Genomic DNA, 72,089 nt, shown 5'->3' on the forward strand with positions numbered 1-72,089 from the left:
TAGCTGCTGCTACAACAGCCATATTATTTATTTTGAGAAAAAAAAAAAAAAAAAAGCTGCTTTTTGGCCATGATTTGAAAATCAACTCAGGTAACTGCTCAGGTACCTTTAGAACATGTCAGTGAAGCTTGACTTCATACACTGAAAGATGAACATTGTATATACACTGAAAATATACACTGAAAAATACAGCAGTTTGCAGCAAAGTAATTCAAATTCATGGTGAGACAAAATGGGCAACCTTGGGGAAGAAAAAAAAAAAAAAAAAAAAAATCGGTATATCTAGACTTGTCAATAATAATAATAATAATAATAATAATAATAAAAGACTTACACAGACATATCTTAGGTTTTTCCAGCTTGATTAGCCTAAAGTGTTTTCAGACCCTCTCCAATCAGCTTTCCTTCAACATGGGCTACCACACAATCTCAGCCAGAAACAACAGAATAGCAACCACAACAAACAAACAAAACATATTAGGACCTATACATCTTTGGTGCTTGTCCCCTAATAACACAAATACACCATTTAGTTTGCTCAAATGGCCCAGTTTGTGTGAAAACAGTCATGTTTAAGGTACTAGGTTTATATGAAGAGGAAGTAATGATTGGGTTTTACAGTCTTTACGGTCTAGTGTTATTTTAGTACTATTAATACACTATTGTAGTATATTTTTAATATTTTGAAAGTTTTATTCAAGTTTAAATTTTAGTAATGTTATTATGCACTTGTCATTCTTATTAGTTTTTTTTATATTTTTATTTTACTTCAATTCATTTTCATTTTTAGTGTAACAAAATAATTTTAGTCAACAGTAACAGCACTGCCACAGGCATCAAATCTTCAGACATCCATAGTTTTGTTTTAGCACTTGGTGATGCTAGTGTAAGTAACTACATATCCACAAGCAAAATTGTATAGTACGCTTCATTTTCTGAGTTATGTCCGTGAAATAGTGTATTCTTATAATTACAGAGATTCTGATAAGAGACATATTTTCCAGTGTTTTCTGTGCAGCTGTTCACAGAGACCGCCATTATTTCAATTAATTCCTCCATGATAGTCTATAATTACTGTATAATCCATTTTAGATAAACCCGCCCTAAACAGAATACAAGTCAATATGCCAAAGGTCTGGCTGGAGCGTGCGACTACTCGCCAGCTGATTCAAACAAACCGTGCTGTTAATTGCTACCGAATAGAGACGGGTTCAGGACAGACTTGTATTAGTCCTGAGAGACACTCGGTTTTGCAGGACCATCTCAGTGATGTTCTCTTCCTCTAAAGACACCAAAACACCTCACACGCTTAATTACCACCATCAATAAATCTCAATCACACATATGGAGACACTCCCCGCACTATTGAACATCTGTCCATACAATCCCTGATGCTGACAAATTGCAGTACAGTTGCTATTCATAGGCTTTTCATCAACCTGCCGTTTTGCTTTGTGAAAAAACAAAAACAACAACATGGAATCTGGAAACTGCTCAGCAGCAGGCAGCGGATTATGTCTGACAAAAACAAAAACGGACAAAAAGCACACCAACTCACTAATAATGGCTAAAAAAACCAAGGCTGTCGCTTAAAATCAGAGCCTGCAGGATAAAATTTAAGGGCCAATGAGTAGGCTATAACAAAGAACGTTAGTGGGCACTCCATCCCCTGCTCAAGAATTCATTACAAGCTGATTTCAATGAATTATGACAAGCATCAAGCAAACATAATTTCCTTACCATTTTTTCCCATCAATTTTTATTGGAAACAAGTATAATAAAACAAATATAAGCGGTTTCATGTGACTGTGGTAAATATCTGTAAGAAATGGCTTGTTGATGCACTGTGGATCTTTTTGGTAGCACTTTTTAAAAAAGATTCAATTTATTAACATTAGTGAATGCAATAGCAAATGTGAATTTACAATGAACCATAATTTTAAAGCATTTACTGATGTAGTTAATTTATAAATACACTAATACATTTTGTACAAAGTTGTACAAATTAACTTCTGTTAATGTATTATGAATAAACAAGAATAAAAAATATATTTATGAATTAACCTAGATTAATAAATGCTGTAAAAATGTTCACTGTTAGTTATACCTAATGTTTGAACTAATGTTAAAATTTGAACCTTATTGTAAAGAGTTACCTTTTTTATAGAAAATCCTTTTAGATTCACTTAAAGTAAACCAGGCAGTTCTATTGTTCTTGTTTATGGTGAGATTGTATCATTTAGACTTCAACAATACCCATATTCAGGTCTCATGCAGTGCCATCATCTCAACTCTTACACCAGCTTAGAAACATCAGCTGGTGTGAGAATCGAATTATGTCGCATTCCAAACTGTCTCATTAAGAGCGTAACAGACCCTGATCCGATGGGCCTGGAGTCACAGTCTAACAGAATCAGGTGCGAGTTGAAGTAGACTCAATTGTCCTTGGAAGCTCCCTTCAGGCTGGATTTGAGTTTCTTCTTCTCTTTTTGTCCCATTGCACGGAAGGTCTTCTTTCTCTCCTCTTTCAACCTTTTCAGCCTCTCTGCATCCTGTTTCTCTTTCTGCTTCAGGAATTCACTGTGCTTGGCTTTCTGTTCTGCTTTCGCCTTATTATTCTTGTATGCGTAGACTGAGCTCAGAGCTTCAAGCAATGCTGCCACCTGGTGGAAAAGGTTAAAAAGTTTTTATTAATAAGCTGAGACATGAGCCCTGAAGGGTAAAACAACATATCAGGGTCCTCAAAAGCACCTGGACACTTAAAAATAAGTCACTCTTAACAAAACAAACTTCACTGCATTAGAAAACAAAATATCAAACCAGGAAAACATAATGTTGGACCTTTGATCTCAACTACCTTCACTTTTTTAACCACAGATGTGATCACTATTACAGAGGCCTTGAACCAGAAGGCCAGAATCCTCACAAAAAGACAGCAGGTTGCATTGAGAGTGACCAAAGAATTGGAAAATTATGGGCTCTTAACCTTGTGTTCCTTTGAGCGACTTGTCCAAGTAATTACTGTTTTGTAACTGAATAAAACCTTTTACTTGTAAGAATTAATACACCAACCTCTAAAAGAATGATTAAAAAAAGTCTTGCAGATTAAATGATGGCGATGATTAAAAACTCTTTATTACTTTCTCACGTCAATGCCTACCATATCTTGGAACAAGGCGTAGAAGAAGAAATTGATTAAAAATGTAACCCCCTGTGTCATCTTTTAGACAAGAGGATTTCAAATGGGATTGGTAAAGAAATTGGCCAGCAAGCTGTCTTGGTATTTGCCAGGGACACGGATTAAAGAAATATGATATTTCGCAGCCAACACTCTGGAGGTTTTCTTGGTGGATTAACTTTAGACTAATAGTGGATATTAAAACCGTCTTAGTATAATGACAGTAAAAAAAGCTCACAAAGGCATGACATATGTAAAACAGAGATGGACGAGTCAGACAGCTCTCCAGACCTTTTTCTCATGGGGCTCTCGTATGATAGCCGGTCTCTGCAGGTCCCGTGGGGTTTTGCCTTTGCTCTGCCTCTGTTTGGGTTTGCTCTTGAAGGGGAGGGCCTTCTGCAGCTCTTTGGGAATGTGGAGCGGGTTGAAGTGTCGAACTTGCCTCTCAACCGGCTGTGGGGATTAAAGGACAAGGTTGAAGATGAAGAGGACAACAGCGAACAATAATAACAACTAACTGGTGACTTAACATTTCTGGAAGAGGGCTTACCTTGTACAGAGAGTCCTGGTTGGGTTTATTGCGGATTCCCAGATCGTGTTTAAGCTGTCCAAGGGTCCTCATACCTGCCCATGTGTCCTTTTGTCCAACCGGCATTAGTAGAGATGTCACTGGATTATATAGCTGAGGAACAGAGACCGGATACCAGGAGCGCAGAAACACAATATCTAAAAACACACATTCATATAAAATATAAGACTGCACTATTTGATTATAAAATAATTGCAACAATTGTTTTTTAACTACTATTATAAAATATTATTGTAAATATTATGTAATTATAATATATATATTATATATATATATATATATATATACACACACGTTTTGAATTGCAAATGTAATAAACATTTAACATCTTACATTGCTGGTGCCATTAGTTAAAAGAATAAAAAAGGCATTGAGTCATTGAACCAGTGGATTTCTGTTCCACTTTCCCTTATTTTTTTATTTTGTAATATTATATGCACTGCAATTTTAAAGATTTTGGGTCAGTAAGATTTTTTTTTTTTTTTTTTTTATAAATACTTTTATTAATTTGATCAAAAGTGACAGAAAAAAAAAAAACATGTTAAAATGTTACAAAAGATTTCCATTTCAATTAAATGCTGTTCTTTTGAACTTTCCCATTCATCAAAGAATCCTGAAAGAAAAATGTATTACCATTTCAACCATATTAAGCAGAACAACCGTTTATTATTACTGATAATAAGAAATGTTTTTTGAGCACCAAATCAGCACTGACTTCTTAAGGATCATGTGACACTGAACACTGGAGAAATGGCTGCTGAAAATTCAGCTCCATCACAGGAATTACATTTTAGAATATATCAAAATAGAACACAGTTCTTCTTTTTTTTTTATGTAATATTTCACAATATTACTGTTTTACTGTATTTTTGATCAAATAAATGCAGCCTTGGTAAGAATAAGAGAACTATTTAAAAAACATTTAAATCTTACCAAACAAAAACTTTTAAACAATGTTATATTAGACTATTTTAATATAATAATAATAATAATAAAATTATTATTATGAATAAACTATTGTTGTTATTATTAATTATTAGTAGTAGTAGTATTAGTAAACATACAAAAAAATTATATATTTCTTGTTGGGAAACTGAAGAAAAATATTTCTGTGTAGCTGAAGGTTTTTTTTTTTTATTGCATTCCTTTTCTGTGACCTGGTGTCATGTTATTAGATTTGTATAATTCTTTGTAGCAGCCAAAATGTCTGGAATTATGCAAAGTGAGTATTTTGCCTGTGCTTGGAGTAAACTATGTGTAGCAGAATACATACACCACAGAATCATGCACCTTCACTTTGAAACAGTGCATGCATACTTTTTTTTCATATTTTAATTAAATCACAGCCTTGTGTGTTTTAATAATCACACAAGGCCATAACGTGATTCTGTTTTATTATTCCGATTAATTTCGCATCCCTAATATAAACAATCATCATCTAATAAAAGATGCAGTAGACCTAATAAGCCTCGAATCCGCAAACTGCCTCACTGCAAGATTTTCCACATGCCCGTCTCTCCAGAGAGGAGCATAATAATCAGCAATAATACCCTCCATTTTAACAAGGTGGTTGTTTATGTACAACAGAGCTTCTTGGGAGTCATTACATTTGTAGACTTTCTGATAAATAAAGCATATTGAAGTCCCTAAGCACAGCTCATTATATAAAAATACAAATAAATAAATACTGTGATAAAAAACTGAGGCAACAAAAATATTTATAAACAGAGAAATAAGTCTGACTCACCACTCATCAGTAGTCTGTCCTCAAACGTGGCTCTTAAGGCGCCTGGCGGGGTGCGCAAGGCTTTCTTTATCTGCCCTTTAATGCCACTGACTGTGCGGATGGACGCGCCCTCAAACTTCGCAACCTCCAGGACGGTGTTAAACATTCCCTTAGAGTCCGAAAAAAGACAGAATGTTATAACCAAAGATGAGAGGGTCCAATTATTCTGAGAGAGGATGAGGAGTATATTATTATAGTTCCCTGGTGTGCTGTGCCGCTACGCTACGGAGAAACCCCTGACTCTGCAGGACTCCCTACCTGGATAAAGCAGGTGTTCTTAAAGATTTTATAAGGGTATCCAATCAGTTTGAGTTTCTTCACAATAGTAACAGATTTGTCCAGGTCCAGAACCACTCCTGTGGCAGCAATGCGGAAACTGGCCTGAGGGGAAATAAGATAGGATGAGTCCAAGAGAAAAGGGAAGCCTTTCATCTGGCTGTGGTTGTTGAACTGGGGACTCGAACTGAAGCTGTGACCCAGGCTGCTCCTGTGCAACCATCATATGCTGGTGTCTTACCTTAATACCTCCAACCGTCTGCACAGCCAGGAAGCCTGTACCCTGGGGTGTTATAGGTCCTGGAGAAGAGAAGAAAGAAAGAGTGGAATGTGCATGAGATGACAAGAAAGAGAAGTGAGAGACAGAGTAGAGCTTCACAACTAATTGTATTAATGAACTGTCAAGCAAGCTTGAGCCGAACTGCTCAAGAATTTTAGCCCGGGTGAATCTTGACATTGCCATCCTGGAATATGGCCATGATGTGTCTTCCTACATGGTTGTTTAAGAAATGAAAAGCTACACACTAAAAGAACCGTTGCCAAACGTATAACATGCTAGAAACATGCTAATAAACACTGCAATAATGATCCATTCATAGATTTATGAAGTAGAAGTATTTGCCAATTAAAATCCAAACAGGAGCTATATATATATATATATATTTTTTTTTATATATACACACACACACACACACACACGTACACATATACATACATACATATATATATATATATATATATATATATATATATATAAAATCTTATAATTCCTATTATTATTATTATTATGGATGCACCAATATTAAAATTCTTGGCAACACTATTTTAAGGCGACATAGTTATTACTACATGTCGATACTATAGTAATAACAGTAAATTATGCATAATTACAAGTAACTAACCCTAAACCAAACCCCAACCCTAACTCTATATTAAGTACATGTAGTTAATTAACATTACTTAGTACTTATTTGAGTAAGTAAAATTTAACTATGTCATTGTCAAATTTAACTATAAATCATTATATGGTTAATAATCTATAAATAGTCAATAATAACATTATATACTATTTATAATTACATAGAAAATAAATTATATTATATTTATAAATTTAATGGATTTTTTTTTAACAATCCTTTCAAATATTGCAAGTGAACTTTAGGCATCACATTTTAATGTACAGTATGAAAACATTCATTTAGACATTTTCTAAAGACTACATTTTTTAGTTATAAAATTTATATTAGTGTTTTTAAATTTTAACTTTAAGTGAGCGTTAGATGGTGGGAAATGTAATCTAAATGTAGAAATAGGGAAAATGAGCATGTTACATTTCCAATATCGGAGAGGTGTGTGTACGGTTTGTCTCTCACCCCAGATGGTGGCACCGCAGTGCATGTGTTCAGGTGTGTATTTGAGCAGGCGGTGACGCCCGTTATGGTCCTCGATGTAGTAGAGGGGGATGGTCTGAAAGCGCCTCCAGCCCAAAGACAGGATAAGAGGGTCACGGGTTTTCAAGATACGATTGTGCCAGCGGTGTTTCTTCAGACGCATCTGTGTGGAGGAGATAAAGAAAAGACCAGAATTTTTTTAGCAAGTCCTGCCTTGTAATGACATTTGGTTCGGAGTCACAAGTGTCCTTTACTTTATTCACAAGGTTATCAACTAAACTAGAAGTTGTAAAATATACAATTGTCCAAATAAGTCCTTATAGGCTTACCTGCAAGTAGCCTACATTGCCCTCACTCGCTCCCAAACCGCCAAGGATGATGGGATAGTGGGGGTCAAAGTTGGTGACGAATTCACAAGGTAAAGCAGGGATCTCAACACGCACGTACATGCCTGGCCTGAAGCCCTCATACTGAACTCGAACTTCATCCTCCATGTCTTCGAACTCTTGCCTGTTCAGCTACAACATGAAGGGAAGAGTTGGTATAAATTAAATTCTCAATTAGAAGGATAGTTCGCACAAAAATTAAAATCATTTACTAATCTGTATGACTTTCTTTCTTCTGTGGAGCACAAAAGAAAACTTTTTGAAGAATGTTTCAACTGTTTTTGTCCATACAGTGAAAGTCAATGAGATACAAAACATCACTGGACCCTACTGACTCTCATTGTATAGGCAAAAAAAAAAAAAAACCCCGGGACATTTTACAAAATATCTTCTTTTGTGTTCCACAGAAACAAATAAATGCATACAGTTTGTAACACTGGAACAAAAAAATTGTTACACTTATTCTTGCTCTCCTCTACTAGGAGTCTGACCGTTACTGACTAAACTATGACCTCTGACCTCAGCCTGTTTCTGCATCTCCTCCTTCAGGTCATCAAAGTATGTGGCGTCGCCATCATCATATTGTGCATTGAACCTCTCCTTCAACCGCCTCTTCTTTTCCAAACGCTTGTTCTTTTGAACTTCATCATCATCAAGTTTCACTTGGGGAGCCTCCTCTTCTTCATCATCATCATCATCATCATCATCGCCATCATTCTTTTCATCATCATTCCCTCCCTGTGTTTAAATAAAAAATAAAAAAAAACAGGCAATAAATAAAGCACCACAAAAACACGTCAAATGCAATCAGAAGATAATTCTCTAAAACTAGTTTGATTTTAATACCTCAGCTTGGTCTTTATTCCCAGCCTTTGCTTTGTGAACTTCTCCTGTTTCCAAATCTTCAAAATCTCCGTAGAGTTCATCTAGAAAGATGAGAGGGATGAAATAAATGCTATAATATGGATGTCACAGTACCAAAATGTCAGTAGTCAATATCAAAATCAGTGAAATTTCATGTTTGATACCAATTCTAACATGGGCAAAGACAATAAAATTGAATTGCACTCAATTACTTAAAAAGCTGCATTAATATAAATAATAAATTTTAAAAAGTTTCTTGTTCAATTCTAGAGGACTAACAAAACAAATATTATTGTTATTAATATTAATAGCATACTAAACAGCGGCAAGAATCATCAGCTGCTGATGACGTCTGGTTCATTTGGTTTTCTTACCATCTTCCTTAAGCAGTGTTGTAGCATCTTTATCCTCCTCCCATTTTCCAGTCACAAAACAGTCCCTGATAGAGGCTAGCATCTGAAAACACACAATTTTTAAGAAAACACAACATGGACAACAAACGACATATTTACACGTATATGCAAATGTGTTTTTTTTTATTCCTCTCACCTCTACCTGATCCCAGTCATGGCTGCTGTCTGGCTGAAAGCGAGAGCAGTCCATCGCATCTCCTCGTATTTTCTTACTCTTCTCTGGTCGGCTGACTTTAAATAAACCACCCAGCTCTTCATCATTAGAATCCTCCTCTTCCTCCTCTGCCACTGGGAAACAAACAAATATCAGATGCATTATAGGTTGGATGCACTAACAGTTCATAAGCTTTATGAAAATTAATGTTTATCCTTATGATGCAGCTTATTTTCAGTAAGTGAATTAAATGTCACTCCTTATACATATCATCATCATTCCCTTCATGCGTAAATATTAAATAAGTAATAAATAAATTATGGCTTCAGATTCAGAAGACTTGGTATTCAGCAGCACACAGGTCACATGGAATAATTTTACAGTGCTTTTACCCTTTTTTGCAGTTTGACAGACATCACTAGAAATATTCATTGTTTGGAAACAAGCTGATTGAATGGTCTTCAAAATTTCTAATTTGTTTCACTAAAATAGCCAACAGGTTGGAATTGCATGAGGGGAAGTAAATAATGTCAGGTTTTTAATTTTAATCAGCTAGATGTTCAGAGACTCTTCCTTGTCCTCACCTGTGCCGTACACTAGCTTGCGAAGGTTTGGAGCTGCACGCTGTTGTCTTAAATATGCCTCTGTTGCTTTCTCGGCCAAACCTTCCTTCCACCGTAGTGCTCCTTCAACATAATCAAAATACATTCAAATAGGGCTTTCAGAGCATTAAAATTCAATAATAATAATAAAACAGGCACAAAGGGGAGTATGGGGGGAAATTAGTAAAGCCAGCTTAGGCTATTACAAAGTGAACACACAGAATTCCTAAATCTGAGAAAGAAAAAAAAAAATTAAGATTATTTGAAAACAAATAATAAAGACAGGGTTTAGATTAAGCCAGGATTAGGCCTTAGTTCAATTAGGACATTTAAGTAGCTTTTATAAACATGCCTTAGAGAAAAAAAAAACATTACTGGTGTGTATTTTGAAACAAAACAATGGCACTGACATATTTTAAGATATTTTAAGTTGCTTTCAGTTAAAACGTTCATTTTAGTCTGGGTCTAGGCTTAAGCCTTGTCTGTGAAACCGGGGAAAATCTGATTATGTTGGGATTATTTGGGAGAATTTAATTGTTTACAGTTTCTGAGCAATGTACATTTTAGAAAAAAGTTTTTATTGATAAAATTAGGCACAAAATTGTGTCCTTTTTGAGCTTGTAAACACTTAGAAATTGGAATTAATGGAAGACAAAGTACCTGCAGTTTCATAACCCATCTCTGCATCCTCTGTGTCTATCTCTTCTTCCTCTGGATGCTTGGAGGACATCTTTGATTTTACATTTTCATCTCCATCTTCTTCATCTTCATCCTCATCCTCATCATCTTCCTCTGAGCAGAGACCAGAGTCTGGACCTGAGCTTTTTTTTGCAGGCTCCCCTTTTTCCATCTCCTCATCATCCTCATCATCATCTTCTTCACTTTCATCTTCTTCAGTTTCCTCTCCTTCACTCTTTTCCAGTTCATCATCACTATCAGCAAATGCAGGCATCTCTGCAAGCTCATCAACTTTCTGTTTCTTCACAGGAGGACCTGCCGCCTCCATTGATTTCTTATCTTGCTTTTTCAGTGTTGCCACCCCCTGTTCATTTTCCTCATCCTCTTCTTCTTCATCATCCTCCTCTTCATCACTCTCTTCCTCCTCTTCACTCTCTTCCTCCTCATCACCATCATCATCATCATCATCATCATCATCATCATCTTCATCAGCAAAGACAGCTCTCCTCCTCTCTCTCTGTGCTTTTTCATCCCATTCAAGGCTTTCCATAGGGTTTTGTTTCCTGTTGATTAATTCATATGCATGCATATGAAAATGTTATCACCCATGTTTGCATTACAATAATATAATCTGAGTTATTTAACAAATCTTACCCATTTTCCTGCACCTCCTCCGTTGTCAGTGCAGCAGTTCCTGTGAACAGTGACACTTTGCTGGCAGCCATTTTTGCATCCAAAGTGGCTTGTGTTCCAATAAGAGACTGAACGAGTTCAGTGGTGGGCCGCACCTCCTCCTGGGACAAACATTTCTCACACCATTAAAACACTTGATATCCATCAGATCACAAATCATCTTTAAAACCTCAAGGTCATATTCGCTGATGGAACAAAATTGAGTGTAAAAAGTGTTATTACTTGGTGTAATAAGCTGTGACTGCCCTGTAAACTGCAGACATTATTGCGTCTGGTATTAAATCAACTGTAGGTAATGCTGTCATGGGGAACGTGCTGAGACTGAAATCTGACCTGCTGCTGTTTGGCATGTCCAGAGGGCATATCGATGTAGACTGCATCCTTATCATACACCAATCCACCTACGCCGGCCATGGGGGCGTACAATAATCGTTCCTTTACATTCAGTGCTCTCTTCTTAATCACCTCTGGAAGAGGGCATGGGTCTGGCAGGAAGCTAACATCCGCCACAGAGAAGTCCCCCACACCTGTAGAGGGAGTTATATGACATTTATCAGTAGTTCTCAACCACATAATCATGCATAGTTAACAGAGCAAAATAAATTCTTCTGTTTGGGGTCAGGTCAGGATTTTTTAATGAACAGATTCAAAAGTAAATTTAAAATAGAAATCTTTTGAAACAATGTAAAAGTTTTTACTGTCACTTTTGATCAATTTAATGCGTCACTGATGAATAAAAGTATTATTATTTTATTTTTTTTTTTTCAATTAAAATCTTTCTACTCTGAACTTTTGAATGGTAGTGTAGGTGTATCAACTTTTAAAAGAGTAGACAAAAATGGGTTTCCATAGTCTATATTTTACTGCTGACATCAAAAATGCTGAGTGTCCAATCAAACTTCTGGTGCAAATTCATCTGTCAGTTGCTTAAAGCCAAATTAACCAGATGCCAACATGGACAGGTTTGTGTGACTTGTCCATATCCTTAAAAACCATGAACAAAACTATGTGAAGTAAAAAGAAATATGACCCAAATTACATTAAATGCAGGTTCACTTGCAGCAAACTGTTTTGTTGACCACAGTGTGGTTTGTGCAGAAAATTACTGGCTGACAAGAGCATAAAATAGTCCAAATTCAATTTTGTAAAAAGAAAATACTGGGTTGATACATGTACAATGTATAATCTGATTCCTGAAGCAAAACCTGTTTAAAAAAAAAAAAAAAAAAAAAAATAAAAAAAACTGAATATCTGTAAAGAATATTGCAAATATTAATGATAACTCACCAGGAATGTGGACCTGACATTTATTCTTCAAAAATGTCCCACGCAGGTAGCCGTACAGAGAGACAGTTCTGTCACATTTGGGATTTAACCTTATAGCCTCAGGATCAGTAAGATCCTCCATACTGTCCAGGAAAAAAAAAAAAAAGAAAAAAAAGAAAGAAAATCATTGCCTGTTATAAAAGGCAGCATATGCTTAGAAAGATCATGAATCAAAGAAACGTTTCCTTCAGGTCACTCACCGGTCAGCCAACACATAGGGGTGAGAAGTCTGCCAGACAAGAGGCCTGAACTTCATGACTGAGATGAACCGCCCAAGGTTCTTTACTTCCTGTATCTGGTACTCTCCATACACCATTCCAGACAGGTAAAAGAGCTTGGCACCCTGCAAGATTTTTATGTTCAGACACTAAACAGTTCACTTTAAAGATATGTCAGTTATATGCCGGGTTGTTGACGTACCTGGAAAACTTCAGTCCAGAATCTGTGTTTGAGGCGTTTTTTTGTTTTTCGTAGTGTCTTGTTGTTCTTGAAAGTGTCCAAATGTGTGAGGACCCCCATGACCCGAGGGAAGCCATGAACTTGGCAAATATTCAGGAACTCAAAGGTCTCCATTTCAAAGCCAAAACTTGCATCTATCAGCATCAGAACCTAACAAATTCAAAACATAAGTGCTGCCTTACTGGAAAACAATGTTAATACAACGGAGTAATAATACTGTCTACTAGTCAAATAAAACTAGTAGACTATTTTTAAAAATAACTACTTTTTAATTTAACTTTTGTGGCTACTAGTTATCTAAGTTAGTACATGTACACTACCTTTCAAACTTTACAAAAAAAAAAAAAAAATTTATTCAACAAAGATGCATTAAATTAGTCAAAAGTGACAGTAAAGACATTTATGTTACAAATGATTCCTATTTAAAACAAATGTTATTCTTTTGAACTTTCTATTCAACAAAGAATCATGAAAAAAGTAACATGGTATTTACAAAAATATTAAGCAGCACAGCTGTTTTCAACATTGATAAATGTTTCTTGAGCAGCAAATCAGCATATTAGAATGATTTCTGAAGGATCATGTGACAATGAAGACTGGAGTAATGATGCTGAAAATTTAGCTCTGCAATCACAGGAATAAATCCTATTTTAAAATATACTGAAATAGAAAACAGTCATTTTAAACTAATAATATTACACAATATTACTGTTTTTTTGGTGTTTGTTTCAAATAAATCCAGCCTTGGTGAGCATAAGAGACTTCTATCAAAAAACTTTTAAAAAATCTTATAAACATCAAAATTTAGATCAGCAGAGTAGGGGGGCACAACACATTTGCAAGGCAAAACAAGGCATGTTTTTTTTTTCTCATAGTAAGTTATAATTTAATACACTTATGAATTGCTTTCATAAGTCAGCTTTACTGATGATGCAGGCTTGCACTCACCAAGTCAGCAACCTTTGCCAAATCAATCATGGTGTTGATGTCATTGTTGCACTCAATGAAGGTCAGGCGACGTTTCTTTCCTACAAACATTTACAAGAAAAAAAAAAAAAAAAAAAAGTCACCTCACAGCTTATTGTTTCTGTCTGACAAAGCCAGTATGCTGTTGCTCCCAATAATGTCAGTTTTAATCTTACCAAAAATGTGACACGTTATTTTTGACATTTGACACCCAAGGCGGATGTTAATACCAGGAGTAAATGGGAGCTATTTTACATGTTTTTATATACAGGTGCTGGTCATATAATTAGAATATCATCAAAAAGTTGATTTATTTCACTAATTCCATTCAAAAAGTGAAACTTGTATATTATATTCATTCATTACACACAGACTGATATATTTCAAATGTTTATTTCTTTTAATTTTGATGATTATAACTGACAACTAAGGAAAATCCCAAATTTAGTATCTCAGAAAATTAGAATATTGTGAAAAAGGTGCAATATTGAAGACACCTGGTGCCACACTCTAATCAGCTAATTAACTCAAAACACCTGCAAAGGCCTTTAAATGGTCTCTCAGTCTAGTTCTGTAGGCTACACAATCATGGGTAAGACTGCTGACTTGACAGTTGTCCAAAAAGATGACCATTGACACATTTCACAAGGAGGGCAAGACACAAAAGTTCATTGCAAAAGAGGCTGGCTGTTCACAGAGCTCTGTGTCCAAGCACATTAATAGAGAGGCGAAGGGAAGGAAAAGATGTGGTAGAAAAAAAGTGTACAAGCAATAGGGATAACCGCACCCTGGAGAGGATTGTGAAACAAAACCCATTCAAAAATGTGGGGGAGATTCACAAAGAGTGGACTGCAGCTGGAGTCAGTGCTTCAAGAACCACTACGCACAGACGTATGCAAGACATGGGTTTCAGCTGTCGCATTCCTTGTGTCAAGCCACTCTTGAACAACAGACAGCGTCAGAAGCGTCTCGCCTGGGCTAAAGACGAAAAGGACTGGACTGCTGCTGAGTGGTCCAAAGTTATGTTCTCTGATGAAAGAAGTAAATTTTGCATTTCCTTTGGAAATCAGGGTCCCAGAGTCTGGAGGAAGAGAGGAGAGGCACACAATCCACGTTGCTTGAGGTCCAGTGTAAAGTTTCCACAGTCAGTGATGGTTTGGGGTGCCATGTCATCTGCTGGTGTTGGTCCACTGTGTTTTCTGAGGTCCAAGGTCAACGCAGCTGTATACCAGGAAGTTTTAGAGCACTTCATGCTTCCTGCTGCTGACCAACTTTATGAAGATGCAGATTTCATTTTCCAACAGGACTTGGCACCTGCACACAGTGCCAAAGCTACCAGTACCTGGTTTAAGGACCATGGTATCTCTGTTCTTAATTGGCCAGCAAACTCACCTGACCTTAACCCCATAGAAAATCTATGGGGTATTGTGAAGAGGAAGATGCGATATGCCAGACCCAACAATGCAGAAGAGCTGAAGGCCACTATCAGAGCAACCTGGGCTCTTATAACACCTGAGCAGTGCCACAGACTGATCGACTCCATGCCACGCCGCATTGCTGCAGTAATTCAGGCAAAAGTATTGAGTGCTGTACATGCTCATACTTTTCATGTTCATACTTTTCAGTTGGCCAAGATTTCTAAAAATCCTTTCTTTGTATTGGTCTTAAGTAACATTCTAATTTTCTGAGATACTGAATTTGGGATTTTCCTTAGTTTTCAGTTATAATCATCAAAATTAAAAGAAATAAACATTTGAAATATATCCGTCTGTGTGTAATGAATGAATATAATATACAAGTTTCACTTTTTGAATAGAATTAGTGAAATAAATCAACTTTTTGATAATATTCTAATTATATGACCAGCACCTGTGTATATGTATATATATATATATATAATATATATATATATATATATATATATATATATAATGTATATATATATATATATGTGTGTGTATTAAAAAACTGACCAGATACTATAGTCACAGGTCCACAGATGTCAGAAAGCTTTTGCCGTGTGAAGCTTTTGATCAAGCATCGTATGAGGGTGCTTTTGCCCACTTTTGGAGGTCCCATCACCACTATAACAATAGGCGGGGGCTCCAGGGGGGTCCGGTCTACCAGGGGAATGTGATGTTTCTTTGTTTTAATATCCTGAGTCCTACAAAACAATGTTAAGAGATTAAAAGCAATGAAAGGACAACTAATTTTACTTAAATTATAAAAAGTGAAAGTTATTGGAATAAAGGGAATGGCATGGGAATAATCTGAAACTATTATACTCATTAATAAGATAAAGTAAGTAGAAAAATCAGTGGAAGATGGGTAATGTTGAATGAAGGTTTCTGAGCACTGACCTATGGAAGGTTTTTGCCATGCGAACAGCTGACTTAACACTGAACGCTCGTGGGTTCCTCTTGCGCTCATCCTGTTCTTGTTCAGTGCCATGCTCCTTCTTTCTGTTCTTCTTCTGTGCTTTGGGCCCACTATGCTTATGCTGGTGCCGCTTCTGTTCTTTCTTCTCCATCTTTGCTCTTCAGGAAATAAGACAGGTTATCAGCAATGATCTTTATTTGACTTCATAGAGTGATGTAGATGTCTCCCATCCAGGTACTGACTAGGCTAAACCCTGCTTAACTTTAGTGGGAAGCCAGGCAAGAGCTGCAGTGTGACAGCTGCTGTTTTTACATTGCATATTGATATTCTCCTGCATCAATTTAAAGTCTGACAAGTCATAAAGGCAAACCATACCTATTGAACATCCAGCATCAATATGACATTACCTCCTAAGCATTCCAGTAACACAATGGTTGTGAATATTACACTGGCTTTAAAGACAGAATAAATTACACAATGTGTTTCTACAGCCACATGCACTGGTAATCTTCAAACAACTAGCAATTACAAAAAAACGTGCATGAACAACGTACAGAATACGACTTGGACTAACTGGTTATCTATTATATTCTATTTTCAGGTATTTTACGCTCGAACAATTGAGGAATAAATACGTTTGTCTTTAAATCAACATCAATGCAGTCACTTTTAACCATGGGAAATATAAGCTCACCTTTCTGTGGTTACAGTTTATTTCAATCCGCTCCGCATATGATCTCAGAATTCAAAATGTTAACTCATGTTATCACATCAAGCGCACAACGTGAATCTCTCCACTGTTTACACGTGTGCTGCACTTCCGGTTAGAGGCGGAAGTGGTTACGTTCGACAGAGTCTGTCGTGTTAAACAGGACCCTGGAAAGAACGATCCTGTCACACGTTCCGCATACAAAAGACTTTTCCTGAATGCTGATTTTATGGTGCTGGAAAAACTGAATGTTAGAACAAGTTGTTTAGCAAACCATAAACTCGTTAAATGTGCATGCGGTCTTTGAGGTAAAATGGAAATGTCGAATAGTGGTGGGAGATGCATTAAATGAAGTCAAGAGATATTATTATTGGTTTCTCAATTAATCTTTTGAGTGAATGACTGAAATTTTTTAATGAATGTATCTTTTGAGCGAATGAAAGACTCTTTTTGCTGAAGAGAATCAAATATTCGAGTCACTGAACTGAATCAGAATCTTAACTACTAAATGTTAAGTAATCACTCTGTATGTTATCAATGTAATACGTCTGAGCATATTAGGCCTTCATTGGAGTCGAATCTAACCTTTTGACTTTTGATTCCCAATGCTTCAGAATCAATGAATTGACCCTTTTTGATGAAATATACAAAATAGTAAATAAAATTAAATGTGTAAGCAATCCAAAGACAAGAATTTATACATTTTAACATTTTATTTCAAATAAATATCCAATATTTTACAAAGTGACAGTATAGGTTGTGTGACCTTCATTAAATGTAGAAATAAATATCCCAACTGCACTGTAATACCTTAAAAAGAGCATAAAGAATAAATAAGTTACTTTTATGGTGCAACCGTAGGCTACTGTTTCCAATCTACTCCTTGGTAGAAAATTTAAATAAATAAAGTCCATTAAATAACTGTCCAATGTGGATATCTGATATTGCTCTGTAACCGGCACTTGCACAATACCACGCTTTCCATATAATACAGTTCCTTCCCCTCAAGTTAAACCTATGTTAAAACAGTGTTTGTCTCCTTTAGGTTATGGAAGTTCGCTAGATTACTGTAGATCCATCTGGCCATTGAAGTTCCACCAGGCTGGCTCCATTTTCCCAAGAACATCCTCCAGATACTGAGAGGACAGATCTGGAAGTGGGGCCACAGGCTGCTCCTCAGCGACCCTGTCCCATGGGCTTCCACAGTCAGTGTCTGGCACAGATGGAGAGCAATTTTCCAGTCCCATGTCCCAAAATGCAGAATCAGGAGAGGCAGGAGAAGTTGGAAGTGACTCAAGGCCACTAACACACCCGACTTTGGCACTTCCATGTGGATAAGGAGGTGGTGGGTAGAGGAAGAAATGACTCTCATCCTTGTAGGAATTCCCAAAACTCTGTGCTGGTAGACTCCATGTAGACTCAGGAGAGGTCTGTGTGCTTCCTCCAGAGCTCCAGCTGTCTGCCATAGCTTGTAGATCAGAGGGAAGAGAGGGAGAACAAGAGCTGGTTCCCATTAACCTGTTTTGCCGAGGCTTAATGGCAGGTGTGCTATAGTCACTTGGAGGGAAAGTAAAGTGCTGAGGAGACGTTTGAGACATCTGAATGTTGAAGGATTCCTCTTGAATGCCTCTCTGTTGGCCACTGACCCCAACGCTAGCCATGTGAGGGGGTAGAAAAGGGCTGGGCAGAGGAGAGGTGCTGTCTAGCTGAGGTGAGTTCTGATAAGCTCTGTTCTTTAGGGTTCTGGCTCTCTTGTTCTGGAACCACACCTGGAAAAAACAACATTTATGTTAGAATGTTGATATATTATACATTTTTTTAATACTTTTTAAAGTTTTTGAAAACTGTTTATTATCTGTATTGTTATTTACATACCTGAATACGTGACTCGGGTAGGCCCGTGGCTTGAGATAGACTTTCCCTGACACTAATACCAGGGTAGGGGTCCACACTGAAAGCCATTTTAAGTAGTTCCAAGTGCTCTTTGGTGAAACAGGTTCTCTTCCTGCGGCCTGCAATTTTACTGGCCTGTGAGTTTCCATCCTGAGCTGTAAGAGTAAAAAGATGTATGTTATTATAAAGGCACAAAATAAATAATTATTCCAGAGAAAGAAAAAAAAACTTAAAATCTAAAAAATAAATTAAAAATAAATGAATAAAAACAATAACACTTACCAATGCAGTCAGTCCACATGTCTTTCAAGGATGTTTTGATTATCACTTGTAGAATGTAATTCTGTAAGGACTGAGTAGGTCAAGCTGAATGCTTTCTTACTGCTCCTTGTGCTACTGACCAAGAACTGAGAGTTACCACTTTTTATACCTGCCCACCTTGGTCCAGAGGGGGCGGTCCTAACACTTGTACACTTTGAAGGTTAAGTGGGCTCTATGATCTCTAATGGGCAAGTCACACCTTCATACATGCCACACCTTAATTTACACTTCATTCATCCATCCTCTTTTATTGTTCATCACAAATACTTGAAGAATTTGCAAGTATGTCAAGACATTTGTAAGACTGTTTATATAAATATTACTTATGTTATAATACTGCTTACTACTTAAAAAAGAAATATATTTGCAGATAAATTGCCATATTTTTATAGTGATATTACATGCATTTAAATTTTCTTTTTTGTAAATAATGTAATTATACATTCAGCATGGATTTACATTTTACTTTAAAATATTACAAATATGTATATACTAATTTACATGTACTTATATGTATATACTAATTATAATTATATACTAATTAGTTTATACATTTGTTAAGTAAAATGCGTAAAAATAATAATATATAATTTACGTAAATTAGTATATACATGTACTTTATATGTATATACTAATTTACATTTATAAACATTTTACTTTATCCATTTTATTATTTGTATAACATGTTTTATTATTATTTTTAGTTATACATTATAGTAATATATTGTTACAGGATATACATAAAAATAATATAAAAGTAAATGTTCTTATGTGTTTATTTTATAATCATTAGCATATATATTCACACACACACACACACACACACAGTTATATATATATATATATATATATATATAATAAGATATAAGATAATAATATATAAAATAAGATTTTAAATTCAAATGCAGATCATGAGCTATTTTTAAGTACCATTAAAGTTTAATGTATAACCACAGTAATGTTTTTACTGAATCATTTTGAAAATGCATGTAATATTCTAAAGAAGGCTTAAGGTATTGTTTCATTACTTAATATTGATATAAATATTTATGATCATCCCACAATGTTTTTCATCACTCTTTGCTTAAAGGTTGTATTAAATGACCCTAGAAAGTAGCAATTGTAGGACTAAAACATTGTTCTGTGTTGAAACATAAAGAAGTTACATACTGTATTTATTTTAGATCAACAAATAAACATAAATAGTGGGTTTTCATATCATACAAGAAAGAGAAAGATTTTAATCTGCACTCAAATTTCAACATTTTGTGATAATCAAATTTGAAAAGATTATGACTTCTGTCATAGGTGTGAATAGGTTTGATGAATCTGTTTACACCTCTTTGATTGATATGCCCCAATCAGTCTATACAATGGCTCCTATAGAGCTAATTCATACCCTTTAACAGCTGTGAATATGCCTTTATTAATATGAATAGACCCCAGTCATAGATGCTTAGGTCTATATGATTTTTTTTTTGTTGACAATAATAAAAGTGTGATTAATTACACACCTATATATCCCAAGCTACTTAGGCTATAAAAAAACATGTCAAAAAGCATGCACTGAAATGCTCTTACTGAAACAATGAATACAATAACAACAACATTTATGTAGCTCCTAATAGTGTTCATTCAACACATACATGTTTCAAAACCTTTATGAGATTTCAGAACAGAGTTCTTCTTTTTGTTCTATTTCAATATAAGAGCTATTAAATCTTTTAAATGATGTACGGCCATAGTGTAGAGCTAAATCTGCTGATCTGTTTGTTTAGAATGGACTGGATTTATTACCTGACAATCCCTGGCTATACTTATTTGAGGAAAGTCTATTTAGTACCTTTTATGAATCTCTCAAAATTCATGTTCCTGATTAAAATCTTTCATATGCTTCGAAATAAATGTAAAATAATACTAATAATAATAAATAAACACAATTAACAATTCTATCATGCATGCAGACTGTTTGAATCTACTTGAATATAGATCAATGTCAGAAATTATTGTTTAAATAAATGGCAATATTAAATCACTACTTAACATATAATATGCCTAGAGTAGAATATTAAGAAATATGTTTGAAAAAATTCAATTCCATAATATTTTCAATATTCATTTAATTTTTGTCACTTTTGGTGACCTTATTGCCCCAAGGCCTGGTAAATTTCTCCTTGGTCATCATTTCTCATTCTGGATCTTATAGCTTATGGCCTACAATTACAAACAACATACATTAAATACAGTAATACCACAAATCTGAATTTTGTAGTAAGTGGGCTGTATGATCTCTATTGGGCAAGTCACACCTTCGTACATGCCACACCTTAATTTACACTCCATTCATCCATCCTCTTTTGTTGTTTGTAACACTTGATCAATTTGCAAACATGTCAAGACAATTTGTAAAACTATTTATAGAAGTATTACTTCACTACAAGTATTACCGACTACTACTTTTAAAATACAATATTTGCAGGTTCATTACCATATTTTTTCAGCATATTACATACATTTTAATTTTCTTTTTGTAAAGGAATCACTGTGCTTATATACAGCTTACAAATAGTTTATGATCACTTTATTGAATTTAAAATATTAAAAATACACAATAGTAGACATTTTATTCAATGCCTGGAATATATTTAATATGCCTAGAACAGAATATTATAAAATATATTTGAAATATATCAGAGTAACATTTTAAATATTTAGATAATTTTTGTCCCAGTTAATTTCTGACCCTTCATTATTTACTCTCTTGGCCTACCTATGGCCTGTAATGACAAACAGCATAAATTACATCAAGTTCTTCTTTTGGGAGCCACAAGTTGCAGTATTTTTCTGAAAAGGACCATGTTTGTCTGATTTGTCAATTCACATCATTGTGGCAGTTATTTAGCTACTTAGCCTACATAAAAACAACAACAACAACAACAGCTTGAAAACGTTTCTTTGATTTGTGTAAAAAATCATGTTTGTATGTAATTTATATTGTAGAACAAAATGTAAAAGCCTTGTATTAGGCTAACTAAAATTGTATTAACCTTCTTTTTAATAATATGTTGTATGAGCATTTGTTACATAAATGTTATATAACTACCATGAAAAAGTAGGCTATATCTAATTCCTCAAATGTGAATTGTAAAGCCTTAAGTTGCAATATAAGAACAATATTTGATTTTTCAATTAACATCACTGTTGTACTTATAAACAACTTACAATAAAACAGCTTGAAAATGTTTGTTTGGTGTATAAAAAAAAGAAGCCTGTGTTAGTGTGAAAGCCTTATGAATTTTTGAATTAACATTCACTGAAGTAATAATTTTACTTAGTCTACTATTGAAATTATGGTTACCCATATATATGCGTGATTCATGATCATTTGTTAGGCTACATAAATGTTAGATAACTACCCTGGAAATGTATTATTATCATCATCTCACTAGCACAATGATTCGTACATATATTTGCGGATCTCAGTGCGCCAGTATTTATAACCTAGTAAACACTATTTTAACTCTATCAGAGTAATGATATTGTAGGTCAAGATGGCGCTTCATGATCTAGAGTGAGTCATGGCGTCCCTAGAGTCTACAAAACAGCAGTATGCACGGCCACTTTTATAGATGGACACAACTGCATCTGAAACAGACCGAAAACTACACGGACTTTACTTAAAACAACACGTTCTATTCCTTAATTAACCAAAGGAAAATTGTATTCCATTTAGAGAATTGGCTTTGAGGTTTAAAAAGAAATATATGTTTGTAAAGACGACCTAATGAGTGTTTCAGGTAATCCATATTCATCCGCTCCGAGTTCCTGCCTCACGCGCATTGAAGGCAGCGGAACCCGGATGGAACTGTCATGGCTGCCGTCACCGACCTGCCAGTCTAAAGAGAAAAGAGAGGTAAATTTCTCTAAACTGCGCCTATTTGAAACAGCGGTTTTAATTAAGACACAATTACATTAATTCCTAATACAACTGTGACTTTTTTGAGTAGTGCGCTCTTGCGTTGACTTCTTTGTTTTTTAATCGTTGATTACATCCAGCGTGGGTGGGGGCGAGTTGCTTTATTTTTGTTGATGTGGATAAATAACATGGCTTATGAGTGAATTACTTTGAGCGACGTTTGTCGATGTGTTCGCTAAGAGAGTAGCGGGATAGTCGGTCTGCATCCAGAAATGCACGGCCATAATTCTCGTGTTGAGTCGATTGACATGGCACTTCCTTTAGTTGGCTGTGCATTGTGCGTGTCCGCGTTGCACAAAGTTGGTGAATGTCAACTTAATTCAAATAACTTTATTCATTCGCAGATGCATGACTTTGTTGTTGGGTGTTGCTGGTTTTGTATCATGTTTTTAAAAAGTTTGTTTGCGCATCTGTAGGAAGATTGAAGTGAAGTAATGAAATTCTGCTGAAAACTTTGGCTAATATAGCAAATGTGGAAAATGAGTAAAGATAAATCAACGTTGTCTGTTACAGATGTGCACGGATATGCGTTTGAGATTTCGATCATGCAGATGAAGTTTAAGCTACAAATGAAACAATGTTCCATGCATCACTTCACATCTTGTTTGTAAAATAGTTTATGGAGGTTATCATATTAACATTAATCCATTTAGTTCCAGTGTTCTTCCAGCTCGTTAGATAGCACAGTAAAATTAACTGCTTGCATTTTCTAAAGTTTTGAAGTTAGTGATGCTGGTCACAGTTATAGCCATTGGAGTCAGATTGCTTAGTTGGTTAATAAGACCCAAAAAATATTTTTTTACTATCAAGATATTGTGCAGAAAAGGGGAATAATAATAGAATAAATTCATTTTTACTTGGTTTCATTTTTGTGACAATGATTTGAAATCTAAAATTTGATAACGTGTATAAATTAGTTATTAAATATTGAATGTTATTGAATTTATTTAAAATAAGTCTCTGGGTTTTCCCAGTGTTCACAAATTTGACCACAGGCATGTTTCTGCTACATGTATTAATAATAGACTCTTTAATAATAGACTCTAGATGTAATAATACTCTTTAAATATTTTGTCTTACATATCTTAGTTCTTTGTGTATCATGACACATTTTACATGCTTGCTTTTGTCTTTTATGTTTAACTTTGACACAGACGCTAATTTTTCAGAGGTGCAAACTAGAATTAAACTGCTGTAGTCATAAGACAATTTACACCAGTCATGTAAAAATGATTACATGAAATCAAAACAGTCTGCATTTTAATATTTGACAACTATGTGTATAATGCATCAACAACTCTTTTGACCACATGTTACAAGTGAGATTAAATTGGTTAATGGCAGATTTCAGATTGTACTAATTGCTGTAGAATTGTTGGATCACATATAAAATTTGATTTGATAGATATTGACAGATTTCTAAATTATTACATTTCAACAGGCTACAAATGTACTTACAGTTGAATTTGCATTTCTTAGGGTTAGACTTGGCATTCTTCACAGTAAACATTTCAGATAGTATTGTGTATTAAACGATATTACAGCAGTTGTTGTTATATGACCTACACTACATCACATTTGTGAACCACAAATGAATGGAAAGTGCTATATTCTGCACAGTAAACAGTGTACTGCTCATTTTGGAAAATGTAGTGGATCGTCCAATATTTTATACATACAGAAAATTTGCATGCCATGCACTGTGTACACGCTATAAACTGCTGCAGTAGTAAGGGTAGTATGATAGTATGCTGTTCTGAACATCTCTTAAACATATAAAAATTGTGATGTGTAGGTCCACATGGAAATCTACAAAATGCTCTGCAGATTTTTACAGAATTTGACCAACCAATAATCACAAAATTCTTCAGATCTTATGCCCCTTATCTGTTTATTTATCAGATATTGTGTGGATTATTTGATTATACTTTGTTGATTATAAATCTTTTTTTCTTTTCTTTTCTTTTTTTTTACCATGTTTAAATCCATTCTGGTTAATATTCTCCAAAATTGGCACAGAAAATGAAAACTAACTCCATTTGGGCTCATAATTATTACATTTTTGCAACATTCATAATTAAAAGTTTTTCATACTGCTTACTTTGTAGTATATTATTTGCTGTAAAGGGCTATAATGTGACATCCAGTTTTTCCGGATGTAAGCAATTGAGGTGATTGGCATTAAAATGTTTTCTGCTTTCTTGATGCAAACTCTAAGACAACAAGCATGAAAGGCAGGAAGATGTTGCCTGTCATTTTTAAACAAATACTAGTATTGTAGACTTCGCTGGAGAAAATATGTAGTCTATAGTAAGTCATTTTGTGGAAAAATTACTTGTAGTGGAAGTTAAATTATTTGTGTTATACTTCTATACTCAACATGTTGCATATGTTTTTTAAAGCATAAATTAAAGCATAGTAGCTCTTATAAAATGTATTTAATAGAGGTCTTTTTCCTTAAATGCTGTAATGCATTAACTGTACAGTAGTATTATTCACATATTACAATATAATAATGCTTGTTTGTTTTTGTTTCAAATATTGTAGGAGCCTTTATTCTAAAGCATGGAGGTTGACCTGACAGCATCAGATGATCCCCCTGAAAGCCATGACCAGAGCCAGGATGATGATACCTTACTGGACCACACTTTGCCTCTCGAGTTGGCACATCAGCTTCCAGATACAGCCTCTTGCAACGAGCATTGTGACCAAGATGAAACACCCCCTGAGGAATCAGCCACTGATAATCTTCACAGCAAAGCTTCTGGAAAGACTCCATGTAAGATGCAGCAGGGTGCAATCTTCTCTGGAAAAATACTGAGTTTTTGTTGCTCTGAATGCAAAGACGATACCACTTACAGCCCTAACGACTTGCTGAAACATTTTCAAGGATCTCACAAGGGAACCCTTCCAACTTATCCTTGTGATCTGTGCTCGTTTGTCACCAATGAATTCTCATCTCTTCAGCGACATCGCATCGGACATCGAAACACTTTGGTCACGTGCGAGATTTGCAACGATGGGGTGCAGTATTCACTTCTTTTGCTCACCAGGCACTTTACCAACTGCCACAGCCGTAATGGACAGTTTCGCTGTAAAAAGTGTGAGTTCTCCACCAGAGATGCAGGAACCTTTGTTCAGCACACCCATCATCACAACGAACGTAATCACAAATCTGTGAAATGTCCACATGGTAGCCCCACACAAGGAGATCTTCAGAAGCATACCTTGGTGCATTCTGGGACTTTTCCTTTCTCTTGTCAGATTTGTGGATATAGCGCAGCTCGCAAAGAGTACCTGAACAAACACCTTACAGTGGCACACGGTGAGGAGATGAACAAGAGGAGAGCAAATGAGGACAACTCTGGAGTCAATTCATCTGGACTAAAAATCCTGCTTAAGAAATCTCCACCAGTTGGAGGATCCAGAGAACCGCAGTGGATGTCAAAACTTAACTCACTCTCTGGTGTAGGTCTGCTCGATCATAACGGTAGGTTGTTTCATCCTGAAAAAACCTTGGAGGAGACCCAGCAGTTTCTTGAAAGAGCTGTTGGGGTTAAAAAAGAAAATAATAAATGGACAAAGTCTCCCGTACAAAGCGAGCCACAAACTTTGCACCTTATTCCGTCAACAACGCCACAACCAAAGTTACAAGAGCATGAGATTAGTCCAGGAAGTCCAGGACTTCTGAATTCAACCAATAGCAATGGACTGACTGTTCTTATGGTGAAAAATAAAATATCTATTCCACCAAACTGTACCACTAAAGTCATGGGCTTTAAGATAGTAGATGGTAAAAAACATTTAGTTCTAAAAGTCATACCGACAAAACCAGAAGACTCCACTGAAAATGAGCTTTCTGATTCACACATCGGTGAAGATGAAGATAAAACAACCAGCAGCCCCTGCTCTTCATCTTCTCCAATCTTAGGATCTCTCCTCAGTTTAGAGTCTGGAGAATCAAATGAGCCATCTTCAATAAAAGAAGAGTCACCAGAAGTTGAAAATCACATTGGCAACCATCTCCCCCTGACAGATGAGCACAAAGTTAGCTTTATGATTGCAAGTAAGGCTTGGCAGGTTAATAATGAGGATACAGAAGTCTCATGTGGTGTTAAAGTACTGTCTACAGCATCAAAAGATGCTGCACTTTCCCTGAGTCAGAGCCACCAATCGAATGGGAGGTCATCACCTCACCTTCATGAGGTATCTTTCCTCTGTTCAAGTGAAAAAAGCTACATTGATAATATCCAGACAGCAAATCCAGCCGCCTCACCTCATGTTTCAAAATCAGAGCTTCCCTCTGCTGATTCTGAGAGCACACTCTCTAATTTGCAAATTGGTCAAGTAGACTCATCTGAATATGAGGCTACAGCATTAGCTTCAGTTATGGATCAACATTCAGGATTACAGTCACCTGCTGATGCAACCACACATCCTTCCTGTGACTCTTCCAATTCAAAATCTGAGCCTGAAATGTCTGCAGATGACAAGTTCACACATGTTGATATCCTGGAATCTAAACTTCCAACTGCAGATGCAACATTTTCTGTGCTGTCAGAAGAACCTTTTATCCAGGAACCTCGATTCAGTTCAGTGGCTCCAGAAGGGCAGGATTCTGACAAAGTTGAGACATCTTTTTGTGAGATGACTGACATTAAGACCTCTAACGCAAAAGTTGGAGAGAGCCTTCAGTTTTACCCAAATGCTCCTTCTGACTCAAGTAAGACTAAAGCTTCAGACAGTGTAGTTGTAAAGTTCTCTGAAGTAACTAAAAGCAAAACAACTGAGGCAAACTCAGAAAAAGAAACTAGTAAAGGTGCATCACCCGATGCCAAAGATTGCAACACAGAGGTTGAAAATAACTTTCTCAATTCCCCAAGTCAAGAGGTCTTTAGTTTCCACAATTATTCTAAAGATTCCTTCGGGAGCTCTCCTGATTCATTGCAGCCTGAGGAAGACTCACTGGAGGGGCTGGAGGAAGAAGAGTGCGAGGAGGATTTTGGTGACTGGAGCTTAACTTTGCCGGCATCGCCTCCTCTTCCAGCTGAAGAAGATAGCAGGGCAGTGGCTAATGAGAGGGATCCGCTCTCTGAAAGTGGAGAGAAAGCATTAGAGCGAGTGTCAGATAGTGATATCGAGGTAGATGAGTGCATAGCTACTGTTGATGATTCACTCATTCCTGTGCTTCCGGAAAAAGGAGTAGAAACAGCTTGTTCATCAGCATCAGAGAAGAAACCGGAAGGCATCACATTTGCAAGCGAGAACACAGCGGCAAGCTTGACTAGTGCAGCTGTTTTGGGCAAGATACTTGAAAAGCACTCTGATGCCATTATCAGCCAGCAGCTTGAGAAAGAGAGAATGAGGACTTCAGCTACAGGACAAGAATCTGTTAGGCCGACCAAAACCACACTTCGGATTTTGCAAACACCTGAAGGAAAACAGCAGATGTTCCTTCAAACTACAGACACTCCATATGCTGTGCCAGTTCAGCTGAAAAGTGGGGCTGGGTTCAAGCTGATTACTAAGTCCAGTTCTCCCAACATTAATGTGTCCTATGTGAAACCTGGGATTGAGACAGCCAGCAAGACAAAGGGAGTAGCTCTGACTTTAAACGGAGGCAGAATTGGCATGTCTGCGCAAAGTTCAGGTCTGGAAACTAAAGGTCAAACGTCTATCCAAATGGCACCGAGCGGCAGTGGAAACCGCTACTTTGTCAATGCTGCAGCTCTTAAAGCATCTTTTCTCTTGTCAGGTGCTGTCAAGTCCTCATCCGGAGAACAGGCGACCAACGTGCCACAGACTTGTTATTTAGTTCAGAGACCAGTCCCTGTTACCCCAGTTAGTAGCGAGTCAAATGGTCCAAGTTCTAAGACTGTGCTTGCAACTCGTCCTGTATTGGCCATGCCTGTGAATTCAGCAGATAAAACCAGTCCCTTGCAGTCTGGGAGACAAGCTTACCTGGTTAGATACATTTCTCCGGCTAAGTCAGGTATACTTTTGAACAATTCAGATGGGAAAACTTTGAACCAGGGCAACCAAGTAAACGAGGCTGGCAAAAACAGGGTATTCCTTAAGATAGTTAGAGGTCCCAACGGCACCAGATTTCTCTCCACCACTCCATACACCACATCCAAAAAGTCAGTATACCTTGCCACAAGCTCTTTACAGTCACCTTGCTTGTTAATGTCTTCAAATAAATCTTTAACCAGCGTGTCGGGAGGTCTGAAAACCTCTACTAATTCCCAAGGTCTCACTCATAAACTCGTCCCAGCATCCCAGCTTAAACATATTCTACCCCAATCCAATGTTCAAATCAAAAGCAGGGCTGATCATGATGTAGCATTACAGAAGTTGCCACTTGTTCCCAGTCCCATCCGTCCACGAAGCCAAAGGAAACGGAGCCGAAGGGCTTTGTTTGAGGAAATGCTGGAGCGCTCCTCCAAAACGAGGAGAATCTCAAGCAAGTCGGCTGAGAAAGATGCTACCTCAATTTGGGAGCCTGTTGCGAAAGATGCCGTGAGAACGCTAAAGCTCTGTCCCTTTAGTCCACTTCAAGAAATCAAATGCCCCCGTCGAAACCAGCCTGTGGTTGTGCTGAACCACCCAGATGCAGACATTCCTGAAGTTGCTAGCATCATGAGGTCAGTGAACAAATACAAAGGTGAAGTTCTCAAGGTGGCACTGTCCCAAAGTACAGTTAAAGCCCTCTCTGAGTCTCCAAATACACTTTCAAAGCAGAATGCTTCCAACGGAAATGGGAGCGAAAGATCAAGGTCATTAGGAGGCACTGTTCAAGAGAGATTCATACTGAAACTAAAGTTAAAAAAGACTAGCAGAAATAAGTATGAGGTGGTGAGGTCCTCATCTGCTGGTTCAGAGCAGCAGTCAACATTTTGTTGCTGGTTTTGTGGCCGAGTTTTCAACAACCAAGAGGACTGGATCGGCCATGGTCAACGGCATCTAATGGAGGCAACAAGAGACTGGAATAAGCTGTTCTAATGCAACTACAGAGCCCCTGGATTGGGCCAAATGCCATCCTTCATTGTAGAAAACAGATTTTTTTTTGTAATCTTTTCTTTTTTTTTAATAGTACAGTAAGATACAGTTAACCTGTTGATATTATTTTTCCATAGATTTTTCTCCAGAAGCTTTTAAAGGGTATAGTGTTATAGAGAAGAGTTTGGTACCTGAAACAAGTTTGTATGTAAATAATTTTCACCCTTGTATATTTAAGTCGAAACCCTTGAGTATGTATAGAATGGAACTGTGAAAACTGGACACACTGTATGTTTATGGTGCAAGCAAGAAGATCACTGGTATAAGATGGTGCTGTCTCTTATAGACCTTTTTTAATGCCGACAATTGAACCAATTTCTCAGGTAATTCCATAGTCTTTGAATGAGTGAATGGTCCAGTTGATGAAGTAATTATCTTTCATTCTGAAGCTGTGCTTGATTGTAGATTTAAACATTATGTACCATTTAAGTACAGTTTAAATTGTCTACATATGTCATACCTACATCACTGAACCATACTGATTTCACATTAATGTCCTTTGGGGTTTAGATATTGTGAAAAGTTCAAAATACATTGATCTGCAAATTTAAAGAGATAGTTCACCCGAAAATGAAAATGGTCATTTAGTCACCCTTGTGTCATTCCAAACCCTTTGTCTTTTTGTTCTGTGGAACACAAAAGATGGTATTTTGAAACATTTCTTTTGTGTTTTGTTCATACAATGAAAATCAGTGTAGTTTAATGTTGTTTTGGACCCCATTGGTTTTCATTGCATGGGCAAAAACTGGAAAAAACATTGTTCAGAATGTTCCACAGAAGAAAAAGTCATACAGCTTTGGAACGACACAAGGGTGAGTAAATGGCTATTTTCATTTTGGGATGAACTATTCCATTAAGTATTATTTTAGAATATTGCCTAAAAACAAGCCCAACTGGTTCCTGTGGAAACCATCCTTTTGAAATTATGTGTCCTTTGAGGTGGTTTGCCATTTAATACGCTGAATTTGTTCTCATGTTGTTTCTTAGGGTCAGTTATATGTTTTGCCTGTAGCATTCATCTCCCTTCATTACAACAAATCAGAGCCGGTGTCCTTTCAGTAGCAATAATGGACTTTATAATAGTTGGAATGTTTTTCTCTGTAAAGATATGCTGAACCTACATGTGTTAGTTATGGCTTTGGTGCTTTTTGTTGTCCTTTCCCTTATTCGAAATGAAGAAATGCACCTGTAAATGTACTATTATGCTTTACTAAAAAAAAAGATAAAACAGGATGTATTGAGATGCAAGCCAACAAACCTCAAACAGCCAACCAAACACTAACTGTATTTTCATTTTCTGTGATACTTGAGTGCCTCATTCTGCCTCAAAGTTTTAACAAGAAGGTCTGTTTCATTTCATGGTAAAGTCCACTTTTGTAAGATTATTGTGTGTTTAGCAGAGTTCAAAGATTAAGATTGACCATTCATTTGCGCTAGACTACATTGATTTTTGTTAAACTGATTTGTAAACCATTGAAGCAGAAGTTGAGAATTCCTTTTAAACTATTTTTGAGACACTATTTTCTCATTGATAGCCCCAATATCAAGAATGGGTTTCTGTCCCATATGAACAACTGTTTTTGTTAACATTAAGTATATCCTTTACATTAAAAGAATGCTTTACTAGACATTTGATCCAACTACTGTTTGTCAACTCAGTTAACACTGACCAGAAGTGATACAGTGTACTCAATGGTGCTTTTGAATTGATCTGTCAATCTACTAATTTTTGAGTTTCTTTTATAGAATTTCTCTTTAAATCTAGATAAACGCCTCACAAGTGCTCTGATCTGCCACGCTGAAGTCTCAATGAGAAATCTCTGTAATTGTAAGGACAGATGTATTAATTTGTCTGTGTATATTAATTGTTTTCTGTCCATTGTGCTTGAAAGAAGCTTTGATGGCAGAGAGGTAATAATCCATCCTTGATTTAAGTAGCGAGTGTTAAGTGTATTATAGTTGTCAGGATAAATCAGTGATTTCTCTGTAGCTTTACTTTCCCGTGTTTGGTCCTTTAACTGTTTCTAACACATGAGAACTAATAATGTTTTATTTTCAATATTCACTCAGTATGTACGTCACCCTCTTTGTGACATGACAATCACTGTTATACATGTGAAGTAGTGGAATTGTTTATGCAAACCATAACAGTTGGCTAATATTCAGCTCAAATGGCCCAGCTTGAAACAAGTAATGTTATGCCATGAATGAGCAAAAATATAGTCCTCACTCAGACACCTGTCAACCAAATAATGTTTGTCTTGAGGCAAAAATGTCCTTCCTTTTTGTTGTAAGGCCCATGTCACACAGGTTTTATTGAGATCTGAGAGACAAGTTTATTTTTTTATGCTAAGTGCCTAAAATGTGATGCACCAGGTTGACACTATATTGTACTGTATTTACCTCCTTGCAGTTCCTTCTTTAATAAATGTAAATACCTTTGAAGATGATGGGTTTTTTTTTTATGACTTTAAAAATGTTTTACAGTTTTATTGCCTCTGGGGTTGGTATTTATGTGACTCTTTATCTTGAAGATGGAGATGCTGTGAGGAAGCACTCACCTCTAGGTGGCAGTATTGCATTAAGTTAGTAATTTAGTACTGCCTTTATAATGTCATTCAGAGGGTGTTTTACTAGCACATTAGCACAATATTGACTTCATTGGTATTCAACAGTATGATGCAAACACAGGGGTATCTTTATTCTGGTAAGAAACATTCTCAACTCCACTTACTCTTTTGCCTTCTCATTCAAAATAGCAAATGTATGTTTACCAAAGCATTATTTGCTGGGATGTCTAATAGTATTAATCTAATAGTATAAATCATTCACTTAATTTTCAAATATATAACCAAGTTGTAAATTCTTAATCTGTCATGCATCTAAGAGAACTTTATGCTAATCTGTGAGCTACTGTGTATTGTAACAAAACCACTCCCTATATGGACAACACAGCAGCTTGTAACTTTGCACAGTTAACTTTTATTGTGTCTTTAATTGTTATAAATTCACTCATCACTTTGATATTCTCTTAAAGGGATAGTTCACCCAAAAATGAAAATTCTGTCTTCATTTTCTCACCCTCAAGTTGTTCCAAACCTGTATAAATTTCTTTGTTCTGTTGTACACAAAGGAAGATATTTGGAAGGTTTGTAATCAAGCAGATCTCACCCTCCATTGGCTACCATAGTAGGAAAAAAAAAAAATGGGGCGAGTCAATGGGGGCGAGATCTGTTTGGTTACTGACATTCTTCCAAATATCTTCCTTTGTTTACAGGTTTGGAACAACTTGAGGGGGAGTAAATGATGACAGAATTTTCATTTTTGGGTGAACTATCCTTTTAACAGCTACATATTAGTAACTCATTCCTAAACTAAAAAATTGTATGTCAATTTGTTGTGGTAATCAATTTTAACACGAGGACCAAGTTGTCACAAATGGAACCTGCCATTACACCACCTAATAAAGGCTTTTCAGCATAATGTAAAAAGTAAAACTATTATGAAGCACAAAAATGATGAAAAAGCAAAATGCAAAAGATAACCTACTAAAACATCACATTATTGTTTGGGCCAACAAATACTGTAATTTTATAAATTCTAAATATAAAAGTTGCCTTCATTATATACTTGCCTGAATGTGTGTAAGTGTGGTTTTGTGTTCCTTTGTACAAATAAGACATTGTAATTAAAATTAAAATAAATTCGAATATGGTTCTGAAACCAACACAAAACCACAGCTATGCATCACTGGGCTTTTGACTCAAAACTTGAGATAAATTTTGACAGCTAGCCCTAGTCTCTCCTATAACCTGGACTATTTTGTGCAATCTTTGTGGATCCTGTACTATGAAGAGTCATGCTACAACCCTCTCTATCCGGTAAAGCTAGTGTTGATGTTACATATCACATTAAACAAGAGAATCTATATAGGCTATGTATACAGTTCAACAGTACATGACACTCCAAATTAATGTATTTATTATACTATTTAAGATGCTGTCCCATACACGCTCTAATTTACTAGGCCTGGTTCGACTTTCACCTTCATTTTCATTAAGGCTATGTCATGATAATGAGGGCAAAATCTCTACCCAGGCTACGATTTGCCGTGAGTCATTATCCTATGTCACGATGAGGATATCTGAGATGCGTAAATGGGGCGTTGTATCAGGAGAGACTTATAGCCTCATGAGCGGATCACATGACACCCACAATCAAAAGGATCCCAGATCTGAGACTGACTGTTTAGTCTGGGATCAACTGATTGATTGTATGTGCTGGCATTCATTGCTGGGCTTCAGAAAACCTGTGGACCATCACTGAGCAGGAAAGTGAGAGACAGGTCCGCTCGCTTTGACAGGATTTAAATAGGTCAGGCTTGTACCAGAGCTGTCTGCAGACTGCCTCTGACTTCCTACCATTGAAATGGTTCAGGCCATGGAATGGCCTGCGGGAAGGAAGGATGGCAGCCCATTCCACGAGAAATGAAGCATTAACACACAAAGATAATAAAAGCAAGGAAAAAGAGAACAGACTTCACTGATTAAGCTATTGTTATAGTCACCATTTTGTTTCACTGTTCGATGAAACAGATAAAGACAAATTCTGCTGTATTTAAACTTCCATTTAAACAAATTAACTAGGATATTTATTAGTAGTAGTAGTAGTATATATTATATATATATATATATATATATATATATATATATATATATATATATATATATATATATATATATATATATACACACACACACACACACACACACTGTACATACTATACAAACTATGCTTAACCTCAAAGCTATTAAGATGAAAAAAATCTCACAAATATTGCAGTTCAGATGAAGTCAAGATTAATAAAAACCTAACTAATCAATAAATGTTCAATAAATAAATTAATTATGGGTGATGGTGGGGGGTGGGGCATCTTACCCTACATTTGACATCATATAGTCATGAATTCCAAAACGTTTAAAAAAAGAACCATCCTTACATTTTTAACAAAGGAGGCTATTTATAAGATACCTGTCCACTTCTCCAGCTCACCACACTGTTCTATTCCTATCCTGTGCCATCCCCCGCCTATGGATCTATTTATCCTCCTTCCTCTTCAGTACCTCATTTTCACTGCTCCCTCCCACTCTCTCTTTCTCTAGTTTGTCATCTGACTTTCAGTTGTACGTTCTGTCCATTACCACTCAAACCAAAACCAGAACATCAGAGAGTAACCGCATGCCCGCATCTATATAAGGCACAAAATAAATAGGTCACAGTCCCATGAAACTCTAAATAAGTAATGTCAAAGGGTGAAGTAATTGTAATTTTTTTAGTGGTACTCAAATACTATGTGATTCTCAGTGCTGTGGACTGTCATATAACCACTAAGCAGTGTCAGCATGAATTGGAAATTGTGAAACGGCTTATCAAAAAAGAAAAGGAAAAAAAGTAGGGCAAGACTTGATTTTGTTAATGAGGAATTGATTGGATATCACAAAGTTGCAAACTAGATGGAGGCAGATCTGAATGCAAGTTTTCAAACAGTTGTGAAGTGACAGAATGCAGGAGGGGAGGGACTGAAACTTGTAGCCATTGGGCCCATTTGCCCGTGTACACGTCATCAAACAAGAGATGCATCATTAAACAAGAGATGCGGGGTTAGGAGGAGACATGAATTTTAAAAAGAATAAAGATGTGTACAAATAAATCATTTGTAATAAATGCTGCAACATTCCATAAAAAAAAAATTGTCAATTACATTGTGACATTTTTTAGTTTTAGACATACTATAAAAAAAAAAAAGTAAAAAATTAAATGATTTTTTTAACGTATATAATCTAAATAATATATTTAGGAATGATCTGAATAGTGTGTGTTGGGGTGGGGTATTGCATGACTTAAATCTCATTGAGCAGTTATACGAATATTTCAAAGCACAACATAACATTTAAGAAATGTCAGTTAATCAAGCATTTTTTAAATAATAGAACTTAAAAATGACATTTTTGCAGCTATGTCATACATTAAAATGCATATTTTGGACATCAAACAGAACTTACAGAACTATGGGTTGGTGGTGGAGCTTGATTGGTCATTCAAGGTTTCTGTGAAAAAAGACTAAGAATCATAAGGTCTGACATTAGGAATACACTAAACGTTTCTTAAAGGGATAGTTCACCCAAAAATGAAAATTTTGTCATTACTTACTCACCCTCAAGTTGTTCCAAACTTGTATGAGTTTCTTTCTTCTGTTGAACAAAAAAGATGATATTTTAAAGAATGTTGGTAACCAAACAGTTGATGGCACCCATTGACTTCCATAGTAGGAAAAAAAAAAATACTATGGAAGTCAATGGGCCATCAACTGCATGATTACCAACATTCTTTAAAACATTTTTTTTTTTTTTTTTTTACAGAAGAATAAAACTCGTACAGTTTTGGGTAAGTAAATGATGACAATTTTCATTTTTGGGTGAACTATCCCTTTAAATGTTAATTGTTTTTATCCATTTAACAACATTAACTTGTAAAAGTCAAAGACTACTTATATTTTTGCACACAGATTGCATATAGCCAGCTGCTCAGATACTTTTGAAATGGTGAATGGTGAGTACAAGCCTGCGGGGTTAGCATTTGCGCGTTAGTTCCGTCAAATGCCGAAGCGAGCAGCCTTTGGTTTACGTTTTTCGAAAAAAAAAAAAAACCACTAACCGGTCAACCGGTCTCCCAGCCTGACCAGCTAAGGCCAGCCGGACCAACTAAAGAAGTCACAACCCTTCTAAAACCAGCCTGCTAAACCAGATATGACCATGCTAGTAGACCATCTTAAGACCGGCCAACCAGCTTAGGATGGTTTTAGCTGTTTATTATTATTATTATTATTATAGTATAGATTTGTTTGTCAACAGAATGTTTTAGTTAAATTTAACTATTGCCACGGTGCACATTTCATCCTCGCTATAATTACGAAATCAAAGAATCCTTTGATAATGAACAATTTGTTAGTAATTTTGTTGAAGAGATTAACACTGCCACAGTCTTGGCACCAAATACGGACTAAAACCCATCAGCTCAGACAAGTCATCCCATGACAAGCCCAAATAACTCCCTGCCCTGAGCCGGTCAAGCCTATATTCTGTCGGACAGTGTTGAAATCCACCAGCAGATGGAAGTGAGGAGCAGCTCCCCTGCAGTTCTGACGCGATTGGAAGCGAAGGCGCTCATCTCCACAGAACATTTTAACGACAACACCCAATGGGTTATTCAGTGAACACAACATTGCTTATTCGCATTTAGCCGTGTGAAATAGTTGTGTGGATTGAATGCATTTTGGTGTTTGTCTTCCACTTCAACAAATGACCTGTTTGCCCCTGCATTCTTCTCCTTTTCTTCTTGATCTGAATTCTTACGTAGACTTAAGGCCTCTTCAATTAAATATAAAGGGCTTTTTTGTGTTTCAAGAAGTCTACTAGTCGGGACCTCAAGAAGCCTTGTGGGCAACTAAGTGTTGCAGCAAATGTTCAGTATAAAACATTGAAAAGTTCCCAAACATGTACCAGCGGTAATCTCTCACAGCTGTTGAGTTGGAGTCTAAAAACTCCTATAGTGGTTCAGTTAGGACAAGCTGGCAGTTCTTCATCATCTCTTGGTTCCTACAGTTCCAAGCTGATGTCAGAGACCTTGACAACAGAATGCGTGAGCAGGGATCAGCTGCAGAACGGGGAGGACTGATGAATAAACAATCGTCCAGGCCCTGCAGCTCTGAAGACTGTCAGCAAGAGCTGAGACGCAGCCACGATAAGCACACGCCCGACTCAAGGCGAAGGCGATGCCTTTTCTTCCTGACGAATTCAGGGATGATTTTGACAAAGCGCACTGGCCTTCACACAACACTGCGAATGGGCGGAATGAGAAATAGATCTAGTTAGGGAAGCACTCAGGCAACTTTGGGCATTATGCATTGCATTTTCGCACAATACTTTGAAACCTCTAGAAAGAGAGAGAGAGAACAGGAACACAGCATCAGGTGATAAAATACATTTATTGGAAATTGTGACATGTAAAAAAAAAAGAAGAAAAAAAGGCTTTGGGTCAGGTCAGAGCACAAATCACGTACTCAAAAAAAATCACTGCAGTTCTTTCATATGCTATAAATGACAGGTGGGTCATGTGGGTGAAGATAAAGCACAACACATGGCAAATCAGGCAGCTAGACAAAATTCATTTCCTCCAGGGATTCAAGGGAGGGCTTAATAGTATCCATTTGCTACACATCTGCAGAAGCATGGGTTGGCTGGTGAGGGGCATTTCGAGTTAAAAAAAATATTTTATTATTATTATTTGGTGACACACTCTGGGGGACAATAGCCAATATTAATTCCATGCAAATTTATATCTTGTGTGGTTGTACTTGTGAAAAATGTAACATGATCCCTGAGCTCACAAAGAAACACAACAAAGAATTTTCCAGATGTTCCACAAGACCCTTCTGTTGGCATTCTGATTAAATAATGGCACATAGTATCAAAAACAAAATGAGACAAATACGACCACATGGTATTGAAAAAAAAAAAAAAAAATTATATATAACCCCTTAAATGTGCACAGAAACAAGTAGTTATTTGCAGATTTCTGTGGTCATGTGTTTATCTTAATTTAAGAAGAATTAAATAGAATAAAATAGAATATGCTCACCAAATCACATATTAAGTTTAATGAAAAGACAAAGTTGCATCTGCACCTGATTTATAATATATAAGTTGGTGCAGATGCAACTTTGTCGTCTTTTCAAAATGAAAAAAAGTAAATCAAGAATAATTAACATTCAATAACCAAATTACATATAAAGTTCAATGAAACCAAGAAAGCCAAAACTGATGATCAACAGTTTTACTGAAAAATAAATCTAATTTACATAATGACACTCTTCAGTGACTTACTTTTTAGTTGCATTATGTAAATTTTTATTCATTTCTTGAATCAAAATTCAGTAAAATATTTAAATATTGCACGCCTAATGTTTCAATGAACTTACTATATGATTTACCTATTTTTAATCAATGTGCCTGATAATCAGGGCTTAATAATAATAATTAACTTTTTTTGCTCACCAGCCACTGTGACTAGTGGTTTTTCAAAGTTACTAGCCACTCAGCATTTAAACTGGCCACAATTTTGACATTGATACCATGGGGAAAAAAAATATCTATATGGCAGTTAACATTATCTCATAATTTGGCAGCAGGTATATTAGGCTGCTGTCACTTTAAGACCTGATGCTTGGATCCATTATACTGTTACACATTCGTTTTCTTTCTCAACTGTTTATGTTCACTTAAACCATAACTGACTGTCATGTGAATACTTGAATTTGGACATTATTTTGTGTGTATTTAAATGTTTAAGCACAATAAGCAGCGAAAAATAACTCAATTTAGTACTGAGAGGCGGCTTTATGTGAGTGCAATTTGGGTGTGAGCACAAAATCTGCAGGAATGAGTAAAATTGTGCACAATATGCGCAATCCCACACCAAAATTCAAGCGCTGTAACACCAACAATATTCATCCGGAGAAAATGAAACGAATGAACAAGGGGAGGCTGAAAATGAGTATTGGAAGGGTTTCAGATATTTCAGTATCGATATGTATTGAAATCACTACATTGCACTTAGTTTATTATTTCAGATGACTTTTTAAAATACTACAATTGAAAAATGTGTGTGTGTGTGTGTGTGTGTGTGTGTATATATTTCAACTCACCAGTAGGAGTGACTGTGTTAAACGCCACTGCTGAAATCCACCCGGATTTGGCAGCTTGGTGGGCGTTAATGTCAAGTTAATTTTTTTTTGCTTTTTGTCTTAATGGAAGCTCATCAGTCAAATGAGCAGTGGGTATTATGTTAAAATCAGACATTTTCTATGAGCAAGGTGAGTTGGCACAGTGATATAAGCTGTTAATGAGTCTCCTTTCTTCTAATGTAGAAAGTGAAGCCCTCGATTATTGGCTCAGAATAAATACCATGAGTGTTTCCAGTAAGCTAAGATGCTTTCCTGTCAATCACATGAATGTATGTAGCTCATTAGATGTGTAAATGATTGCTTCCTAGATTATAGTGAACATGCTTTAGTGCAACGTAAGACTTTTGATCAATGCAAAACTGACGGGTTCTGTAAGGCCATTGACTTGAACTGATTGCACCTTATCGTCAGTAACTAAATACTGTATGTGCATACATCACATGTGCAGTTCAAAATGCATTCTGACTGGGCACCTGTCTTCATGATTTGTCACCATGGAAACACAGGGAGACTATTTGTTTGCTGTTTTTATGTCTGTAGAAGAAAAAAAAAATGACAGCTTCGTTTTGACAACCACACACCATTATCCACATATCACAGACTGCTTGGTACTTTGGGGTAGATCTCAGTTTTAAAAGTCTTATTTTAATTATTGTACTATTTGGCACATGTAACTCACATACTATATGCTCATTGATTAATCTTAACTTCCTTAGTGATAATTCACAGTTTTCTTTAAAAGTGAAAATCTAATTAAGTGCTGGTGTTTTTTTTACACTTGGCGATCATTTAGAGTTTTTTTACTAAAATACAAAATGGAAATGTGGGAGATTTTGTCTCTGAAAGAGAGAACTAATCTTGCACGAATGGAAATCTTGTTATCTGGTATATACACACAAGCATGTTGTCACATGCAAATAGACACAAACACATGCACTCGCTTCTTTCTTACCTGCTAAACACACACACACACACACACACACACACACACACACATCCACAACAACATAATTGCACATTATGTTACCATACCCAAAAAACACATGTACAAAAATCAGTTTGATTATAAAAGACCATCCAAATTAAAATGTATGGCATGTGATCTTTGCTGCCATATCAAAATGGCAAGAGAACCAACCTAATGGAGCAGGGATGAGACATGAAATGAAGTCTGAGAAGAGGTAAGCAGAGGTTCAAACCTCTTTAAAGGGGAAGAGAAGGTATATGGGGCGGGTGAGAGAGGGAAGTCACAGCAGAGGGACTACACAGTAGCTTAGCTCAGAGAAGAGAGGGCCTTTGGGTAACAGCCCTGGGACTACACAGTAGTTTAGCTCAGGCGAGAGAACAGGTTAGCACATCATTCACAAGCCTACACGGTTGTCTCGTTTTTCCAAGGTCCAGTCCTAATGTTACCTGTGGAATCAGAGGTAAGTAGGTAGTCCTCCTGCTGACTACTGTTCCGACTCAGCGTCCCTCTCCGGCTGAGGGTGCCTTTCCTGCCAAGCGTGGCCTGGGAGCATGACAGAGGTGCCCGCGGAGGTGTTATATCCAAGTGCAGCATGGCTTCGTCCTGTTTATCTGCCATTTTTGTGCAACTGTACATCAGCGGACCCATGTCAGGATCCTCCGCCTGGCAAGGGCTGACAAACGGTTCAGCTTTAGGGCAGCATATGCTTGAGAACGGGTCTGCTTTGGCACAGCACATGTGTCTGTGGCAGGAGAGCTGACTGTCCAAGTGCCCGCTATGGCAGGAGAGGCTATCGTGAAGGCTGTGCGAGGCCAGACTCTCGAGGTGAGGACTAGGACTGGGGCAGCGCAGCTGGTTGTCCGGATGGGGGCTGTGACAAGAGAGTTGAGTATCCAAGTGTGACGTGTGGCAGGTGAGAGGGTTGTCCAGGTGTACGCTGTGGGGGCTGTCCAAATGGGAGCTGTGCACGCTGCCATCCATGCTGGTGGAGGTCATGTGGTAAGAATAGTCCCTGAGGCAGGGCCGAGGTCGGTTGAAAGAGCGAGTCTTAGACCTGTCCTTTAGGCAGCTTTGCAGGGGAAGGGTTGGCCGGGGCAGTTCATCAGGGAGGGACTGTGGACGGGTCACATTCCCGATCAAGGAGGAGGGACTGTGAAGCGTGGCACAGCAGGTGCTTGTGTGGTTTTGGGTGGAAGGCAGAGTACCCAACTTACAGTGCGGCGATGGGGAGTGGAGGTGCGGGGAGAGCAGAGGTTTACCCAGGCAGGACGAGTCGACCTGGCAATGGATTTGGTTCTGCCCATGGGACGGGGTATGGCTGTGACTTTGGGTGGCGGGGACAGCGTTCCCCGCCGCTTCCCCATTGACTTCCACCTTTGGTTTGTTGGGGCAACAGGCCCACCACCGGTGCCACACGTCATCACGTTTTGCACAGTGCTGAATCAGCAGAAAAAGCCCCAATGTGACTGAAAATGCTCCGTACAGGCAGCTGAAGATCATGTCTAGAAAATGGCCCTGTGATACAGCCAGTGCTCCGAAAACCCAGGTGGCCAGGAAGAGGAAGAGCGTAAAGGCGGTGGCCCTCAGCTGAGCTTTGAAAGAGTGCTCATTGGCCAACATAGAGGCTGTGATGGCTGTGCAGCCTGTGTGATCACCGTGCTCACCTGGCTCTCCACTGACGGCGTGGCAGTGGCCAATTTCAGCCGCGGCTAGACGCTGCTGTTCTTCGGTCATGGCCTTGAGCTCGTACTTGCGCTCCGGGTGCCGCTTTAGCTGCACGAATGTGCACAGAAAGTAGATGCACATTACCAAGACCAAGAAGGCAGTGGGTCCATAGAAGCCCCCCAGACTGGGCTCCCAGGCCATCCAACAGCTGCAGCACAGACAGAGACAGTGATTCAACTGACAGTGTCGTTACCACTCACATCTAATTACAGACCTCATGGTAATTTGTAGCATCAATTAAGACATCTCCTGGAATCAGTGACATTTGTTATTTTTACTGGCATACTAAAAATGGAGTACACATATTACAATTGACAGCTAATTGGGCACTACCAGTAAATATGATACTTACTAAGGAGCGTCATCTCTGCTGCCATAGTTTTCCAAGCTAACAGCAGCCGTAACGCCCACTATGATTAGGGGTACCCCACCACTGACCAGATAAAACCTGACAAAGAGGTCAAAGAGGAGAAAATGGGGTTTAAAAAAAAAAAAAAAAAAAAAAAACAGATTTTCATTTTGTTTTACAAGGAATTTCATATCTGATGAAAATTATACTTTTCTAGGGATGGCAGTTGTAAAGTATCGAATTTTGGTTCCCTAATGTTTGTTTGTTTGTGAGGAAAATATAATGCATATTTTTGATCTATCTAATCAATCAATCAATCTATCTATCTATCTATCTATCTATCTATCTATCTATCTATCTATCGGCTTTTAAAACTATAATACTAACTTTCTATTAAGGTTTCCTCAAGCCAACATCAAAGTTTGTTCACAAACTTTACTCCTCTAGTTTAAGATCAATAATGAATCATTATTAATCATAAAATCCTTTTTACTTGACTGAACATTAATATCAAACCACATTCTTAAAAGAAAAAAATATACACTACTGTTCAAAAGACTGGGGTCAGTAGAATTTTTAAAAAGAAATGAATACTTTCATGCAAAAAGGAATTTCTAGTTCAAATAAAAGCTGTTCTTTTGAGTCCTGAATAACAAATGTATCAGTTTTCACAAAAATATTAAGCAGCACAACTGTGTTCAACATTGATAATAATAAGAAGAAACATTTCTTGAGCACCAAATCAGCATATTTGAATCATTTCTGAAGGATTATGTGACACTAAACACTAGAGTAATGGCTTTGCCATAACAGGAATACATTACATTTTAAAATATATTAAAATAGAAAACAGTTATTTTAAAGTGTAATAATATATCACAATATTACAGTTTTTATTGTATTTTTGATTTTAAAAAATGCAGCCTTGGAAAACATTAGAGACATTACATACTAAATGCTCCTGAATTTTTTGAAAAATAAACCCAGTTCTTAATTAGAATTCTCAATCATTAGTAAATTCAGGGGCATTCATTCTGTGTACCTGAAAATGGTGGCTTTAGGGCGTGGTTGTGTGGGAGGGTCCCTGTCCTGAGGTATGGGCGGAGCCTTGGACACCTCCTTGCAGATATTCCTGGCAGTGAAGAGCAGCCAAAGCATGCTAGAGAGGGAGGAGTAGTGCAAGATAATGCCAACCTGTCAACAGACAAGATGAAACATTAAACATTGAAAGCTCACTCTTAGAGAGCAGACTGGCACAGAAAACCTAAACAGAAGTGTGTGTGTGTAGCCACCTTGGTGTGTGAGGAAGGATGCACTGAGGGGGAGTTTGAGGTAATCCTCCTCAGACAGTGAGGTCATGCTGTTGTCCTCTTTGCTCCAATGCACTTACTGCATCCAAGAAACCTACCCATCCGTTCATATATGAAATGCATTGTGTTTATGTGAGCCACTGGATGTAAATTATTATGTGCTGTGAGTATCTGTCATGTTTTTTCAATTAATTGTGTAAATGTATAAAAAAATGAATGTGAAATTCCCTTCTTGTTTACATCTAGGAAAATGTAAATACTGTCACGTAAATATATTAAATACTATTTAATATTAAACTAAATATTTAGATTATGCAAATGATTCCTAAGCAATGTAAATGGAATGATCTAGCAGGAATGCTTCCAGAAACCACACAGGTTTACGCAATACGAAGAACACTTTTTCCAAACTCTTAAACAGTTTTCTTTTTCAACATACAGCTTGACACAGCGGTTAAGCACCAAAACACTTCACACAGGTCTCGAAATCAACTCAATCTACCATAAAAGCAAACATTCACACCTAAAACACTTCAACCTTAAAAACACTTCAACCCAGTAGAAGTACAAGACTATTTCAGGCACACTACTGTTCAAAAGTCTTGGGTCTGTGAGATTTTAATATGTTTTTGAAAAAAGTCTCTTATGTTCACCAAGGCTGCGTTTATTTGATTACAAAATACAGTAAAAACTGTACTTATGAGATATAACTATTTTAATTAACTGTTTTACTCCATTCAGCAGCCATTACTCCAGTCTTCAGTGTCACACGATCCTTTAGAAATCATTCTAATATGCTGATTTGGTGCTCAAGAAACAGTGTTGTGCTGCTTAATATTTATGTGGAAACCATGATAATTTTGTTCAAGATTCTTTGATAAATAGAAAGTCTAAAAGAACAGCATTTATTTGAAATAGAAATCTTTTGTAACATATACTGTAAATGTCTTTACTGTCACTTTTGATCAATTTAATGCATACTTGCTGAATAAAAGTCTACATTTCTTTAAAAAAAAAATGACCCCAAACTATTGAATGGCAGTGTATCATGTATTTCAGATTTTTTACAATCTAGCACTGGATCATATATGGAATAAACCTCAAATGTTCAACAAATGTTGTAAATGTTTCCTTTAACATTAATCATTATTCATATTTTGTGACATGAGAACATTTGATCACCGAAATACAACAAAATTTACAGACTTGGATGAGCTAATTTTTCTGCATCCGTCATGACTCCTGTTTATCAGACAAAGATGGTGTGCACTTCATGGCGTGCCTTCCACATCCTTCCCTCTGATGCCCACCACTTTCTCTGGGCCCATGCCTGCTTCTTTGAGAAGGCATTGCACTGCACAACAAAAATCAAGAATCTACATTTATCCATAAAATACATCCATACACAATAAGCACAGATATGGACACAATGCTAGTCAAATCAGCAACATTTAGCCACAATTGCTCATCTACATCACACTGTTTGTCCAGCTCTGGCTATACACCAGGAAGGGAAATGAGTGGCAGTGTCCCATTCAACTGGCCAAATGTTGGCATATTTCACATCATTTGCTCTCTGTCTTCACCTGGCACAAGTCTTCCTTTGACATCATCCAGCAATGAAACACTACATTTTGTATTGTGTGACTCAATTACAGGTTCCTCCAATCAAACTTCCTCTGTCAGCCATGATTACACACATTAACATTACTGATCATGAAATTTAGAATTTAAAGGGTTAGTTCACCCAAAAATGACAATTCTTTCATTAATTACTCACCCTCATGTCGTTCTACACCCATAAGACCTTCGTTCATCTTCGGAACACAAATTAAGATATTTTTGATGAAATCCTTGAGGTTTTTTATCCCCTATAGACTGCAATTTAACCACCACTTTCAAGGTCTAGAAAGGTACTAAAGACATAGTTAAAATGCTGGCTCAGTATTGGCCGACGCTGTTCAAGTGAGCAGCACGCCGCATGCGTGTGATGCTGACGCAGGAGTCGGCCATTAATGAGTCAGCGTTCTGAAGTAGAACCTGGAAGTGCTGAATGTAAACAACATAGGAGAATGACAAAGAAGAGAAGATATTGTTGAATAAAGTCATTAATTTTGTTTTGTTTTTGCACACAAAAAGATCGTGACGCATCCGAGCTTTATAATGGCAGTGAACAGGACCAATGAGTATGAGCTGAAGAAAATGCTTCCATCCACATCCATACATCATAAATGTGTACTCCACACGGCTCCGGGGGGTTAATAAAGGCCTTCTGAAGCGAAGCGATGCTTTTTGTGTAAAAAAAATATCCATATTTAAACCGCTTTCCGTATTCAAGTTACGAAGAAAGTGTAAACTGGCGTCGCGTCAGTTACACTTTTTCCGTAAGTTGAATAGGGAAGGCGTAGGACATAGCGTAAGCTTTTTTAACTTCAATAATTTTTACACTTTCTTCATATTTTGAATACGGAAGGCAGAAGCTAGATATTTTACTTCATAACTTGTTTAAATATGGATTTTTTTTACACAAACGCATCACTTCGCTTCAGAAGGCCTTTATTAACCCCTCGGAGCCGTGTGGAGTACAAGTTTATGATGGATGGACGTGGATGGAAGCATTTTCTTCAGCTCATACTCATTGGTCCTGTTCACTGCCATTATAAAGCTCGGATGCGTCAGGATATTTATTAATATGTCTCCAATTATGTTCATCAGAAAGAAGTTATATACACCTAGGATGGCTTGAGGGTGAGTAAAGCTTGGGCTAATTTTCATTTGAAAGTGAACTAATCCTTTTATGAGGGTGAGTAATTAATGACAGAATTTTCATTTTTGGGTGAACTAACCCTTTAATTGAAAATCCCTGAATTTGAATTGAGGTAGCAAATAGGATGCAGAACTGATGAACTCGAAAATTCATGTAGAAAAATGTATGAATGTAATTTTGGATTGGGATGGATGGATGGATTTAGTTTATATATTTATTCAGATTTGATACATGTACTGATGAACACTTTATTACCCAGAATGCATCATCTGCACATTCAACTCACAACCCTTGATACATTTTACAAATTACTTTTTTCACATTTTTAATGTGAAAGAGGAGGAATTTGACAGTCATCACTGCCCTGGTGTATATATACTGTGAACAGGCCACATTTCAAATGCATATTCATTATGCGTCCAGTCATAAACCTGATGCTTTTAAACCTAGAGCTTTACTGACAGTGAATCAACTGCTGTCATTAAGTAAAATATGTTTAATAAGCATGCAGTAAACATAATCAAATTAATCTAACTCACTGATCCAGGCTGGAAATGGTCTGTGATGAAGGAATAAGTGCTACACTTTGAAAGGCTATGGCAATCCTAGAGCCCCGGTGCATTAGCCTCTCAACACTGAGCAGCCCTGCCAAACAAAGCCCTCTGTGCCTTAGTAAATGGCGACCATGCTAATTCAGGAGTCAAAGAGGCCATATGCTAGTGACTCTGAGCTGAGAGCCACAGACACAGGGCATGAATAATGTGGTTCACTCAGGCCAAAGAAACAGGGTAGAGAACTGGGAGACTTACCACTTGACAGATCACAGGGTACTTGATCTGGTTGATGCCTCCTGCAAACACCCCAAACGTCATGGCAGTGTGGAAGAGGAAGTTGAGGAGCATGTGCCATCCTTTCCTGCTGATTCGGATTATGCTGCAGAGACACACACACTCAAATCAGATGAAGAGACAGTTGCGCCATGAGTAATGCATCAACAGCTAACTACTGAAGGGAACAAGTAACTGCCTTTGAAGCACAATGCTATGACTAAAGAATCTCTTTGACCCTGTCTGCAAATTGTCTTAAAGTAGAGTGGCTTACGAAATTTGGCACCAACCCTCTAAGGTTAGAAGTGGCCCCCTCTCCACAGAGCAAGCATTACTCACTGAAAATAACTGTGACAGTCAGGGGTGATGATACTATAAATATTGGCGGTCTGACTCAGGATCACAGCACCATCATTGCAGTCTGTCCCAAAAACAATCCCTACTGTGACCTTCCAGTGTTAGTACTGGTGCTACAAATGACTACTGTATGTTTTCGGTGGAGGAAAGCTTTAGACTTTTTTTTTTTATCTGAAGCATATGGTTCAACAATACAAAGAGGCACCATGTAAAACCTTTCGCTAGTAAACTTCATTGCTGAAATTCGGCTGCAGAAATACACAAATATATTATGACTGTATTGCATTTTGGTTGATATTAGTCATTTTTATTTATCAGTACCAGAAGGACTATAGATATTTATTGGCCAACGTTTATTCAACTGTGGATTCATTTCAAACTCATCTCAGCTCCAAATTATCCTTGTTTATTTATCCATTTATAAGTGTAATTATTCATACTGTGTCCTGCATCAAGCCTTTGAGTTTATACACACATTCCACACACAAACACTCTTATATAACAACCAAGTCTTTTTAAGGACAGTCAAGCAGCAAGCATCCCAAAAATCCCACCTCTATTATAATTCTTGTTCTTCTCATTCAAACAATGTTTTCTACAGAAAATTTCAAAAGTAATATTTATTCATCTGTCATTCTACACACTGTAAAAAAATTCCCTGTTAAATTTATGGTAAAAACCTGGCAACTGTGGTTGCCAGAAATTCACCGTAAAAATACTGTGACAATGTTTCCAGTTTTACAGTATGCCTGTATATTTTACAACTTATAATCGTATATTTTGTTAAATGATATCATGTTAATATACCTACTTAGCTACCAAAATCTGCCTTTTTAAATTAAAATGTACTAATAACCACCACAATAATACAGGTACAATAGAAAGCCACATGATGAATCAAAGTTCAGTTCATTGTAAGCCTGTTTATAAAACATGCTCAATACTTAATTTTTGTATATAGATGGTGCACAGGGTCATACATACAAAGACAAAACACCATCAGAGTAACACACATCACACTAAAATAATGCAAAAACATGAACTAAATAACATAAAATGTAACAAATCACACTAATGTAAAATATATTACTGAAATATTTATAAAAAAATGTAATCATATGTGATGCGTAATGCAGGGACTTCTGGGAATGTCCTTTTGCTGTTTTTTTTTTTTTTTTACAATAAATTATATGGTAATTCATAGTTTTTACTTGCAAATAACATAACTTCGACAGTTTTTTTACAGCAAAATTGCGATGTTAAACCATTTACAGTTTTTCAGCGTATATGGTAAAGGTAACTTACAGTTTTTACTGTCATTTTGATCAAATTCAGATTTGGTGAGCATAAGAGACTTCTTTCAAAAAATCTTACTGACCCCAAACGTTTGAACTGTAGTGTAAATGATATAATATCAGCAAGAATTTCACTATCAGTGCATGCTCAACTCTAATGAACTAATCATTATTTTTTTCAGATCTATGCTGTATATTATAATTTATGGTGCAGCTTAATTAAGTACATACCTGTGGTGTACAATGTATGTCATGATAGAAATCAGCAGGCAGAGCAACATCACTGCAGTGCAGGCGTACACCACTGGGTGCAGATAATCCCCTGGATATGGAGGAAAGGACAGCACCCTCTTTAAATCCTGTCAATAAAATCAGAATAAGGGATTACTTTTTTAAAAAGAACATGTCACATGATAAAAATGCAATTGTCTTTGTATTGTATATGTGAATCTCCCTAATGGCGGCAGCCTGCTAATTTGTTTCTATATATTAATGAATGAATATTGTTAGTGTTCATCTTTGGTTGCAGACTTTTAACTGACTCTTCATACCATTTTGTTCATGTAGTGCTTGAAAAAGTCAGTCTCTTGGTGATGAAGTGTGTGATGGTACAGATGCACAACATGAATAAAGTTGCTGGATTTAAGAAACTGACCAGTAAATAAGTTGTATCTATTTAAATGTGAAATAAGAGGAAGAAAAGGGGGTGAGTGGGAGGGGGAGATAGGAAGAAAGAAAAAAATAGGAGAGCATTGTCCCTGTGAGTCAAAGACTACGCCCCCATACACATCAATCTCTTTCAGCATGTCTATTTTATCACCCAGCCCGAAGATCTCCTTTGGTGTGTGCCTGAAGGGCTCCTTCCCCTCTGGAAAGCAGCACCACAGATGAACATGCATGTCTTTACACTCCAACAGACTGAATACACTCTACGTTCAACATTAAAACAGCCACTTTCCCTTAGTCTCTATCTTTAAATGTGTGAATAATATGCAGACCTCATTCAACACTTCCTTCAATCTTCTCTGGGAGTACAGGCATTTATATTTAGGTCAAAAGAAATCATCAGAATGTTATTATCCACAAGATTGCCCATTTCAAAAATAAAAGACAGCCTTTAACTACAGTAGGACATATAAATTTGAACCACGAAGGTATTATCTATGAAAAAAAGCAACGTGCATATTGAAATTATCATACAATGAAAAGCAAATGTAACCCTAAAATAGTATATGATTTAGCTTCACTGTATTTTTTGCACTTGGATCCATTATGCCCTGTCTCCCAGAGTGCATGTCTGCTTCAATCCAAGGTGAGATCAGCACAATTGCTGCCCATTAATCAGTTTCCCATAAAGCATCAGTCAGCGTCACATTATTGATCCTTTGACCTCAGTTCTTCAGCAAAGATACCATACCTTTAATGCCCTAAGACATCAAACCACTGTTGCACTGAAAGTTAATGCTGATTAGTATCAAGTCCTTTAGTGCCCCAAAGCATCTGAGAGAAAGTCATTTCAAACAGTGTGTCCACAAAACATTTATCAAGGCTTTGGGGTACGCTATAGTCAGAATTTTCTCTAAATAAAGATTTAACCAATGTCAACTCACTACAGGAAAATCTAGGAATTTCACTGAATGCCTGTATAATATAGGCCTATTAGTAAAAGCAGTGTTTGTCACCCTTTTAGGATATTTATTTGATATCAGTAGAGCCAGCCAAAGTTCTTGTTGGTACACCAAAGATTTGCTTTAAAGAATTCTCAAAATATCAAGTCAAATTACAATCTGCCATTAGGACTGGGTAAAAATAAACTCCAGCTGATGTCAGTGGTGATTAGACATAGCATAGGCGACACTGCAGCCGCCCTGCATAGACACACACTCCATTGCTCATCCACCCATCCATTGCAGCTTGATGAGATTGTGCCCACTCTTCAAGTTCTGTGACCATCCATCCCTTTCACTGTCAATAAACTGTGTTTTAGTAAGTTTTCCAGGCAGAAGTTGCTTTCAAACTATATATATATATTACTGTTCAAAAGTTAAAGAAGTCTATTACATTCTTTAAAAATAAAAGTTCTTTATTGGCATTTATGGTTTCATAAAGAACCTTTCCATTCCACAAAAGGTTCTTCATACTGGAAAAAGGTTCTTCTGATTAAAAAAATGAATGTTCTTAACACTAAAAATAAAATAGTTCTTTTAAGAACTGTTCACTGAAAGGTTCTTATATTGTATTGCTGTGGAAACTCTTTTAGAAGACTGCATTTATTTGATCAAAAATACAGTAAAAAACAAACAGTAATATTGTGAAATATTAGCACATTCTAAAATAGAAAAAAAAAATAGAATTATTTGAAATAAAAATAATTTGTAAAATTACACATTTAAAGGCACAATATGTAAGATTTTTGGATTAAAATATCCAAAAACCATTACAACAATATTATATATTTTGCTGACTTGTGTACTTACATTATCCCAAATGTTTCCAAGAATGGTTAAATCCAGAGAAATAAGCAATTTTTCTGGCCACTGTCCGTGCGTCTATTTTGTAGAAACCATGGAAATACCAAAGATGCTTTTTAGATATTATGTTTTATTAGACAGGTGAGCAACTTTTTGGATGGAAATATTCATCGACAGAAAATTAATAATGTTATATAGCTCAACACAGCAAGTCTTATTGTTTAAATCTCATTTTCTTGATTTACAGCGAGTACCATGTTTTACCATGCCTAATATCGACCTAGCTTACTGCAGTGTGCATTAAGTGTCTCATAGCAGCCGCCGAGCAAACGCAGAGTAGCACTATAACAACTTCCAACACACAAATGTATCTAATATGATAAAACAGCACTGCTTTACCCCACATACGCTTGACCAGAAGAAGCGGAAGCTGCGACTGTGGCGTAATAAAAGTTCCGCTGCTCTCTGTTCAGTCCTACTCAGCCCTGCTCTGCTTCATACTACAGTAACATTAATAATCTCATCCATGAACATGATTTCTGCCCGAGTCCCGTCCTGATTCTTTTCCACCGCCTGTAGACGTAAAAGACAACACCTCCCATGATTCCGCAAAATCAAGGCATCATCAAGCTACGCCTTTGTTTTGAATAAGCGACCTCTAGCAGCAAAAATTTACATATTGTGCCTTTAATGCATCCTAACTGAATAAAATTATTAAATTATAAAAGCACATTTTAATGGTAGTGTAGATCTATTTCTCTCACGCTCTCTCGCTCTCTTTCTCGATACTAAATTTCTCCACCGATACCAATAGCCAATTATTCAGAATGCTAACTGCCGATGCTGATACCTGTTATTTTATAACTGTTAATGGGTTATTGTCGTTCAGCACGATTCAGCACGAGAGATTTTCTTCACACACAGTATGAATCCGACACATATTTCTGCACTCATTTGATTGCCAGGATATAATCAGCCCTGATTATCGGCTGTTTTTAAGCAATCGACCAATGGTGAAAATAATAGCTTTTACATCAGATCAGTGCATCTCAAGTATAAATAAAAATATAAAGTCAAACCAAAATGTATTCAGACACCTTGAACATTTCATTCATTATTACAGTTTATTCACTATAGTTTAAAAAATGGTAATACAATATGACAAGATCTCAGAGTTAAACTGTGTCAGAAAAAAATAATCTTAATTATGTCAGATAACACTTAAGCAAAACATGGTCAGGTCAAAGTGTCTGAATAATTTTTGGTTCCAAATTTTTATGAGTTTTACTGGTAGTCCACTGTATGAAGAATTTTTGGGTATAATATGTCACAGTTTACTTTATTTTGCTTTTCTCACTTACATAAATGAACTATAGTGCCCTGCACCCACTAGTAAAAAAATATCAAAATATATATATATATATATATATATATATATATATATATATATATATATATATATATATATATATATACACATATATATATATATATATGTATTGAATCATGTGACTGAACCTGCTAAATTCGCTTCTCAATCTGAGGCCAGTTGCATAAACATAGCCGCTAACTTAAGACTGTGTCTTAAGAACTAGTCTGACCAACAAGCAGTTAATTATAGCTAATCTGTATTACTTTTCAAATTAGACCAATCTATCCTTTTAACATGACTGACTTAAAAAAAAAAAAGTTACGACCATTCTTGAAGAAAAAAAAATAGATGACTAACTTGTAAGACTACTCTAAGCAGTTTATGCAACTGGCCACTGGTCTACTCCAATCAGCAAGCAAGAAAAAAGGTCAGTGTATAAAGAGCGAGTGAGATGTCACTTCAGGTCTTAGCCAACGAGCATGCAGAGAGGAAGAGAATCATTAGAAAACTGTACGAGTCTGGCTCGTGCATCTGTTTCACCACTGACCAGAGAGAAGGATAATACTTAAAGGGTTAGTTCACCCAAAAATGAAAATGATCCCATGATTTACTCACCCTCAAGCCATCCTAGGTGTATATGACCATCCTCTTTCAGACGAACACAATCGGAGATATATTTAAAAATATCCTTGCTCCTCCAAGCTTTATAATGGTAGTGAAGTGGGGGGGGGGGGGTCACATTTTGAAGTAAAAAAAAAAAAAAAATGCACCCATCCACAATAATAGTAATCCATACAGATCCAGTGGATTAAGGCGGGCGTACGCGGTGCAATTTTTGCTGTCGTACGAGCTCGCAGGCGATTTTTTTCAAGCGCGTGGAAATCATTGATGCTCGTTTGGTCGTTTCGTGTTCGAGCAGAGTACCTTACAAGCACTTCGCAACCTCCCGATCATTTTTAAACATGTCGAAAAAGTTTGGGAGCTATCGGTTTGAATTCGTGATGTGTGCGGTTGAACAAGCCAATTTGTCTATCTATCTGAACTTGACCAATCAGGAGCTAAGGAAAACAACAGAAGAAGAAAGACGACAGCACCACGGCAAATTTGGACCATTGAAAAGGAGTATAAACTTACTGAACTCTGGCAGGAACAGCGAGCGCTGTATGATGTGTCAAGCATTGTGTACTATGATATGGTCTTCCCAGAGATTATATTTTACAGCGGATCGCCCAAGAGCTACAGTTATCAGATGTGATGTTACCTATAGCTACAGCTATTGCTAGTTATAATGTATAACTAGGCTTTTTAATTCTCTCTCTCTCTGTCTCTCTCTCAAACACAGACAGACACACACACACACACACGGAACTTTGTGCGATTGCTTCGGAAATCGGCAGGTCGTAAAATCGTGTCGTATATCACTGCGTCCGTACGATTTTCAGATAAACTCACTCGTGACACGTGCGCGGACATACGATCTTCCGACCGTCAGAATTCGCACTGTGTACGCCCGCCTTTAATAAAGGCTTTTTAAAAGGCATATTTAAAACTATACATTCAAATAACTAGCTTCCGGCGGACGACCAAACGCATACTGCGCAAGTCAACTTGCGCCAAATTAATAACCCCCTGATGTGATGTATGACGCAGGATGTAGGAGTAGCATAAGCTTAGATGCCTCTCACGGTTCAAACAAATAGGGCTGGGCAACAAACTCGAGCTCCTCTTCTCTTATATCGAAATCCTCCGGCATTTCTCTTTAAAAAATTTCGTTTTACACTTCTAATTCATTTATTTTGCTCCATCCTCTGCGCTCCCGTCATCGCGTCATGCGTCGGGTCACGGGTTACTCTTCTGCCGCAAATCAATGCGTATGGCCTTCTGCCAAAAGCTAGTTATTATAGTTGTTTAAGTTTTAAATATGGACCACCCCCTCTTGTTTGGAGGAGCTTGGAGGAGCAAGGATATTTTTAAATATATCTCAGATTGTGTTTGTCTGAAAGAAGATAGTCATACACACCAAGGATGGCTTGAGGGTGAATAAATCATGGAATAATTTTCATTTTTGGGTGAACTAACCCTTTAATGTAATGAACTTAAAAGAGGACTCTAGCAGAAACTGCTACCATTCTGCACACTAACCCTCTTTCTTCAAGCAGTAACATTCCAGACCAGTCGAGAGCACATTTTGGAGGCAGAAGTGTAAATGCAATCACAATATCACAGACTTGCAAAAAGAAAACTAAATATACTATGTGGATGCTATAACTGATAAAACATGACATCTAAAATCAGTTTTAAAATGTGTGCCATTGAGAGACGAATTGTTGGGAGTTTTGAGAGGGTGAGCATATGAAAACTGACAGATCCAATTCTAAAGCAAATGGAGGCAGTGAAACAATGGGAAAGGACCGGCTGCTGTCACTAAGACACCATGCTTTCTCACTCAGGCTGTGCTTGGATTCAATATGATTAGCGAAATAGCTTCAGCCTATGGCTCTTAAATTGATTAGGGTACATTGTACATTCAGGGGCCAAAGTGATTGACACTTTTCTCACAGACGTATGAGGAAAGTGATATTTAATGAGGCACTGAAATTGATTGATCAATACAGCGCCTTTACAGCATACTACAAAGCTGAAACTGTTCAATTTCATAAAAAATGTTCATACTAATATGATGTTATAAATATTCCTGTGACTCCTCCATATTTAGGTCTTTGATGCATCTTGAGCATTAAGAGTGTTCTTGGCTTCTCCTTCTGTGTGCCTCAGTGAGCATGCTTATCTTAGAGACAAAACTTGGTCAATCAGTCTGCTCCAGTGCACAGACTCATCTTTCCAACAGAATATGACGGTTTGGGTTTGTTGCAGGCGTTTACAGATGTATTCATAAACATATACCAACTGTGCACACTCACATTTACACACATGTACAAATGTTGCAAACATACATGATAATATATAAAAGTCACAAGCAGATGCATCCACAAGGCCCATAGGCTTTCATGCACACATTCGCACATATTCTCTCTTTCTTCTCTCTCTCACACTTGGCACAAAACAAAAAGCAGTAAAACACCCATTATATAACAACCATCTTTGTATTCTTTCTACAAATACTGTTTAATATTCAAGATTTCCCTCCCGTATAAACAACTAAAATAAATTACCATATGATCTATAATTAAACTAACTTTAGTATGCAATTTAATTTTCATCTGCAATGTTGGTGGTAGGGAACTATGATCTTCACTGTAATCCTTGTGGAAAGTATGCACTTGTGTGCTGTTTAAAAGAGCTGTTCTGCACATCCCTTGCACTTTCATGTCCTCTGTAATCTGAAAAAGCTCTTTTGCAAGGTCTAATGGATAATGTGGTGCTCGGGAGAACATACTTTGTATTTTTACACAGCTCTCTGGAAAACTCGATTCTGATTGGTCACTGCAGTATTCAGCAGTCAGATATTTTTATATATGGACAATGCTGCATAACTGACCGCTCATTCAGGATATCGGTTTCCTATTTAACTTGTGTTCTCTCTCTCCACAGTCTCTACAAGAACGCTAATGAAATAATCAATATTTAATGTTCATTTATTTATGTCTATTAATATTTAAATATCTTCAGGGTGGTCATGACCACCTAATTTCTAGAAAACAGTAGAAGCTGGGATATTAATTAGAATAAAATATCACACCCATAAGGCACTACATAGACACAGAAAAACGATTAAATAGAAGCAGCACTGGGAAACTTGCTGCTGACTACATTTAAATGCATTTTGAGATCTATAGACATACATTTAGATAGGGATAGTAGGAAAATGCACTGATATTTGGGCCCAAACTACTTTGTTTCAACGGTTTTTGTATTAAATAAATAAATAATAAATAGCATGTTGGTCAGTATACTGTGTGCCAAACATGCACCCTGATCAGTTTAACCACTGACCAGACAGAAGGATAATGCTTAACGAACCTAAAAGTTTTAAGGGGACGGTTAAAAAAAAAAAAAAGAAGAAGGCTTGAGAAAAGTATACAAATGAGCCTTGTGATATGAGAGAATAAATATTATTTTTTTACCATGAAGTACACCCACGCAGTGGCATTTCTCAACATCAACACTCTGATCAGGTGATTCATGTGATTTCGCTGTTTAAAATGGTGGTTTGTTTAAAAAGAATATAATCTTAATCTTTTCGCCTGTCTCCTTGCAATATGTCCCTATTTTCAAAGCAAACCTACGCCCTTGCTGAGATCTATGTTGTTCAAAAATTATTAAATCAAGGCAATTTTTAACACTTGTCATTGACTGTAGGCCCAGTTGGTTCGGGTCTCTGTCCTTGGTGCTTAAAACAGATAAAGCGCTAAAGGCACTCTCCATGGTGCTGCTGTGATCTTGTGTGCTTTTTATACGGTGAAAAAAAAAAAAAAAAAAAAACGTTTGCCTGGTTGGTTGATACCAGTGACCTGATTGGCTGGATATCTGAAAAGAGGAAGCGGCGACAGCCGACGTCACACAGCCAATGTAGACGTCATAAAGCACACAATTAAAACCTCTATCCACGTCATACAACCTCGAGTATGCTATACTTCGGTGCTGGCACAGATAGAAACAGTGTAATCGAAAAACAAAGTAAAATCGCCTTTGCCTCAGGGATAATCAAGGCCACGGACACGCCACAGCCCCTTGTGATGATTAGCTGACAATGACAATTGATATTCATCGCACGCGCTCTCCAGCTTCCAGAGCCACCAGTGCGGTTACCCTCTGAGTAAATCCCTTCTACACAATCTCTACCATTTTCAGAGATTCAAAGACAGTGCATCGACTATACGTAATTGAATAAAGTTAATTTAACAGTGCAGCGATATTGAGCAAGCGCCTGGCACTACAACAAATGGATCCTCTTTCTCTGCCCCTGAGAAAATGCAACGTTAATCTATGATGCGATGCCATTGTGAGGCATCGCTTTAATTTCGTATATCACATCGGAGATCAATGCTACTGCCCACCGCAAACGCCCGTTTGTTTGGTGAAAAAACTCTCAATTCACGGCTGTTAGTACTAAAAAGGGAAACAGTTGGTCATATCACCGAAAGTTTTTTTGTGTGTGTGGATAACATATTAAGAGACACCAAAGTTTTTCCTCGTAACATGAACAGCCCTAAACTGTAACTAAAAATATAAATTAGGTGCTTGGAATCACTCACCATCAGATCCGCAAAGTTAAGGTCCAGCTTTAGTGCAATAGTATCAAGTATCACAGTCGGTTATGATGTGGCCATCTGGCGCGTGGCCCTTGTGCACGCGGAGAGAAACGGCATTCCGACAGGAGCTGAGGGGGGGTCATTCTCCAACAGGAGAGGCTGCAGAACATCCGAGAAAAAGCAAAAAACAAAGCGAACATCAACACGAACCATTCATCGTTAAAAGTAGGCTCAGAACTATTGAACTTAAGTCATTTGCGGCGATTTCCGTTAGGCACGTGCGCATTCGCCGTGACGTAAGTCTTTGTAAATATCACTCGTGCAAATGTTAAAGCACAAGCATCCGAGAAAAAGAGCAAGACGACCTCTTCACAACGTAGGCAGTGTAATACAGGTTTTAAAAATAGTCTTGCTGCTATTTGAGAGCCCTAAGAACGGTTTGACACTCTCGTGTCTCCAAAATCGTAATCCTATGACGAGCAAACAAAGCCAACACCCCTTACCTTATACCAAAATGGCACACTCAAGACTTTTATCGGAAAATGTTTTTAAATGAACGTAGGTGCGTGAATTCGTGAGCTACCCTATTTTGGGAATATCACTTACAGTATCAGAACGAGATTGCCAATATAGGCTACTATCTAAAACGTAACGTTTACTGCATCCTTACCTATTTTAAAGAGAGCAACTGGTGTCGTACCCCATCTTTACGTCCCGTTATCTGAAAGGCTTGACGAGCGTGAGCCCATGTAATATACTCCATCTCTAAGGAAGACAAAAATCAGGTCTTGGGTTGTGAACCGAGAACCGAAGAACCGGTTCCATTTTTCAAACAAAATAGCAGAACCAAATGATTTTCATGACGTTTGGTTCCGTTAACGGTTCTCGAATCTGCATTGTTCCGCCAGTGCAGAAGGAACACCGTGGTAAAATACTCTGACTGGGTTTCCCGTACTACCATGCACAGCAACACCGCCACTGAATCAGCAGGAGACATGCTACAGCGCGAACAATGTTTAACGAAAGAGCCGGTTCTTTTAGTGATTCAAAAACATATACAACAAGAAGCTAGTCCGATTCTCGAACAAATGACTCTTATGAGCCGGTTCTTTATACTGAATCAAAACACTTTTGATCATTGGGAGCTGTTACTGAAATTGTGACTCACTTGCTGAACCCCAAGGTAATACTTTCATTATGTCCGACTAGAAATGAACCAAGAACTGTTAGTAGGCTTGTGAGACTCAAACCAGACTTGTTCACATGATGCGTTTGATTGTAATCAGTAATATTTTACAAAAACAAATAAATGAATACATGACAGTGTTACCACATGTTTTGTATTCATTTGTCACCTCTAAGAACCTGTAAAAAAAAAAGTAGGCCTATTCGTAAGCAGACCTTTTGGATTAATTCTGATTTGGCTATCTGTTTCTGAAATCTGCAAAGATCCCATAATTAGCAACAGGCTACCGATGGCCTTGAATTAGAAATGAAAACAGCTGCTATTAAAGCAATAATACATGAAGGGGAGAAAAGTAAAACTGTTTCTCCAGAAATATCGTGGGTTGAATTCTTGGTAAATGTATTCGTTCCCCGTCTGATAAATTTTCACTTTAGCGTGGGATCTACCAATCTGTAGAAGAGAGAATGTGAGTGGAAACTGAATGTCATCGGTCGCGTGAGAGGCGCTGTTGAGCGCGCGCGAGTAAAGTTACCCACTGCAGAGGTGGAAATGGTTGTAACCATCTAAGCCCGCGGGCACATCAGCGCTGATTTAAAGAGACAACCTACCAGGTTTTACCCTTCGCAAGCAGCGCGTTTTGTAGAGTCGCATCGGGAGGTTTCACCCCACACTGTTATTGCTTAAAAGCCACACTGAAAATAGTGTGCGTTTCTTAATCATCCTTAAGATTTCTGTTTGTGCCTATATGTAGATAATATAGCCTATGCGTGTTCGAGTGTAAAATGAGAGAAAGGTTTTCGGAAATATTTGCGTTAAAGGTGTACTCAGTATTTTTTGGCTAATTTTTGGTCATGCCATGTAAATGACACAATGAGTTAATGTCACTATGAAATCAAAATTGACTTTTTATGGAGTAAGGTAAATAATTTATCCATGCACATGATTATTTAAAAAAAAAAAAAAAAAATCATGTGCCCTCATAATCTTTAATCAAAATAATCATCTGATGACGTGTTTTTCGGCTAGTGGGCGGGACAACCTGTCACTCACATGAGATTGCAGCAATTGAGTTCAACATTCAGGCTCCGGAAGTAAACTCCATTCATTTTCTTCATAGTAAAATTGACTTTTAATGATAACTTAGAAACCTTTTTAGACTGTGAGCAACGAGGTTGCTAATCAATGGTATATGCTTCTGTTGAAGCTGTAAGCCTGCATTATTTCAACTTATTTTTAAAATGACCATGTTTAACAGTGGAGTTTGTGGTGAAAAACTACATTACCCATGATGCTGTACAGAAAATTCCACCAATCACAGTCGAAACAAGCAAACCTTGCCAAAAGAGCTCTTGAGCTCCGCCTACTCCCATGAAGCACTGCGAATGACGTAATTGAGTCGGCCTCCCTACACTCTCAAAATACTGAAATATTTTTATGTATATGCATATTTTGCATTGAACTTAAAATGTTGTTTCTATAGATATAATCAACATTTTAAATGAGTAGTTTTATATTTCTACATCGTTTTTAATTTGATTATGTTGTTCGCAATGCTTCATGGGAATGTAGTTCTTTTCCTCACTAAAGCCGTTAAGCTGTACAGTCTTGTACCTTTGTCCAATTTTCAAATACTTTTTTGCTTCAAATCAAAGTTCGTAATGTTATGATTTACCTCGTAGATGGTTGGCTTGGTTCATGGCTTATAAAACTTTACGAAGCGTTACAAGCCAACAGTTATCTTTTTTTTTAATCCCTATGGGAGAAATGCATGGAAAAAATACTTCCGGAACCAACACCGCTGAAATAATAGGCAGGCACTGTTGCACTGTATAGCAAACGGCAAAAGTCCAACAATTCAATCAATTCCCAGTGGAAAAAATCAAGTCCTGCCCTATATTTTTTGTTGTTTGAGAAGGCGTTTTACTCGGATATACATCACAATAGGGAAGAAAAGACATGCCGACTTTAATAGTAATAATAATATCCAATTTCCCATGACAACCCACAGTTCCCATGTCACCATGCCACCAATAACATGCAAAAACACAATATTAAATACATAAAGTAGATTTATATAAATAACTCCTACAAAGCCATAGAAAAACAGCAATTAACATAAGCCTATATGCTTAGGGGGGGGGGGAGGTATTGAAGAATTTACATTCAAATTTGTAGCGTTTTCTAATCCATAGTTAAACTCATGTGAGTAAAAGCATCTTCCAATTATCTATAAGCTACTCGGTTGCTCAAAAAATGAGATAAAGCTGAACATATGCCAAAAGATATCTGTCATTCCATAGTAAACTTTTATATCTGGTTTAAGGTTAGAAGCAAAATATAGATAGGACTACTACAAAGATATCTATATATAAACCACAAATGTGTTGTTGTTTTTTCCTGAGGCAGCAAGTCTGTCACCTTTTTTTAAATTACTCTTAAAACTATGACCACCCACTTGTTCTGTACCATGTTAGGTCTCAGTATTGTAATGCCGTGGGGCACACTTCTACCCTGTCACCCACGTCGCTAAATGAAAACAGTCCCCAACTAAACACTTACCTGTTTTATCAGCAGTGGAACAGCTGCTAGCTTTCATGCAGTGCCCTCATGATTTTTTTCACAAGTGTTCCTAGTATTTTGTTGTTGTTGTTATTGTTTTCTCTAAGACTCATTATATGCAGTTACACTACAATGGCATTCAATACGGTTATATTAGCATGCTAATTGAAATTTATAAAGCAATTGCCCTAGAGAATGCTGAAAGGTCCCTGATCCAGTCGTTGTTTCGTTAAAAGCATAACTAGCCAAGCGTAATTAAACCCTGTAACTTGGTTTCTATGCCAACAATATCCCCCTTGACTGTTTTCAATTTAAGACAAGAGAAATAATTGCTTCTAGGAAAATTCTTGGCAATTCCGATGTATTAGATTATGCGAATAGATATTAAATAAACTGACCTATCGTTTTTGCCAGACACCTTAAAATGTTTCGCCTCGGGTCAGGACTTGTCTTGAAGCATGCACATCAGTAAAACTGAAATACCAATGTCTAAGTGAAAGCTCACTGTGTAACCTTGGTTAAAGCACAAATTCAGATTGGTTAGATAAATGGTAATATCGTCAGTCTGGGTAAATCGAATCTGATTTTATATTCTGAAAGTGCTGTTTATATGAAACCTAAACTTTGCAGTCCGATTCACATATTCGTTTACATGTGCATTATATGTATTCTGAACAAAACTTAAGCACATGAGCAGTGCCCAGTTGCCACGTACAGAACAGGAGAAAGCCATCGCAATAATGTCACCAGAGCTACAGTGAGTATAATTGTCATTTTTTGCCTTGAGGACATCTCAAAAGAAACCTGACATAAATGTCAGAACAGCTTTTATTAGGAAATAAATATTCAGTCTGTAAACACAAAGATCACGGTGTTGTGTACATGCACAAGGTATTTTTTAATCCTATTGAGAAAATAGTCAGATTCAGGCATTTACATGCTTAATTTTTCCTGTTGAGCAGATTATTTTAGGTCTACACCATGCCTGCCAATCCGATAGAAATTTAATTCAGATCAACTTCAGTCAGGGCTGCGTTTCTCAAAAGAATCATGAGCTAAGTTGATCGTAGAGACCATTGGTGCCAATGGTTCTACAATCTACTTAATCTTACGACACTTTTGAGAAACGCAGCCCAGATCGATTTAGACATTTACATGAAGGCTTTTCAGTATTATCAAGCCATCAGTGCTAATGGATTATTTGGTTGCATGTAAACGTAGCCATTGATGCATACCAAGCACATTTTATAAATCATTTGTTGACTTTGTTGATGAATGTTTTAAGAACTATTTGCCTTGGCTTAAATTGGCTCATACTGATGGTCTTGACAGTAGGAAATGCAGAAAAGATTCAGTGCGCATGACAGAATGAACTGTGAAATTATTACATGATTAAATCCAAACTGTTTACTACTCAAGCTGTGCAACATCTGCCAGAAAATAAATCGGTATTTCTTTTAGCATAATGGCTCACAAAATTCTTACTATATTGCTAGATCATCAAAATAGGAGACTGACTGACATACCAAAACCTCATGAAAACAAAATTGGGATTTTGTGGCTTATAATTCATGTCTGTTAGCTGTGAGATCATCTACTGTATATATGCTAGTGTAAGCCTTACAGTCATTGTTTTCTGGGAAACTGGACCATAATGATGACCCTTTCCCTTCCCTTTCCTTTCCTTTCCTTTCCCCTCACCTTCGCCTTCAAACAAACAAACAAAATCAAAGTAAACAGTAAGCTGGTAAAATATCTATTAGCCTATATCAATTTGATATTCTGTGGCCCGGCTCCTCCACGAGGCTGCAACTCAGTGACAGCATTGTCTTGGACAGGAATTGCCTGTCAACTGTCACATGTGATTTACAGGCAGGTTAAATATTTTGGAGAGGCTGCCTATTCTCTAGAAACATGCATTGTGCTACTGTTAAAATACAATAGGCTGGTGACTGCTGTGATGACAGGCTGGATGGGGCATCAACCTCTCAGCACAGCTCTGTGAGTGTCACATCCCAGAATGAAATCATTCTGTGGATACGGATCACTGTGCAAGCTTCAACAGAGAGGGGTGCAATTTGAAAGTTAGTGTAAATGCACTAACAAAACCCAAATGCAAACTGACTCACCTGCTAACAATCAAAATGCCATTATATGTTAAGCATGAGAGATACCTGGTGTTTTGTTCATCTTTGTCAGTAGCATAACAGTATTGTGGATGCATTGTTATTTTGGGATTTTGACTGGAGAATGTGCTAAATGTTGGGCAGTAAGCCAAAGTAATGAATGTACAATAACTAGCTGGTGGCAGCACTATGAGTGTATAGGAGAGAATTTCCTATTCATAAAAGAATCCTGAAAAAATGTATCACAGTTTCCACAAAAAAAACAAAAAAAAAACAAACAAACTGAGCAGCACAACTGTTTTCAACATTCATATAATATAATACAATATAATGTGTTCTTGAGCACAAAATCTGCATATTAGAATTATATCTGAAAGGTCATTTGACACTGAAGACTGCTGAAAATTCAGCTTTGCCATCAGGACTAAATTACAATAAAATATATTATATATTATATTATATATTGTAAAATATATTAAAATAGACAATAGTTATTATAAATTAAATTGTAGTAATATTTCACAGTATTACTGTTTTTTTCAGCCTTCAAAAGAAATGTTTGTAAGGTAGTGTATATAATTTATGTTTTTTTTAAACTTCAATAGGTGCCATTTCAAACACTGATTGTTAATATCATTGTAACATACTCGGCAAGGATGAGCGGAAGAAGGGATTCGCTATAGTCCTTTAATCAAATGAAACGCAATTATCCAGAAATACTCGAGGCTAGTGCTGTATCGTGAATAAGTCACGGCTGAAGGGGTTGCTGTCCTTCAGCCGTGACTTATTCACGATACAGCACAGCTTCTCGTACCTTATTGCTTACGTAACCATATTAAACAAAAGAGGGACATAATCAGGCTGAATCCAAAATCGCCCCTTAAACCCTCAATTAGTATTCCCTATTGTTAACCTTTTACCATATGTCTTAGAGTATCACAAAAACATTTTATTGTGAGTTCAGTATCGTGATATGTATCGAATCGTGACATGAGGGTATCGTTACACCCTTATAGTCCACTAATACAGTTCATTTGAAGGAGTGAATGAAACAAGTGAGCGAACTCTAACAGCCGTTTAGTGTAGATTGGCTGTACACTCGTTAGTGTGGTGCATTGTGGGATTGAATGAGTGGATAATGTCCACTATGGTTTCGGACACCACTACAAATGGCTGTCCCCTCAAATAATGCCCTAATTGAAGGAAATAGGGGGTGATTTCAGAATCAGCCTTAGAAACAAGGAAACCAAAACTAAACAGAGCAGGGAAACAGGAACTAAGGGAAACAAAATAGAACATCAAAATAAGAGTCCATAACCATGACAATCATCTAAAATTTCTAAAAAAATATATATATATATATATATACCACATATGTTATGTTATGTGTATGACCAACTTTATGGGTAATTCATTCAGTAAATTGAAACTGATTATAACTAAAGCAGTTAAATGAATTTCATTTCATATTATATTTAGCATTTGAACTGCACTTTTAAATGGCATTCTGTCTCAGTTTGATTTTGATATACATAACCTTAATACCTATGAGCAGCCAAATTTGTTAAGTAAGACTAAATGGTTTTTGGGTCCTTGGTGGCTAAATATAAGAGCATTCGGAACTAACTGACTGCGCACAAAGAGTTTCATAAATGTCAAGAATAAAAGAATCCCTTATAAATGATTCAAATTACTTTCAACAAAGCAACGCATGTGCTGTCACTGTAAAACAGCAAGGCAACAGCATGACTGAGGTGATGATATGGTTAAGCGACAGGCAGTGTCACCTGGGACAGTGAATCACAGTTCATGGATCCGCACACATCTTTGTTACTATGGAAACAAGGTCAAATGAGGTCAGGGGTCAACAAAGTTCAAGAGTGATATGTTAAGGTTCCTTGTCAGATCAGATGGTGAAAACAAGTGCAATGACAACACTTCCCAAACAGTCAAAGAGCACTTAGGAGACAGCAATGTGATGAAGTATTTTTACTGTACAGCAGTCCATCTCGGTGATTTAAAAAGTCATTAATATTGTATGAGAATATGCTGAAAGATGCAATGACACACAGGCACGAGAATAGCTACAGTACATTCTAACACATACACTCTGACACATAAGCAAACAAACCCCTGAAAATGGACGTTACTCTAACGTTTTAAGACACGTCTGAAGCTTGAATGAGCATCGCCGCTGAACTGTCAGTAGTAAGATGAGTCAAAGAGATAGCTTGACAGGGTTTTAAAATCTCAGGTGAGATGCATCTAAAGATTTCAGAAGGCTAAATCACATACCTCCGATAAAAATAAGGAACTCAAAAGTATAAAATTAAACTCAAACCAACTCAGTAGGGCTTCTAAACATGCAACACTGGGGACAGGAAAATCTGCTCAGTGCAATAGTTAATTTTCTTTCTAAACAGAGTTAACCCACTTTCTACATGGTATTTGTTTTCAGATTTCACAGTGATTCATGCTGATTACAATGAAGAGTGCAGAGGGCTCTTTAAACATATGTGTAATGCTTTCTGTGGTATTATTCCCCTCAGCACATCAATTTAGAAAGCTCTTTGTGGCTGAATTATGTGAACTTTTAGAGAAATATAATAAAACAATGGTTTTGAGTGTGGCTTATCTAATCAGAATTTAGGCTATTTTATAATGTAATTAAAGAGTGATGAATCACTACTAAACATCATTCAAATGTTGGCTACCTAGTGCATATACTGCTAACATTAATACTTGTACAATTCTCCCTTTTTCATAAGTTGGTCAAGAGGACTGATATGCTACATTATAATGCACATACCCTGCATTTTGGCATGGAAACAAGAAAGTACTCTTATTCTTCAAAGAGAGAGAGAGAGTAAAAGAGTGCTGGAGAGCAGAATGTACATCACCATGCAAGTGTCAGTGCTGATGGCAGCTAAGTGCACTGATAGCTATGCACAGTTTTACTTAATCATGTAATGAGAATGGTGAAAGGGGGCAAACCCTGAGAGCAGCTGCAGCAAGAAATTAACACGAAGAGTTTTTTCAGCATGCAGCAAAATATAGCCACTGACATGTCCCCACCAATAAAATTATAATAAGAGGTTCTTTAAAAAGTGTTGTATCTTCAGTGGTCAATACTTTCAAGTTTCTTTCAGGAAAGCAAAATCTATTCAAGGAAAATGTATAGTGAAATCAAAATTAAACAGTAACAATGTCTTATTTGGTAAATGTTTTTAACACAGAGAAATGTTGAAGGGATAGTTAACCTAAAAATGAAAATCAAATTTCTCACTCTCATTTCTCAATGAAAATTCTGTCATTAATTACTCACCCTCATCGTTCCACACCCGTAAGACCTTCGTTCATCTTCGGAACACAAATTAAGATATTTTTGACAAAATCCGATGGCTCAGTGAGGCCTCCATTGACAAGATAATTAACACTTTCAAATGCCCAGAAAGGTACTAAAGTTATATTTAAAACAGTTCATGTGACTACAGTGGTTCAACCTTAAAGTTGAACGAGAATACTTTTTGTGCACCAAAAAAACAAAATAACGACTTTATTCAACAATATCCAGTGATGGGCGATTTTTAAAACACTTCTTCATGAAGCTTAGAAGCTTTACGAATCTTTTGTTTCGAATCAGTGGTTCGGAGCATGTATCAAACTGCCGAAGTCACGTGATTTCAGTAAACAAGGCTTTGTTACGTCATAAGTGTTTCAAAACATTTCGAAAATTTCAACGGTTCACGTGACTTTGGCAGTTTGATACACACTCCGAACCACTGACTCGAAACAAAAGATTCGTAAAGTTTTGAAGCTTCATGAAATCGCCCATCACTAGATATTGTTGAATAAAGTCGTTATTTTGTTTTTTTGGCGCACAAAAAGTATTCATAACTTTAAGGTTGAACCACTGTACTCACATGAACTGTTTTAAATATGTCTTTAGTACCTTTCTGGGCATTTGAAAGTGTTAATTATCTTGCTGTCAATGGAGGCCTCACTGAACCATCGAATTTTGTCAAAAATATCTTAATTTGTGTTCCGAAGATGAATGAAGGTCTTACGGGTGTAGAACGACATGAGGGTGAGTAATTAATGACAGAATTTTCATTTTTGGGTGAACTAACCCTTTAAAGGGATAGTTCACTCAAAAATTAAAATTGTGTCATCACTTACTCACCCTCAAGTACTGTCACAGACACGCCAGGCTCCACCATCAGCCAATCACAGCGCACTCCCTCACCAGAGTACTGAACACACACACCTGTTCCCCATCAGCACCTCATTACCACAGACTCACAAGCACACCACTCACCTCAGTCAGTTGTCCGGTCTCGTTCTAACGAAGGACTCTGCATGTTGATCTCCAAGACTTCTGAATTACTTACCTGTTCTACTCCAGCGTGTTTTCCCAGTCTCTGTGCCTCTTCGTCTGTGTGTGAGTGTATTCACCTTCATCGTGTGCTCATCCTGTCTCCGGCCATCACCCCAACCACGATCTGCAAACCTGTAAGACAAGGACTGTATCAGTGTTCAGTTATCACTCCATCAAGTCTCCACTCCATCAAGTCTCCATTTACCATCTACTTACCTGCATTACTGGCTTGCTTAGTTGGGGACACTTGACTTGACATTTGATATTCAACAGTGCTTTTGATCTGCCTGCATTGACACTATTCTTTAAGAGATGCTGTGCAGCCAAACAATGTACCAGTTATCAATGTAAAGCTGCTTTGACACAATCTACATTGTAAAAAGCGCTATATAAATAAAGGTGACTTGACTTGACTATTCTCCAATAAAACCTCCATCTGCTTGCTATCTGTGTCTCCTGCCATTCTGTCCGTAACAAGTACCTGTATGAGTTTCTTTTTTCAGTTGAACACAAAAGAAGATATTTTGAAGAATGTTGGTAAGCAGACAGTTGACGGCATTGACTTCCATAGTATTTTTTTTTCCTACTATAGAAGTCAATGGCTACCGTCAACTGTTACCGTCAACATTCTTCAAAATATCATCTTTTGTGTTCAACAGAAGAAAGAAACTCATACAGGTTTGGAACAACTTGAGGGGGAGTAAATGATGACAATTTTCATTTTTGGGTGAACTATCACTTTAATGACTTATCTAGAAAAGCTATTTTGAAGAATGTTTCAATTATATTTTGTCTAATGAAAGTCAGTGGGGTCCAAAACAACACTGAATTTCACAGAAGAAGTAAAGTCCCACATGATGATGACAAATGTTTCATTTTTAATACAGCTATATTGGAAACCGACTGCCTGAGAGTTAATCGTACAGTTCAGCAGACATTATTAAAAAATATTTGACCTCAGACTGCGACAACTGACCAATCAGAATCAAGTATTTTGGAGCGAAATGTAATAATATCTTTTAATTTACTCATAATATGTTGCATTAAAATTACAGTTCAAAGCTTATTCGTTAGCATCTCTGAAACACTTACTATGCACTGCATTAGTATACAGCTGATATTATGTTAATCTATTGATTTGCAATGAGCTTGTTAACTACTGTTGTTAAACCATATTATGGACCACAGATGGGACTTCTGTGGGATTTCTCTCATAGGTGCTGGAGAAGCGTTATAGATTAGATATTTGCATTAGATAATGTGTGAAAGCATTATCAGTGTCCTGTGGCAGTCACAGGACTAAATTCATTAAACTATCAAGAGATGTTACTTGTTTTCTTTCAGAAAAGCAGTTGGCAGAAACTTGGTAATTAAGGAACAGCATCTGTTCCTGTTGTTATGAGGTCAACATCCTTTACAATCTGTGGCATTAGTTAAACCTAAAAAGAGCACAGAGGTGCTAAAAGGTTGTGACATAATGCCAGAGGGTCAGGTTTTGTCTTAAAAACATAAGTTGGTTGCAGAGAGAGAGAGTAGTGGTGAATATTACAGTGCATTTTTAAAATTTATGTTCAAATATTCAAATGACATCACGGGACACTTTGGTTAAATTATTTGGATGACAGATGCCTTTGATGCAAAGCAAAATAAAAACATTAGACTGGTAATATGCAACAGAAAAAAGTCAAGTCACCTTTATATATAGCACATTATACTTATGTCTATACTGATGTTTCAAAGCGTTTTTACAGTGATAAACAGGAAAATAATGATGCAAACAAAATTCTGCAGCTCTAAAAATACAATAGTAAACGGTCATTATTCAGCTGAAATCAGTTCAGTGTTGATTCAGTTTGGTTCAATAACTGTGTCAAGTTCATCAATTATGGAATGAGTTCATCTAAAGCAGCTCTGGAGAAGACAGTGATGTCATCTCCAGCTTAGTTCAGTTCTCATCCAATAGTGTCAGTGCATTCAGGTCAATAATACTGCAGAATATTAACTGTCCCCAACTAAGAAAGTCAAAAGGTGACAAACTCCATTAGTGACCAAAAACCTTGTGAGAAACCAGGCTCAGTCTGGGGGAGGACAGGGGGTCAGTTCTCCTCTGTCCAAATGAATGGACATAAGCCCTATTTGGACAGGATTAGTTTTACATGGAGAGGTGGGGTAAAGTAATTATTACCAGAGCTTCACAGTGATTTTAGTCCGAATGTGAATCTTTACACTTTAAAAAATGGTGGGCTGTTTCAACCCTAATTTGGGTCAAATATGGACAAAACCAACAGTTGGGTTAAAAATTACATTTTAAAATTTAACCCAATGGCTGGGTTTGTCCATATTTGACCCATATTGAAAAATTAAAGTTAAAAATGAACTTTTACCTTCTGTAAAAAGGTCCAGAAAAATTACCTCAAAAGTAATTGTTAGAGGCACAAAACTTCTTTTAGCTTTAGGTAAGTAAATTGAGTTACCCCTTACACTTCTGGTAGTTTTACTGAGATTTCTTATCACGTGCGAATTGGCGAGATGGTCCTCACTGCAGAACACAAGATCCAGGGGGCGGGGTCTAGTTCTAGATCAAACTCCTCCCACTTTACATATCCCTAAACCTACCCGTCTCCACTCCCTGGATTTGGATCCAACTCCTCCTACTTTACATATCCCTTAACCTACCCATCTCCGCCCCCTGGATCTAAACCTACCCGTTTCCACCCCCTGGATCTGGATCCAGCTCCTCCCACTTTACATATCCCTAAACCTGCCCATCTCCACCCCCTGGATCTGGATCCAACTCCTTCCACTTTACATATCCTTTAACCTACCCGTCTCCACCCCCTGGATCTAAACCTACCCGTCTCCACCCCCTGGATCTGAATCCATCTCCTCCCACTTTACATATCCCTTAACCTAAGGGCAAAAACAAAACAAAAATAACTTTATTCAACAATTTTTCCTCTTCCCTGTCAGTCTGCTACGCAGTTGATGCAGTGAAAGCAGTGCAGAGCTTCCGTGTTTGCGTTCAAATTCTGGCTCATGATTAATTTCTTTGCTTTCTATGGGAGGTGAAAAAACCTCTCGGATTTCATCAAAAATATCTTAATTTGTGTTTCGAAGATGAAAGAAGGACTTACGGGTTTGAATCGACATGAGGGTGAGTACTGAACGATAGAAATTTCATTTTTGGGTGAATTAACCCTTTAATTTTCAAAGAACAGGTCATTTTCAGAAACATCTGATATTAGTATTTTTTATAGATTCACAATAACTACAGCACTTGGCATATA

At 37.0% G+C, this 72,089-nt stretch overlaps 4 protein-coding genes across 6 annotated transcripts; 1 reads left to right on the top strand and 3 right to left on the bottom strand.

Annotated features, from left to right (window-relative positions):
• Window positions 1-1,728: 1,728 nt before the first annotated feature.
• Window positions 1,729-17,014, bottom strand: bms1 (BMS1 ribosome biogenesis factor). The gene is made up of 23 exons (XM_051913895.1): window positions 16,835-17,014; window positions 16,122-16,298; window positions 15,735-15,925; window positions 13,744-13,823; window positions 12,757-12,945; window positions 12,537-12,679; window positions 12,298-12,419; window positions 11,344-11,537; window positions 10,972-11,111; window positions 10,300-10,880; window positions 9,622-9,723; window positions 9,020-9,171; window positions 8,845-8,926; window positions 8,453-8,532; window positions 8,126-8,344; window positions 7,550-7,738; window positions 7,203-7,383; window positions 6,071-6,129; window positions 5,812-5,934; window positions 5,515-5,662; window positions 3,729-3,904; window positions 3,470-3,631; window positions 1,729-2,663 (listed from the first exon to the last, which is right to left on the bottom strand). The coding sequence occupies exons 2-23, from the start codon at window positions 16,289-16,291 to the stop codon at window positions 2,436-2,438; spliced, it is 3,711 nt and encodes a 1,236-aa protein (XP_051769855.1). The 5' UTR covers window positions 16,292-16,298; window positions 16,835-17,014; the 3' UTR covers window positions 1,729-2,435.
• A 529-nt stretch (window positions 17,015-17,543) lies between these two features.
• mxtx2 (mix-type homeobox gene 2) lies at window positions 17,544-19,272 on the bottom strand. Its single transcript, XM_051915708.1, has 4 exons — window positions 19,263-19,272; window positions 19,025-19,069; window positions 18,725-18,897; window positions 17,544-18,618 (listed from the first exon to the last, which is right to left on the bottom strand). The coding sequence occupies exons 1-4, from the start codon at window positions 19,270-19,272 to the stop codon at window positions 17,914-17,916; spliced, it is 933 nt and encodes a 310-aa protein (XP_051771668.1). The 3' UTR covers window positions 17,544-17,913.
• An 879-nt stretch (window positions 19,273-20,151) lies between these two features.
• si:ch211-214e3.5 (zinc finger protein 518A) lies at window positions 20,152-32,543 on the top strand. Its single transcript, XM_051913894.1, has 2 exons — window positions 20,152-22,976; window positions 25,587-32,543. The coding sequence occupies exon 2, from the start codon at window positions 25,605-25,607 to the stop codon at window positions 30,039-30,041; it is 4,437 nt and encodes a 1,478-aa protein (XP_051769854.1). The 5' UTR covers window positions 20,152-22,976; window positions 25,587-25,604; the 3' UTR covers window positions 30,042-32,543.
• Window positions 32,544-38,123: 5,580 nt separating this feature from the next.
• Window positions 38,124-59,553, bottom strand: adgra1a (adhesion G protein-coupled receptor A1a). Of its 3 annotated transcripts, XM_051913896.1 has the most exons (7): window positions 59,224-59,553; window positions 58,557-58,712; window positions 49,729-49,856; window positions 47,828-47,951; window positions 43,984-44,135; window positions 42,945-43,040; window positions 38,124-42,740 (listed from the first exon to the last, which is right to left on the bottom strand). In XM_051913896.1, exons 2-7 carry the CDS (start codon window positions 58,557-58,559, stop codon window positions 41,270-41,272), a joined length of 1,974 nt encoding a protein of 657 aa, XP_051769856.1. In that variant the 5' UTR covers window positions 58,560-58,712; window positions 59,224-59,553; the 3' UTR covers window positions 38,124-41,269. The 3 variants fall into 3 exon arrangements, with proteins under 3 accessions (XP_051769856.1, XP_051769858.1, XP_051769859.1); XM_051913898.1 differs by lacking the exon at window positions 59,224-59,553 and having other exon boundaries at window positions 58,557-59,144; XM_051913899.1 differs by lacking the exons at window positions 58,557-58,712; window positions 59,224-59,553 and adding an exon at window positions 44,234-45,605 and having other exon boundaries at window positions 49,729-49,753.
• Window positions 59,554-72,089: the final 12,536 nt, after the last annotated feature.

The sequence above is a fragment of the Ctenopharyngodon idella genome, chromosome 12, assembly GCF_019924925.1.
Source record: "Ctenopharyngodon idella isolate HZGC_01 chromosome 12, HZGC01, whole genome shotgun sequence".
Classification (NCBI taxonomy): domain Eukaryota; kingdom Metazoa; phylum Chordata; class Actinopteri; order Cypriniformes; family Xenocyprididae; genus Ctenopharyngodon; species Ctenopharyngodon idella.

Excerpts from the sequence above, each read along its gene's own strand:
- bms1 (XM_051913895.1), bottom strand. The coding sequence starts at position 16,291 with ATGGAGAAGAAAGAACAGAAGCGGCACCAGCATAAGCATAGTGGGCCC. Across the intron at positions 15,926-16,121 it reads ATGGCAAAAACCTTCCATAG|GACTCAGGATATTAAAACAA; the intron begins GTCAGTGCTCAG and ends ATTGTTTTGTAG. Across the intron at positions 6,130-7,202 it reads CTGCGGTGCCACCATCTGGG|GACCTATAACACCCCAGGGT; the intron begins GTGAGAGACAAA and ends TCTCTTCTCCAG.
- mxtx2 (XM_051915708.1), bottom strand. Across the intron at positions 18,898-19,024 it reads CATGTGGACTGACTGCATTG|CTCAGGATGGAAACTCACAG; the intron begins GTAAGTGTTATT and ends TTACTCTTACAG. Across the intron at positions 18,619-18,724 it reads TACCCGAGTCACGTATTCAG|GTGTGGTTCCAGAACAAGAG; the intron begins GTATGTAAATAA and ends TGTTTTTTCCAG.
- si:ch211-214e3.5 (XM_051913894.1), top strand. The coding sequence starts at position 25,605 with ATGGAGGTTGACCTGACAGCATCAGATGATCCCCCTGAAAGCCATGAC.
- adgra1a (XM_051913896.1), bottom strand. Across the intron at positions 44,136-47,827 it reads ACCCTGTGATCTGTCAAGTG|GTTGGCATTATCTTGCACTA; the intron begins GTAAGTCTCCCA and ends GTCTGTTGACAG. Across the intron at positions 42,741-42,944 it reads AGCAGAGATGACGCTCCTTA|CTGTTGGATGGCCTGGGAGC; the intron begins GTAAGTATCATA and ends TCTGTGCTGCAG.